The 72,089-nt window shown below is 43.9% G+C and overlaps 1 protein-coding gene across 1 annotated transcript; it reads right to left on the bottom strand.

The window, feature by feature from the left end:
* Positions 1–12,385: 12,385 nt before the first annotated feature.
* Positions 12,386–68,733, bottom strand: ANXA13 (annexin A13). Its single transcript, XM_004607636.2, has 12 exons — positions 68,719–68,733; positions 67,316–67,438; positions 44,027–44,102; positions 30,364–30,458; positions 25,768–25,938; positions 25,312–25,345; positions 25,116–25,195; positions 22,858–22,926; positions 22,443–22,544; positions 17,603–17,678; positions 15,459–15,571; positions 12,386–12,931 (listed from the first exon to the last, which is right to left on the bottom strand). The coding sequence occupies exons 1-12, from the start codon at positions 68,731–68,733 to the stop codon at positions 12,812–12,814; spliced, it is 1,074 nt and encodes a 357-aa protein (XP_004607693.2). The 3' UTR covers positions 12,386–12,811.
* Between the last annotated feature and the right edge of the window lie 3,356 nt (positions 68,734–72,089).

The raw sequence follows: 72,089 nt of genomic DNA, 5'->3' as shown, positions 1-72,089 counted from the left end.
GAATACACTGCGGGTAGCTTTCCAGGCCCTGCTTTGAAGGCGGGATACTCTCGGTAGCTTGCCGGGCTCTCCGAGAGGGATGGAGGAATCGAACCCAGGCCTGCTGCGTGCAAGACAAATGCCCTATCCGCTGTGTTATTGCTCCAGTATGTGATATCTATATCTATATCTATATCTGTATCTATATCTATATCTGTATCTATATCTATATCAAGATTGGTTGTATTCTACTTTACACTCCATCACACTCCATCAAATGTGGCATGATAACTCTTGATATATCAGTGGCCTAGAGTATGAGATGTTTGTTGCAAAGCCGTATAAGAAGAAGCATATCCTTGATCATCTAGTTTGCTCTACTATGCTTGGGTCAGATGAGATGAATGAATGGCCAGCTCTGTTCTATGAGCAACTGGGGATACTAAAGAAGCTGCAAACTGAAGTTCTTAGAAGGCCTAGGATCCCATGGGAGTCCAGTTATGCCCTGATGGAGAAGACAACAAAATCATGACGTAGGGTTTTTGGTTCCCTGCGAATTCAAATGTGAGGCTAAGGAGAGGTGAATCTTAACAATCGTAACAAACATAAGAGTGGTGCTTCGGGGTGCCTGCCTAAAGAATTAGGGTTTTGTACAAAATATAAGCGCCTCAAGAAAACCTAGATTGAAGTATAGCTTGTATCCCTGGAAGGACACCGTGGGGAGAGAAGTCTGAATAGCCATCTTTCAAACCATTTCCTTAAAAGAGCCTGGCAGGTGATGGGAGTTTCTGGGAATGTTCATGATCACAGATGGAGCCCAAGTTTCAGAGCATCTTTAACTTGCCACTAAGGCCGGCCACAACTTCACACCTGGGATTCTTATCAAATTTCCAAGTTCCATACTGTGCCCCATCCAATCAAATCTAAATCTTCAGGAGAGAGGTCTTGGTATGGTGGTTCTGCTGGGCCCAGAGAGAGGGCCTACCAGGCCAGTCACCATCCATTTGCTTTTTTTTTTTTTTTGCAGACTCCAAGGCAGATTAACCTGCATATCTCACTCTCACTAAGAAGTGAAGTAGAAACCAACAATGTTCCTTTTGATCATCCTCCAAGACGCTCTGCCCCAAGGTAAGGTGAATTCCTGTGTGCATACTTAGATTGGACATGCCATCTTGATTGGCCACACTTTCCCCTCCATGGGGGTGGATGGCTTTTAGCCAGACTGGTATGCCATCACAGTCAACCATCATTTGAGGGCACTGGGTGGCTGGCAGCCCTGAGCTGGCTTTTTTCCTACCCACCCCATTAGCCCATCCCAGCCTCCACTTACTCTGCCCTTGGCATAGCTGCCTTATTCTACTTGAATCTGTCACTTCTTCAGCAGTGCGTGGACTTAGAGTGACAGACTGGGGTTGATACTGTTTCCAGGTCACTTGAAAGGTGCCCCGCTGAAGTGTTCAGAAAATTTTATGTCCTGCCCCTCAGCTGGCTAGATGAGCTGGAAGGGGTCACAGAAGTCAGGTGACCTGAGGTGTCCTCTGAAAAGGGACTGTTGAAGCTCCTTTACACTTTGAGCATTTGCATTTGAGATCTGTTCTGCCATGTGTCATCTCCCTCCCAGTGTCCTCCGCCTGCTAGTATCTGTTCAACTTCTTGGACTGCAATTGCAATGTGGCCTATGATGAAATTGGACATCTGGATGATTTTCTGGAGACCTGTTTCTAATTGGACTAATTGGAGTAGAATGAGTAGCACTGCACAGACTGACTGGGCTCATCTGGATTCTCACTCCCCAACCAATAAAGCAGCTGGTGGAAGCTCCAGCAGTGGATGCCCTGAAGCAACTCAAGACCCATTTAATGGCCAAATCTCTCCTTGCCCTCTTCCAGTCCAAGTGTCTTGTTTTGGAAACCATGAGTAACTGCTGCTATCAGATCGGGGATCACGTTCCTCTTTGGAGGCCTGAGGTTTATAATATTCCCAGTGGCTGATCAATTACTCCTTTCTGTAACTAACTCATTGAATGCGTCATTTGTACACAGATTTTTATTGAGTAGGTATAGATATCAGCCACCATTCTAGATGCTAGGGACATCTGGGGGTGGGGTAGAAAATAGAAGAGATCACTAACAGATTGAGATGAATAGATGTGACATGATGATAAATATGACCAAGATGCTAGTGATAGAGAAGAGGGGGCAGTGGGGGAAAGACCATTTCATTGCTACTGATGAGGGAGGGTGATTTGTAGGAGGTGCAGACAATTAGTGTGTGTTTGGGGTTAGAAGGGTACGAGGTGGTCCCTAGTCTCCTAGAACTCTTGGTTCAGTTGGGCTATGAATAAAGAGAGAGATGTGCTAAGTGTATCAATGGGATTGTTTGCAGAGAGTAATTATCTATACAGAGGTAGACTCAGGCAAGGGGAAATGGTGATGCTTAAACTATAGAGTAAAAGAGACAGAAAGGAATTAAGTTGGCCAGATAAAGAAAGGTAGAAATTATCTTGGGTGTTCTCTTTTTTTTTTTTTTTTTTTTTTGCTTTTTGGGTCACACTCAGCAATGCTGAGAAGTTCGTCCTAACTCTTCACTCAGGAATTACTCCTGGTGGTGCTCGGGGGACCATCTGGGATGCTGGGAATAGAACCCGGATCGGCCGAGTGCAAGGCAAATGCCCTACCTGCTGTGCTATCACTCCAGCCCTGGGTGTTTTTTTTTTAATTTTAAAGTTTTTAATGGAATCACTGTGAGATAGACCCTTACAAAGATGTTAATGATTAGGTTTCAGTCATACAGTATTCAAACACCTGTCCCTCCACCAGTGTACATTTCCCAGCACCAGTGTCCCCGGGTTCCCTCCCATCACCCCCAACTTTCTTACCCCCCAGCTTAGTCTATGGCAGGCAGTTTTCTTCTCTCTGTGTTCTCTCTCTCAATTTGGGTATTGTGGTTTGTAATATTGACACTGAAAGTTTATCAAGAATATCCCTTTACCTATTTTTAACACTCAGTTCTTGTCCAGCGTGATCATTCCCAGCTATTATTGTCATACTGGTCTCTTCTATATCTTACTTACCCTCAGCCCCACAGACACTTGTGGTTGATACCAACCATTGGCAAGTCCTCCTAGACCCTGTTTTCCCTGTCTATGGATATTAGACAGGGATATAAGACTTCTACTATGTATATTTTTATTTATCTCAAATTAATGTAGTCATTTTGTATCTGTCCCTTTCCTTCTGATTCATTTCACTCAGCATGATACTCTCCATGTCCATCTATTTGTAGGCAAATTTCATGACTTCATTTTTCCTAACAGCTGCGTAGTATTCCATTGTGTAGATATGCCATAGTTTCTTTATCCATTTGTCTGTTCTAGGGCACTCAGGTTGTTTCTAGATTCTGGCTATTATGAATAGTGCTGCAATGATCATAGGAGTGCAGACTGTGTTGCTGTTGTGTGTTTTTGAACCCCCAGGGTATATTCCCAGAATTGGTATTACTAGGTCAAAAATGGGAGCTCAATTTCTAGTTTTTTGAGGAATGTCCATGTTGTTTTTGGATGTTCTTTTGGTTGTCTGCATTTAACTGAGTCTCTGCTGTGTGCCAGGCATTGTGTACCAAGCAATTGAGGAAGCAGGAAAACTGGTCATGAAGCCATTGCAAGACCCCAGATTGGAGGCTTGACCTGGAGGGTCTAGTTTTAAGTGGCAAACCATGGAAATATGAGATTTTTGAAGACTAGCACTGCTAGAACTTCTAAAACATGGTCCTTGAGAATTGAGGGACGCATGGAATTAAAGGTGACTGGTTTGAACAGCTGTGTGATTGGGGTGACTCCTGAGACAAGGAAAGTGGAGAAAGGAATAGAGTTAGTCAGAAATCTTTCTGTGCAGACCTTCTGTATGAGTCACCAATTGGGTATCCCAGAAGAGAGAAAGTAGTTACTTGTAAAGACTTGAGATATAAGAGTAGCAAGTCTTTACCTGAAGGCCAGGTGCCTGGGGAGAGTGTGGGAGAGAGTGTGTTTAGGGATGTCAATAACAGGTGTGGGATGGGAAATAGCCTGCCGGAGGAGCATCACTGGAGGCAGGAGACCAGCTGGTATGCCTTGTTAGTGCAGGTGGTAAAGGGCAGAAGGACACTTGTACCACCTGTCTTGCACCTACACCTTAGATTTGCTTTTACTGCAATAAACTACTTCATGCTTCTGCTTGTGAGTTGGGCACCTCAATACATGTGGAGTGACTTGGTTACAAGACTTGGTTATCTAGCTAGCACACAGGGTTCATTTCTGTGCTAAAGTATTCCAGTACCTGTTCCCATATAAACTGTACCCAAACCCTACAAGGTCTTGCTATGTTTCCTTCATGTAGACACAAGTGCCATAAAGATATCCTCTGTCAGCTATCAGAGTTACCCTGTCGATCCTGGAGGTCTTACTGTTCTAATCTAAGAAAACTCTTTTGTACTTGGCTATCAAGTAGGAGAAATTTTCTCACCCAATCATTTTTTCTTTTTGGTCACACCCGGGGGTTACCCCTTCAGGGGTTACTCCTGGATCTGGACTCAGGAGTTATTCCTGGTAGTGCTTGGGGGATCCTATGGAATGCAAGGGATCAAACCTGGCCACATGCAAGCAAATGCCCTATTCACTGTACTATCACTGTGGCCTCTCACTCAATGTTTCTGAGTGTCAGGGGAACAAGCTGGCTGTCCAAAATGTTCCAACCTGAATGGAACATCCAGGGGCCTCTCTCTGATCTTTTACTCTTCTTAGCCCCTTTTCTTCTTTTTTTCTAAAAAGGGGGGACATTCCTATACTCAAAGAGCCCTAAAATACAATGCAAAAAAAGACATCTGCACTTTTGTGTGTTCATTGTAGCACTATTCACAATAGCCAAAAATATGGATATTACCTAAGTGCCCAAGAGCAGATGACTGGATAAAGAAACTATGGTACATATGCACAATGGAATACTAAAGAAAAGATGAAGTATGCAATTTTTAATATCTCATTGTCCTCATATAGGAAAATTTCACTCAGCATGAGCATGATACTCTCTAGATCTATCCATATATCTAATTGTTCTCATCTAGAAAAGCACTTTTGCACTTGGTTATCAGTAGGAGAACTTTCTCACTCAATTTTTCTTTTTTTTCTTTTTATCACACCTAGTGATGCTCAGGGGTTAGTCCTGGTTCTGCACTCAAGAGTTATTCCTGGTGGTGCTTGGGGAAACTTATGGAACGCCACGGTTCAAATTTTGATGTAAGAATAGATCTGAAGAGTATCATGCTCAGTGAGTCAAAGGAGAGGAACAGACACAGAATCATCTCTTTTATATGCAAGATTTAAAGAAATATGGTAAAGGAATAACTAATGCCCAAAGTCAATAGAAACTAAGAGCAAGAGAACAGGTTCTTAGCAGGAAGCTTGCCACTGTGGGGTGAGGGGGGATGGGACCACCACCACAGAGATAGAGGGAAGTGGTCACTCTGGAGGACTGGGTGTTTAAAGGAGATAAAGTGATATGATATGCTTGATAACCTATCAGTAACAGTATTGTAAACCATGTCGCCTAAAAGGAAAAAAGAAAAAGAAAAAAGTATCTGTTATAGAGGAAGGCTTGGAAGCTGGAGAGAGACTGGGGAGGACATTGGTGGAGGAAAGTAGACACTGGTGAAAGAATTGGTGGTGGAATATTGTGCATCTGGAGCTCAATCATGAATAACTTTGTAACTTTCACTGTGATTCAATAAAAAACATCATAGGTAGAAGACCCCCAAAACAGCAAAAGGAGAGGGACACTCCTGACAGGGCTTAGAGAATCATGTGGTGCTGGAAATCGAACCCAGGTGCTCACCACATGCAAGGCACTTGAGCATTGAGTCACACCCCAGCCCTTCTCAACCCTGATTCCCTGCATGGAGGGTTGTTGAGTGTCAGGGGGTGTGAGAGGTCTTTGATCATAGAAATGAGTGTATTTACCATAAACAAATAGCACATTATTGCTTCAGAAGGAAGAATAGATGGTGTTACACTGGAAACCCTCCTCTCTGACCCACTGGAGAAGGGCAACGGGCCACTTATACCTAAGCCAAAAGTGCAATCATTACACCAGAGCACCCCTGCAATAAAACATACATAACCCAATTTTATGCATCGTGTGAAGCATTCAAAAGGATGTTGATTTACTGAGAACTTTTCTCTGAGAGTGAGCCAGTGATGTTCATTTGTTATTATTGCTTGTTCTTTATTCTTTTAAAAAAGTATCAGTGCCATACACCTTTATCTAGTAATTCCAGAGCATTTGATTCCACTTTTGAGTTTGTTATTGATTTTTGGTTAATTAAATTTGTTAATTAAATGATATAATAGCTACAGTAGCAGAACAATAGGTAGGATTTGGGAAAACTACAACAGATTTGGAAAAGATACAATCCACTCTTGCAAAGCACATAATCCCCTAGAGGAGTTGGGGTGGCCTACCGTGTCCCCCCACCCATGAAGCAGCCTTTGGAACATTAAAGAGATCCAGGTTAATCCTGCAGAGAGAATGGCAAGTAGGAGAAGTGAGATTCAATTAAAAGAGTTCCTATGGATAGAATTTAAAAAAAAACGTATGTTTTAAAGTGCCAGACACTTAGAGTGAATTAAATACTTGTGTGAAAATGATTTTGCTTTTTGGATTTTCCCTTTTTTCTTATCCAACATTTTCTAAGACTGGTTCTAATTTGAGCTGCTTCAGTAGGATTTTAAAAACAACTTTGATTTTGTTTTCAGTGCAATGGAGAAAAAAACCAAACCCCAAAACCACCACCTCCCACCTGAGGACTTGGTTTGGGTTCAGAGTTCAGACAATTAGAATGTGCCTTTAGACTCATGAGTCATAGTATCCTGGTCCACATTATTCAAAGCGAGGAATGACTTAAAACCAGTGCTTTTCCCTTTCTCACTAGGAATCTGAAAACGCATCAGGCTTCTTTTGTCCTAAGCCTTCTTGTTCTAAGCAAGTTTGAAGTGACATTTGTTGGGGATCAAAAATCAATGACCAGAAGAGACCATAAAATGACCTAATGTTTTTTAATTCTGATGACAAAAAAAAAATTTTCCCCCCTCTCTTGAATGATTTTGATGGTCCCTGGACACATTTTGTGCTCACTGAGAGTTTCTTGGTAAAATACAAAACACCAGTGCTTCTTGTTTAGTCATTGAGAAACCCTGGAGCATTCTTCAAAACCTAAGATAACTCCTTGGGTGCTTGATAGTGGAAGTTCATGGCTGTCCCTTTTCCCCGGTCCCTGGGCACAGGCTCTGCTTTTGAATGGAATACAACCAGTGGTGCATGCAGGTTACTACCTGATTCACTGTGACTCTTCTCTTTTCCTGGTTCCTTTCTTGGGGGGCTCCCCTCCCACCAGCTGGTCTCCTCTTGCTGTTTTTAAACATCAAGATTTGTCACTGTCATGCAGCATGTGGTTGAAGGTAGAAAACATGACTAAATATAAAATCAGCTGAATTTTTATGTATGTCTACATCTATATTTACATCTATATGTATACCTATATGATCTATGCATATAGGTGTGTTGATAGTGGTAGATAAGCATACTTATATGGGTATTTATGAGCTCTATGGCTGAGCATTGAGCACTGTTGTTACCCAGATCTTGGATTCCAGTAGCATTCTTCCACAAAAAGGAGAACCCTCCCACATTCTCCCCTTCTGTGGGAGAATGCTATTAGAATGCCTTCTTTGAGAAATAGCTACTTCTAGGACTGGTGAAGGGAATGTATAAGATGAGTGTTGAACCCCAGTATAATTCCAGAAATGTAAAAAATACCCCAAAAGCATAGGGTTGGGGTATGCCAAAGACACAGGACCAAATAGGAAGAGCTCCCGATAGAGGAAGCTGGGATGATCTGAACAACAAAAGTAAAGAATATAGTATTAGCTTTATCGCCAAAAACAAAATATCCTTAAGTCTACATAATGATGTGAATAAATAAATGGGGAAGAAGAGAAATTCTTGTTTAAAAAAAAATCCCAGAAAGGTGTATTGGGAACATTGGTGGTAGAGAATAGGCACTGGTGGAGGGATGGGTACTCGAACATTGTATGACTGAAATGTAATCATGCAAGTTTATAAGTCTGTAACTGTATCTCAAGGTGATTCATTAAAATAAAATGAAAAATCTCAGAGAGGGTATGTAGTGACACCTGGCCCTTCAGTGTGGGCAGTGCTCAGGGACTTGATCGTGTGGACTCAGCTGTCCACATGATCCCCTCAGGATTCAGAACAGAGCCATAAAAAGGGGAGGATGGCTGAAACCCACAAATATTGGGGTGGGTCTATGTGAAGGGATCACTTGGGACTCCTAGAGCTGCTAACCCAGATCAGGAGGGGGTGGGACTCTCATAGTTGGTCACACTCGTTATTCCTCAGGTGAAATGTCATTGGTTCACCCAGGAAAGTCACCTGAAATTACTCACCATGCCTGTGTGACCCGCTATGAAACCCCAAAAGTTCTAGAACGCTTCCTGCTCCTGGGCGAGGTGTATGGTGAGCTGCTGTGTGCATCCCCTGGACCCACTGCCTCCTGGTGCAGCCCCCATTCCACACATCAGGGTGCCAGGAGCTGGAACCCCCCACCGTGGTCCCAGAGGAAGGAGGCAGTGTGTTGGGTGTGTCTGTGCCATAGTGGGTGACCAGCTTTTTTTTTGCTGTTGTCTCTCTTCTTTTTACCTTTGTCCTTTCCTTTCCCCGACTCAGAGACAGGCCCTTCCCCGCTGAGACAGGGCTTGGTCAGAGGTGGTAGTGGTGAGCAAGGCAGGGGGTGGCGGTTGCCCTGGGCAGAGCAGGGGTATATAGAAGAGAAATAAAGGACCTTCTAGATCCAGCTGTGGCAGACCAAGCTGTACCTGGGACAGATCTGATCAGAGTTCTCAAGCAAGGTAGCACCCACCCCCAGTCACAGACTCAGTATGTTTGAGTCAATATTTAGCAGCCACAGAGAGAAGGACCTGAGGCCCAACTCAGCAAAGTTTCGGAGAAAGTACTTGTGGGCAAGAGTACAGGCATTAATTAGAGTCAGAGGACCAGGCTTTGTATTCTGATCCTTCCTGTGTGTGCCGGTGAGCAAATATGTTTGCTTTTTCCATCTTTCTCAGCCTGTTCCCTTGCCTTGAAATCCTCCTGCTCTCCTCGACATGAATTATGGCCTCCAGCAATCGCCAGTGCTGTTTTTTTCACAGCTCTCTTTTCAGCCTTTTGTTTTTCTCTCCTTACGGTGAGCTCAGATCCCAAGAACTAGCTGTTTTTGTTTCTATCTTCAAGGCAAAGATCAGCCAAAGACAGGCAAAGACAGCAAGTTAGTAAACACTAGTATGCTTTGTCACTGAGTTTGGCTCTATAAAACCATTTTTATGTGTTAAATTTCTTGCAGCAAGAGCTGTTAGGTAGATAAACCCTATGTTAACAGAACTTTTTGATTCATCAACCGTCATTATAGTCCTTGGGAAGATACACACTGAGCTATGTCCTAATACTGAAGGTGTAGACCCTTTGCATATGCTGACTACACCACTAAAGTGATTTACCAAGGCCTGGATCTGATTGTGTTTCTCATCTCCAGGAACCTCCATGACCCAGAAGAATAGGCGTGTGGTTGGCATTCAAAAATCATTGCAAATAGATCAAAACAACCATGAGATACCACCTCACACCACAGAGACTAGCACACATCCAAAAGAACAAAAGCAACCGCTGTTGGAGAGGATGTGGGGAGAAAGGGACCCTTCTTCACTGCTGGTGGGAATGCCGACTGGTTCAGCCCTTCTGGAAAACAATTTGGACGACTCTCAAAAAATTAGATATTGAATTCCCATTTGACCCAGCAATACCACTGCTGGGAATATATCCCAGAGAGGCAAAAAAGTACAATCGAAACAACATCTGCACATGTATGTTCATCGCAGCACTGTTTACAATAGCCAGAATCTGGAAAAAACCCGAATGCCCCAGAACGGATGACTGGTTGAGGAAACTTTGGTACATCTATACAATGGAATACTATGCAGCTGTCAGAAAAAAGGAGGTCAAGAATTTTGTAGTCAAGTGGATGGGCATGAAAAGTTTCATGCTGAGTGAAATGAGTCAGAAAGAGAGAGACAGACATAGAAAGATTGCACTCATCTATGGTATATAGAATAACAGAGTGGGAGACTAATACCCAAGAACTGTAGAAATAAGTACCAGGAGGTTGACTCCATGGCTTCGAGGCTGGCCTCACGTTCCGGGGAAAGGGCAACTCAGAGAAGCGATCACCAACTACATTGTAGTCGAAGGCCATGTGGGGGAAGGGAGTTGCGGGCTGAATGAGGGCTAGAGACTGAGCACAGCGGCCACTCAACACCTTTATTGCAAACCACAACAGCTAATTAGAGAGAGAAAACAGAAGGGAATGCCTTGCCACAGTGGCAGGGTGGGGTGGGGGGGAGATGGGATTGGGGAGGGTGGGAGGGACACTGGGTTTACGGGTGGTGGAGAATGGGCACTGGTGAAGGGATGGGTTCCCAAACTTTGTATGAGGGAAGTATAAGCACAAAAGTGTATAAATCTGTAACTGTACCCTCACGGTGATTCTCTAATTAAAAATAAATAAATTAAAAAAAAAATAAAAATAAAAATAAAAAAAAAAATAAAATCATCATCAAACACTGGGGTAATTAAATAAAAAACTAACAGGAAAAAAAATCATTGCAAATGTGCTTTAGTCTCTTCTGCAGCCTCCTGGCTGCCTCTCCAATAATCTTCCTTTTATCACATCCCTTCCCTAGGAGAATGGATTTTGTTGTTTCCAGAATGCACCCCCCACCCCCTTCAAGCCTCTTTTCCATCTTCCGATGTTGCCTGGACCAGGTTTTCTCCACCTCATCTTGGAGCTCATTGATTCTGTCCACAGCAGCTGTTACTCTGCTACTGAGGCCTTTCAGTGAGTTTTTCATTTCACCTACCAGGTTTTTCAGATCTGCCATATCTGTTTGTAGTTTCTTTTCTATGTTCCTCATTTCTGCTCTCATATCCTCTTGTGTTTTATTGGCAGTGAATTCCATTGTTTCTTCATACTCCTCATATGTCCTCAACAGTTTTATTCTAAATTCCTGATCAGAGAGGTTGTAGAGCTCATTCTTACTCAGCTGGGTCATCCGGGCTAGCATCTTCACTCACTAAGCCTGTCGAGTTTCTGCATTGCTTAACTATTGTAACTTTTGCAGTTTGGGATTGTTTCTTGTGCGTTGTGTGGTTAGGAACATACAATTAGGATGTCTTTGTATGTTTACACTTATGTTATGTGTTATGTAGAGGCAAAGAAATGTGTAGCTGCGGCACTTTCTTTGCAGGTGGGGTTCGGTCCTGACACGGGCAGCAAGGATGGTGCTCTGGAGTTCAAGCCAGAGCCCCTGCCCTTTCTTTCTCTCCGGCCTCTGTGCCTCTGCCCATGCCATTTTCTTTGTTTTTCTGGATAGGTTCTATGCAGAACCCAGTGCAACTGCATCTCTGTGACTTGCTCACTCCCTCCTCCCCCCAGGTAGAACCGTGCATTCCCACTTTACTCAGAGGGGAGTGCTTCCTATGCCCTAATGAAGGAGCTTACAACATACTGCAGATGATTGGAGGCATGTGTCTCCATGACTAGTATGGGAAGGTACTCTTCTGCCTTGGGAGGATAAACTACACTTATTGGCAATGCCAGGCACATGTAATTATCCAGTGACTGCGAACTATCATCATTGAACCAAAGCCTACATCTTCTTTGACAGACTTCTGTGGCTGCAAACATCTTGGAACATAGATTTTATTGGTGTGGGATCTATACATTTTAATGTCAGAATATTGACTTGGGTCTGAATGGCACTGTGTCTGATTTAATCATCTGAGGATCAGACAAGAGGATCCAAATAGGCATACTATCTAGGGAATTCAGAAAAACCATTTCAACCAGGTAGCAGTGAAGTTGACTTAGTTACATTTCACTTAGGCAAGGTAATGGTTTCCTTGCTATATTAGTCTTGGTTACTCTAGCTGGTGGATTTTTAAGAAATGTAAATTATTATTTTCAATATTATGTTTGAATCTTACAAGTTATACATTTTGGTTTTGTTTTGGGCTATACCCAGCATGCTTGGGGCTTATTCCTGGCTCTGCACTCAGGAATCACTCCTGGTGGGCTTGGGGGACCATATGTGGTGTTGGGGATCAAACCCATGTCGGTTACATGAAAGGCAAATGCCTACCCATTGTACGATCTCCTTGGCCCCACAAGTCATACATTTCTAAGAAAAGAATAAAAACAAATCAACCCAATCTTTCAAAAAGAAGCTGATGGAGGCATAATCCTTAACTTTAATTAGCATTGAATACACAAAAGGAAAATTAATTGGTTGGTTTTGTATTCCTCATATTAATAATTCAGTCTTTACCCAGAATATGCACACCCCTGTGCTTTTATAAAGTCTTAAAAATGTTTTACTACACATGCATAATGTGCTGATTTCATGTATGCTTAGGAAGCCCCCGGTTATTATCATCATCAAGGAAGGTTAAGAAGCAGCCCGGATACTTGCTAAACCCACATTCAGGGAGACCTGCCCAATCCTGTGGTTGCTCCCCTTCACTTAAACAGCTTGACTTCGCCATAATGCTCAAATTGCCAAGAAACTAAATCAAGACTTGAGAGATGTGTGTTGGACTTGCATTCACAAATCTGCATTGGAATGGGCTCTTGACAACGATGGCTCTTCCCTGTGTTCCTACTGGCCTGGCCTGGTTCAATGCAAGAGGGCCAAGAGCAATTTCCGGAAGTCGCCAGAGGTATCAGAACTAACCATGTCAGCGAGAGACTTCTCATACTTCATTTGGAACTTGGTTTTTATCTCCGGGAGGTCCACCTGGAGGAGAGATGACAATAGCCATGGGGACAAGAACATCTGGAACACGTTCACCATAAACAAAGGGAGGCATTGTTCTAACTTGTGAGCGATTCTCATTTGTTCATTTTGAGTCGTGAAACAACCCATTGAGAGAGAATTGTTATTATTCCTATTTGATGAATCAGAAAAGGGAGGCTGAGTTCAGCTGCCCAACATTACAGAGATGTCTGTATTTTAGTCTGAATTTATTTAGGACACAGAAAATTTACACTTCCTCTGATTTTGATGTGGACCGAATGATGCTTTTGAACTTCAAAAATAAAAGTCATTTTTAAAGTTAATTATTTTTAGGTAACAATACAAAAACCAAGGAATAGATCTGATTTGGGCTTTAGGCCATGGTTTACTAATTTCAGTATTGAATTAAGAGAATTGTTAGCACAGAGATTTAAAAATAAGTCTCTTTCCTCCTCTGTACCCCAAGCCACAAAGATATTATTGCCAATCAACAAAATTCATCACAATACCATTTTGTGGGATTTGTGACCAGTCTAATTCATTAAAACCATGATAGAGCCAGGACTTGGAGGTGAGGTAAGGACTCAGAAGAAAACATATGAAAAGATTGTTCTTCTCTAAAGACTCTTAACAACCTATTGCAAGGGAGATAGCATTGGCACCAGTGTAGAATTTCAGACAGAACAGCGAGTCTCATAAGAGGCACAGAGCTTTCTTTAATCAGGAGGCCTTTGTTCTTCTTCTGTTTTATGATTGAGACTCTAGCTTGTATTCTAGACTCACAAGCTGTGGCTCAGGTTTCTGATTCTTTTTCTTTAGCCCCCGGTTAGAGGCAGAATAGGAGAAAGATGAGAGGAGCCCGATGGGAGACGGAGGAATTGTTCCAAGTGGGTGCAGAGCAGGAGAGGAGTGTCAGGTGGAGCGTGTCCCCCTGGTGGTGTGCTTCCTGGAGGGGGAAGTGCAGGGATGGGGTAGGGAACACTGGGGGCTCTGTTTTGTTCCCCATGATGTTGGATGTTTAGAAGATTCACCAATTCTATTTAACTTGGCCTGAAGCATTTTGAGAAAATGGCTCATGTATAGAAATGACCCAAGACATGTGGCCAGTACTGAGATGGGCTTGAATATCTTGGAATAAACATCTCTGGCCCGTGGGGAAGAAACATGGAAACATGGAACCCTGAAATGCTCCGACCCATCCAATTCCCAGGGGCCCTTGGGGTTTTTGTTTTGTTTTCCCTGCTGTGTAACCACCCTGCTTCTTTGGATCTCTTAGCGATTCTTAAGACTTCAGCTGATGATTGATTTGCAAAAACAGAGCAGTAGAGAAGTTAGAGATCAGAGAGCAAAGGGCAAGAGATATTAGGAGCCAGGTAGGAGAGTGAATGAAGGGAACTGAGGTTGATGGAAAGGAGGAGGAGAAGGAGAAATGAACTTCAAGAAAGAAAGGAAAGTGTGACTTGATGGAGGAAAAGAAGGAGGAGGTGGAGGAAGAGGAAAAGGAGAAGAGAGAGGAAGAAGAGGAGGAGGAGGAGGAGGAGAAAGCGGGGCAAAGAAATTCCAGCAATAGAAATCAAAACAAATGAACGATATTGTTGCTAAATTCTATTAAAAACAATGTCATGTGTTAAGTATTATTTGTCAAAAAGCTGTGACCAGAATTTGGGTGGGGAGCTTTCCCCTGCCTTTTATTCAATAATTTTTTTTAGTGACAAGGTCTGTGGGTTTCAGGTATTTGGTTCTACTTTGTTCCTCATGGTTTCTCTTACTATAGACCTGATACCCTTCCCCCTTTATTTGTAGTTCTTTCTCTCAGTGACCTCTATTCCAGATCCTTCACTGTTCATTGTGAAAGTGGCCCCCAAGCCCTTGGGGAGACAATATGGCTCCTCTTGAGACAAACATTGGTTCCCAGAGAGTGAACAAAGTAAAAAAGTAAAATATTTTTTTTTCCATCATAGAGCACAAACAGATATGCAATAGATATGTGACGTGAGCATTTCTTGGGAGAAAACTGTGACTAAGGAAGCACTGAATGTAAGAAGGCTCCTCTGTAGCATGCTGGGTTATAACAAAGAGAAGGAATGAGACACACTGTCTTCTACTGATGTTTCTTGTTCAAAACTGTACTGTTGAGATATTCGAGTTAATGAAGGGCCTGGCTCAGGGGCGAGGCATTCATCAGCTTGCTAGTTCTGCCTCGAGGTGCCTGTCTGTGTCTGCCCTCCTGGGGCCTCTGTTTGGTCACCCTCAATATGGATTCAGTGGGGGTTGCTGGAGCCCCGAGCATTGCCTCTATCTGTCCTGGTTGCCTCCTAATGCTCTGAAGTCACCGACGACAGAAATGGAAGCAACTATCACTGTTGTCTTTTTCTTCAAGAGACTGAAGCACAGCCCCCACCCCCACCCCTCTGCAAAACGCCTGGGAAGGTCAGACTGTCTCTAGTATATTCTTTGGCTGTCCAAAGGGTAGTTTGCTTATGACGTCTGGGTATCAGAGAGAAGGTAGCGCTGTTGGGGGTCTTACCTCAGCTCGGGTCACAATGATGTGAATGAGCGTCTTCTCATCAGTCCCTGCCCCCTTCATGGCCTCATACAAGCAGTCTGCAAAATAGCCCGCGCGGTCCTGGGCACTCTTTACTGTGGGGGTAAGGGGTGAGGGAAAAGAGAATGCGAGGGATTCAGGTTTTGTGGATTCACATAAAGATCCCTACCTTCCACCCATCGAGAGAACTGGACTGGCCTCACGTGGCAGCTGGCTGCCCTTGGATCTGACTGAATCAGAAGGCAGATGTCTGAAAGAAGCTCACTTTATACTGTTCTGTTAAGGATTCTGGAAGATTCCCCCCTAGGCCACGGTACCTGGGTGTTAAACCAAAACCAAGTCAAACCTCTTTCAGACAAATAAGAAGTACAAGATTGGAGGAGGAAGAGGAGGAGGACGAGGAGGAGGAGGAGGAGGAGGAGAAAAAGAAGGAAAGAAGGAGGAGGAGGAGAAAAGGAAAGAAGAAGAAGGAAGAGGAGGAGGAGGAGGGCAGAAAAAGAGGAAGGGGAGGAAGAGGAAGGGAAATGGGGAAGATGGGGAAGAAGAGAAGGGGACGGAAGAGAAGGAAATGGCGAAGGTCATCCACAGGTTCTCCCTGCAGAGTTTCCTGAGCAGTATTCAAGGGACCCCAGAGCATTCTAGATAATACTTAACCAACCAGGCCAGATGATTAGTTCCCGGGCCCTGTGGTACAGTGCTGTAAGCATTAGGGGCCACCAGGGCAATCCTGATGGGGCTTGGGGGTTACATGTGGTTTTGGGATCAAAACTAACACATGCAAACCATGTCCTCCAACCCTTTGAGCTATCTCCCTGCCCCTGAGTTTAAACATATTCAGAGCAGGAACTGAACTTTATTTACTTATCTTCTCTCCTAATGTACTTATTACCTCGGTGCAAGCAGATGCTACGTTAAGGTCAAAGAAGTTAATGGTTTTATTACCGTTGATAATTAATATCGTTTAACTGAACTCTGATATTTCCCTGGTTCTCTGCACTGCAAGCATGAAAGAGGGTTGTAGGCCTTTGAGCCTGACCAGGGAGTCTTCCTGAAGGCCCTAAGGACACCACACATGGACCCAGTGTGGGTCAGAGTGACACTCTGGATGCTTAGGTTGCTGTACATCACACTCAGAATCTTCTATTTTGAGTGCAAAATGAGGATGGATGGAAAAAATATCAATTGCTGACATTGTTCCCCCCAAGGGGGGGAAAAAACAAACCTCAAAAAGCAAAACAAAACAAAAAGTCTGGCAGTGTGAGCACATTTTTTAACTACCAGGGCTGCCTTTCAGTTCTTCCTGCTCTTCTGTGGATTTGGTCTCTCCATTTCGTGTGCCATTTGGGATGGTGCCCTGGACTCCTCACCATGGGCGGGAGTATGGACAATGGACAATGCCTTCATTCCAGGGCTTGCAGAAAGGAGAAAGAAGTCTGCCAGACACAGCCCCGTGCCTATTGCTCTGCTATTTCCTGCCTCTGGGCAACACCTGGAGAGAAGGTGCTGGGGTTTGCTTGGCAGAGTCAAGAGCTGGTCTTCCTCCTTCTCTTTCTAAAACAGACCTCATTCATCCCAAATGTTGAAAGGTACCAGGTGGGTAAAGATACCCTCAAGCCATCAGGCGTATGCAAACACTTATTCATGGACGGGACCTGAGAGGTGGTGCTTTTGGATTGTGTAGCACAGGTATCACATTCTTCCCTGGAGCCGAGACTGTGGCCCCAGGCAGTTGATGGATGCTTGTGGGGGACGCACTTTCTTTGGGGGTGCCACAGTGGAGTATGCCCCAGGTTCCCTATTTGGGAATCGAGCAGGTCCGCTCACTGCTCACTGCTGAGGCCATCCCCAGGAATGGCCTCCATGAGGGATCTTTCTTGCCCATATGCCGGCCTGGGTTGCAGCGACCTGGCGCCTTTCTTGCGCTGTAGTCATCTGGCTCCCCAACCCTGCTAGACCTGTATCAAGTGCACTCTCTCCCTTGCCCAATACTGTGATGTGTGAGATGTTCCCCCCAATAATTTCCCTATGCTGTCTCCTGTATGCACACAACCGTCTCTGCCTCTGCTTCTGGGAGGCCTGACCTGAGGCAGGGAGACCCTAAGACAGGGGTGCTCTTAGCCTCTTACCCAGAGTTAAGTAGGCCTTCTGAAGATTTCCTGAGGTTTCTTCTTTGATGGATTCCTCGATGTCTTTGCCGATGAGCTAAAAGAGAAAACCCAGCCATTACTCTAGGTTTTGCTTTTGACCTTGGTGCATTTGGGGGTCCTTCTTCTTCTGAAAACACTAAGCTCTGTTGCAGCATTGTTTACAAGAGTTAAATAGGAAAGCAGCCCAAGTGTCACTGAGAGAGCATTGGTTAGAGGAGATGGGGGTACACTTATACCAGTGTTTTCCAAAGTGGGTGACACTGCACCCCTGAGGGGAACAGAATCCCCCAAGTGGGTATTCCCAGTAACCAAATGAAAAACCAAAATGATTTTTTTTCTGAAAAGAAGCAGTAGGCCTATAATGGAATATTATTCAGCTATGAAAAAGATGATTTATCATTTTCAGCAAAATGGAAGAAGCTGGAAAAGAGACAAGGAGAGACAAATATTGGATGGCAGTACCCATGTGTGAATATTAAAAAATCAAATTGATGAACAAAACAGAGACAAATATGTTGGCATTGACAACAGAACAAAGGTCACCTTAGGAGAAGGAGGCATGAAGAGAAAAACAATTTGAGGGGGAGGAAAAAATAAGGTTGTTTTGTAAAAGAAAATAATCAAAGCCTGAAATTTTTCCAGATCAGGTCATGTGACTTTAAGGGTCTCCCGCCCAGCTCTGTGCCCTGCAGAGCTGTGAGTGATTGTCTCCAGGTATTTGAGTGGGGACTCTCCTGGCTGTTAGTTTAGATCTGATCCCCACCAGGACCACCCACTTGGCCTCAGTTTCCTCCTCTGTAAAATCAAAACAATTAGTACTATCACAATCATTCTTTGTTTTTTTATTTGCATTTTTTTTTTTTTAGAAATTTCTTTCCATTACCAGTTTTCTAGAAGGCTGTGTTTCTAACCATCTTCCTGACACGTTTGTGGTCTCCTGTAGCCTGAGAAGCAGTGCTCGGGTACCTACAGTTTAGGATAGATAGTTGGGGGCTGTGTTGTTCCTGGTGAAGACTTGGCCTGACGTTTCAGAGAGAGCCGGGTTGCACCAGCTGAAGTGGGGGGCTAGACCGTGTCCAAACACCCCCCTTCCTCACACTGGGCTGATTCCAAATGATCCTATATTCACATCACACGGGGCTCTGCACAGCACTGCACGTTAGGACTCTTTCCAAATATTTATAGAAGCTGAAGTTCAGAGTAAATTGTGACTCTGCTTAACACAAGTACCATCCGGGCCGAGCCCAGGGCAGGCAACGAGCAAGAAAGGAGAGCTCTGAGTTGGGCTGGGGGAAGGCAGGCGGAGATGAAAAATACTGAGACTTTTTCTTAGAAGCGATCTTTGGAAGAAGCTACGGCATGATTGGGAGTCTCCACATAGTTGAGGCCTTTTGCACACACCAGAGGAGTTTGTTTTAAAAGTATGTAAACAAAATACTCTTGGGGGTTCAAAGCACAAAAGATGTGGGGGAGGAGGTGCAGATGGAGCAAAGCAAAGCGAAGCAGGGCTCCTTCACATCCTTGTCATGATTTGCAAGTCTTGAGACTTGATGTTAGCATGTGTGTGTGTGTGTGTGTGTGTGTGAGAGAGAGAGAGGGGGGGGGCGCGTAGATTAGGAGGGGTTGGCCTGGGTTCTTTCAGTCCTTGAGCTGCCCTCCGTCTCGCGTTTGACGTGGGAGCTGCTCTTTCGGAAAGAAATGCTCTCACTTTCCTCCAAACGGGGCTCCTGCTCCCTAGACTGAGAGTGTGTTTCCTGAGGATATTGCTTTCACGCAGATTTGCATTTGCTTAAAAGAAAAGTCGTCCCAGGCATCCACTTTCTGTTTCTATGGTTCAGGATGGCCCAGAACTGGGTTCTTCACATTTCTGTAGAATTTTAGCATCCAAGCAGGAAGAGCAGTTGTTTGGGGGAGATGGGAGGTGGGTTTCTTCCCCCCAGCACAGCTCAGGCTTCTGCTCACTCAGGGGCTCTTCATTGCATATCTTAGGGGTCACTATTTGCCCATTGTGAGACAATTGCTCCCCTTCTCTATTTCTGCCACCACCCCCTCTTCCCCCCTCCCCCACTGTGGCTACAAAGGTGCCTCTAGGGGCTCTGCGCAATGCTCCATGGGAATGACTGCCCCTAGCTATTGTCACTCTTCTTCACAAAGTTACAGACTTTTCTCTGCAGTTACTAGGAATCTTAAACGCTTAGGGGGCTCTTTGGAGCCCAGGCTTTCTGATCTTGCTACAAAAACACTTTTTAGCAAGGTGGATTCCAAATGAGCTTCTAAGTTTTTTGTTTTTCTAATTGGGTACCATTACCTGCAGGGAAACTGAAGAATAGGGAAGAGATGTTTTTCTCTTAAAATCAGGCTTTTCAAGCTGACGTATGCCTAGCCTCTGCCATCTGGCTTTGACTACAGCTGTGAAATGACTAAAGTCTCAAACATGGGCTTAAAGATGCTTAAAGAGGGGCTGGAGCGATAGCACAGCGGATAGGGCGTTTGCCTTGCACGCGGCCGACCCGGGTTCTAATCCCAGCGTCCCATATGGTCCCCTGAGCACCGCCAGAGGTAATTCCTGAGTGAAGAGCCAGGAGTAACCCCTGTGCATCGCCGGGTGTGACCCAAAAACAAAACAAAAACAACAACAACAACAACAAAATAAAGAGGCGAGGGGACGTGTTAGAGGGTGTGATGGGGGAGTAGTCAGCTGGACTGTGGGTCTGTGTACCTGTGATTCTACTGATGATACTTATTTTGATCTTGTAACTATGTCTCTCCTTTCTGGTGAACTTTGAGGCAGAAGAAGGCAAAGGGAGGAAACCAAAGATTCTTAATGTGAATCTTTTCTCATGCAACATCAAGGACGCTATGTGGGCATCAATTTTGAGAATTACTGGCCTAGAAACTATCCCCTGGTATTGGGTAGCTTCTGTATGTTCAACACACACCCAAGCACACATATGCACGTTATGTGTGTTTCTGTAGTCTGCATCTGTGACCGGCAGTTCTTAGAAACTCCACCCGTGGCTGAATTTATGTGGGAAGAGGGTCTAAGTCAGGGAGAAATCCTCAGACTCAGAGTCCACAGCGGTCCAGGCACTGGAGACCCTGGGACGGGGGCCAGCTGCCTTTGATCAGCACTGGGCACGATCTGAGAGCAGATGGCCCTTCAGGCTCATAGACGGTGATGATAAAATTCCGGAGCTTTATTGTCTTCCCATCTACTGGCAGTCAGAGGAAACACTATTTCGAGTGAGCTGCGGCCAGCTCCAGCCGGGGCCGGAGCGCGGACTGGAGAATCTTGGAGTTCTTGTCCACTTTGAGCTACTGGCTTGCTGTGTGGTCCTGATAAGTTACAGATGGTTCCCTTCTCGGGCAGGCTTTGCTCGTCTGGCATCTAACAATGGCTGTTTAGCCTACCTCACAGTTACAATATTGCTGGGAGGTTGGAATGAGGTACAGGCACAAAAGTGACTGAACTCGGTAAAAAACAGTCTACAAATGTGAAATAGGAGACTAAAAACCAAATATACACATATATATACATATATATATTCTGATCATTCTGAGCAAGAAAAAATATTCTGATAAAAGAAACAAAATATTTCTTGCTGTTAAAGACTGATTTCAGGAAAGGATTCACCATTTAGTGCCTTGAAAAATCTCACTCACCTTGTTGGCTTAAAATTGTCTTTAGGTAAAATTAAACTGTCTGAAAACAATTTCAAGGTCCAGCTTTTCAGGAGTGTATCTGAGGTGTATTCCATTTGGCTTTGGAGGAATGGGCAGTACTAGCCCACTTGTAGACTGGAATTATAGTAAGCGTGAGTATCTGTATGCTTTACACATGCTAGATACCATTCGGAGTTTTGATTTTCTTTCTTTCCTTTTTGGGGGGGTCTGTTTCTTGTGGTTCTCAGGGCTTACTCCTGGCTCTGTGCTCAGGGATCACTCCAAGCAGTGCTGGGGCACAGTAGGTGGTGCCAGGCATCAAATGAGATTGTGTCATGTGCAAGGCAAACACCTCAACCCCTGTATTATCTCTCTGGCCCCCATTCTGAGTTTATTTATTGGTTTGGGAGATACATCCAGTGGTGCTCCAGGCTTACTCTTGGCTCCCTGTTCAGGGATCACTCCTGCCAGTACTATATGTGCAAGGCAAGTGCCTTAACCCCTGTACTGCCTCTCTAGTTTATTTAACTCTTAGTGTGCTGAGGAGGCTACCAGGTAGGGTTTTAAAGGTCTGGACCATTTCTATAGATACTTGTTCTGGACGTGTGGCCCCCCCCCCAGGGTGCCTGGACACCATGCAGTGCCAAGGACGGAACTCAGGCCTATTGTGTGTCTGACATGTGCCCCAGCCCTTTGAACCATCTCCCCGGCTACTATCTTATTCAGTTCTTAGAATAACTCCACTGAGTGTGGTGAACGTGGTCCCGGATTCACAGATGAGGAAGGAGATGTTAGTTCATTTGCCAGAACCAGAATTTGACCCCCAACTTTTGAGTCTAGGGCTTTTGCTACACTGATGCTGCCTTTGGGGCCTGGTGATTCTTTGTTTGTGAAGCTTCACTGGCATATTGTAGGGTGCTGAGTAGCTTTCGTGGCCGCCCTCACCCACTAGATGCCACAAGCACTGCCTGCTCCGACCCCATTCAATATGACAACTCTACGTGTTTTAAGGGTGGAGACAAAAGTCACTCCTCCGCTGAGCACTGCTGTTGTCAAAGATCCTTCCAGCACCACTTGCCCATTGTTGGCTTCTTTTAGAAGGAACTCTAGATTGTGCTTTAGACGAAGTTGGATGCTCTAGAACTTGATCACTTACAGTTTGATAGGCTTGGAAGGTGGCTCGTAGCTGCTTGTAGCTCCTCTTGGCCAGGACTTCATTGAAAGCAAGCTCGTCTGTGCCCCAACGGCCTTCCCCTGCCTGGGGGAGCAAGTGCAGACATTTCAAAAGTTTTTTTGTGAAAACAAAAACAAAAACAAAAACCCTACATCTACAGGCCTGTGAGCAGGCCTAATATATAGGAAACTAGAAAACAAGCCCTGAAGAGAGGTCAAATTGAGTAACCAAGCACATTACTTTATATTTGAGTGGAAATATGAATATTTATGGGCCAGAGATCGTATCTTTTTTCTGCGTAATCCCCAGTCATGTGAAATAAAGAGACATTGAAAACAATACTAAGGAGTTAAAACAGAAGAATTTGCCGAAACCGGGCACATCTGGGCACACTTACATCATACAGATCCTTGGCATCCTGGCCAGCTAATTCTTTGTCCACATCATCTTCTTCATCGCGATTAGCCTAGAAAGTTCGACATATTGTTATGTCCCTGCTTGGCCACAGAAAAAGGGAAAGTCCTGGGCTCGCTCTGGCCGCCGGCGAAGTCGCGTCTGTCAGTGCTGCTCTTTGCTGCCATCTTTTGGGCACAGCTGATTAGCTTCCCAGGCAACACTTTTCCTTTTCTTACAGAAACCAGGGACTCCTAAAAACTCCTCTGAGCTCTGCACAACAGGCAGGAAGTCACCTCATAGAGTGAATCCAGTGGAAACGAGTTGGCTTCCTTCCAAAATATTTAATGCCCCCTCTCTGGGTCCCCGGTATCATGAAACCTGAGAGTTGGTCAAGGAAGGTCCTGGAACTGAACCTTTATGGCAGTCAGAAATCAAAGCTAACCATAAGGACCGACACTCTTCTATAATCCGGCTCCCATGAGTGTGAGCGAGGCTGTGACTCTGATGAGCTATCACTCCCATAATGATCTTGTGTTAACACAGCCAAGGGGATATTTACAGAGGTAATTAAGATCCCTAATCAGATGAGTTTATATAAAGGGATGTGCTGACTTGTATGTTCATTGCTGCACTGTTTACAATAGCCAAAATGTGGAAAAAAGACTGAGTTCCCAAGACAGATGACTGGTAAAAGAAACTCTGGTACATCTATACAGTGGAATACTATGAAGCTGTTAGAAAAGATGAAGTCATGAAATTTGCATATAAGTGTATCAACATGGAAACTATGTTAAGTGAAATGAGTCAGAAAGAGATGGACAGACATAGGAAGACTGCATTCATATGTGGAATATAAAGTAACAAAATAGGAGACTAACACCCAAGAATAGTAGACATAAGGACCAGGATGTTTGCCCTACGGCTTGGAAGCCGGCCTCACATGCTGGAGGAAAAGGCAACTCAGACAGAGAAGGGAACACCAAGTAAGGGGTGGACCCTCTCGGGTTGGGAGCTGCTGAAAATAGACTATAGACCAAACACTATGGCCACTCAATACCTCTATTTCAAACCACAATACCCAACAGGAGAGAGAGAACAACAGGGAATTCCCTGCCACAAGGCGGGGTGGAGAGGGAAGGTATTGGCGGGTGGCAGGGATACCAGGATCATTAGTAGTGGAGAATGGGCACTGGTGGAGGGATGGATAACCAATCATTGTATGACTGAAACGCAAACATGAACGTTTGTAAGTATGTAACAATACCTCACAGTGATTCACTAATAAAAAAAATTTTTTTAAAGGGATGTGCTGAATTGGTCTGATCCAATTAGCTGAGCAGAGATGCCAGAAGTCAAAGAAATGACTTTTACTGGCCTGACTCCTTGCTATGAAGTGTCTGGAGGACACCTGGAAGGGAACTGAGATGATAACTGATGTCAGTTATCATCTAGCCACATGGAGCTGAATGCTGTGCACAACCAGATTTGTACTTGAATGAGAGCCTCAGGTCTCAGATGAGAACACAGACTTGACAAACTTCTTGATTCCAACTGGGTAAGACCCCAAGCTAAGAATTTGGCTAGTGAGTATTTGAATCCCTAACCCACTGTAAGTTCATAGATCAGAATAAGCTTGAGGCAACTTATTACTATAGCAAGGAAAAACTTCTATCTCCTGCCTGCTACTCTGCTGTTAGTCTCTGTTCATGGGGGAAAAAATGAAAAGTGCAAAATTCATAAAGATGGATAGAGTAAAGGGAGGATAGACTCTGTCTGGAATACTGGGGCTGGATCCTAACAGGGCCAGTTCTGAAAGTACCACTTTCTCAACCGACTCTTTGCAGCTCTTATAGGTCTAACTAGACCTGGGTGAATGTCAGAAGGGAACGTAGAGTTGTGTTATGCAAAAGACCCTTTGAAGATCATAGTCCTTTTGTTCTTGTGCCTATGTTATTGGTCCTTCCTGGATGTGTAAGCATGGGCAGGTTACCCATCCTCTCTGAGAGCAAGGTGAGGTGGTGATGCTTAAAAAGGCAATTAGTTGACAAAAGGATTACAAATTGCAAAGGATTAGCATATTATTATGTTGGAGAAAGTGCTGATTGGATGATTTTCCAGTGGCTTGGTTGATGATCTCAATAAAATTTTTTATAAAAGAAGAAAATGCTGATTAGTAGTGCCCTTCCCCCTACATTAGTACCTTGTGGCTGAGGACCATTTCCCAAGATCATTAAGCCCGTGAAAATTCTTTGCTCCTACCTGGAGCAGGGACATCAGGATTTTTTCTAGGCTTCCACTTGTATCGCCTTTGACATCTGATTCAAGGCTGTTGTTAAAGACTTTGGAGGAAGAAAAAGGGAGGAGAGAAAGCACATGATTTACTTTCATTTATTTTCACAGAGATATTTTGAAAAGGAACATTCCTTATCTGAAGTCAGAACAAAAGGTTACTTACGCCTTTGGTAGGCCTCTTTAATGGCGGTGATTTCCTAGGAGAGTTAATAAAAAAAAAAAGAAAAATTAATACTCCAGGGTGGGGTTAATTAATGGGATGTAGAAAGGCCAGGAAGGAAGAGGTTGGAACCCTCTTCCTTCCTGGCCTCACCCAGAAGCCCTGCAAAGGGGAATGTGGACTCTTGCCTCCTGTCTATAAATCTGTGCATCTCACTAGAAAAAAAAAAGCAGAAGCCAGTTGACCATCACTCTGGAAGGGTCTGTTCAGTCAACACAAGGGCCACACTACCACAATCAACTCTGCAATACTGAAAGAGCAGGAACGACTGTGCTCACACACTGAGCTCACTCCTAGGGCACAATGTAGAGAGTGGTTTTTCTTTTGACTGTTGTCATCGTCTATGATGGGGGTATGGGCACACTCCAGTCTAGGTCTGAGGATTTGGCAGGGACTAACCTTGTTGGTTCTTGTGCACAGGATCTCAATGAGCACCGACTCATCCGTGCCTAGACCCTTCATGGCCTTGTGCAGCTGCCGGGCATCGTATTCTCTGGGCTGGTCCAGAAGTGCCAAGGCTGTTTTCTCGAAGTTGCCACTCAGCTCACTCTTGAGCACATCCTCCAGGTCCTTCAGAGAGACAGCAAGAGAGCCCTCATTGGCAAAGGCCTGTGGGGAGTCTGCTACCCACACCACAGGGCTCAGGGACATGCAAAAACGTTCTGGAGACACGGAGAGGCTCTATAGACACAGGCAGCCAACTCTGGCAAGGAGTGGTCACCCAGGTTCCCCTTCATCTTCCCCCAAGGCTGGTAGAGGGGCAGGGAGAATCTCAGGGCCGCAGAGTCCCAAGAAGAACCAACCAGAGTGTGAGCAACCAGAGTTTGTCAGAACATTTTAGGGCTCAGAGAACTTTTTCACTGATCCTCAAAATGACCGAGCCAGGAGAAGTACTGGTATTATTTTAACTACTGAATCTCACAAAGGTGAACCTCTGCACTTGTATGTTCATTGCAGCACTGTTTACAATAGCCAGAATCTGGGAAAAAAACGAGTGCCCGAGAACAGATGACCAGTTAAAGAGATTTTGGTATATATACACAATGGAATACTATGCAGCTGTCAGAAAAAATGAAGTCATGAAATTTGCATATAAGTGGATCAACATGGAGAGTATCATGCTGAGTGAAATAAGTCATAAAGAGAGGGACAGACATAGAAGAACTGCACTCATTTGTGGAATATATAGTAACAGAATGGGAGACTAACAACCAAGGATAGTAGAGATAAAGACCGGGTTGATTGCTCCACCGCTTGGAATCCGGCCTCACATGCTGGGAGGAAAAGACAGCTCAGATAGAGAAGGGACCATCAAGTAAAAGATGCTTGGAGGGACCACTCGGGATCGGAGTTGTGTGCTGAAAGTAGACTATAGACCGAACATGGTGGCCACTTAATACCTGTATTGCAAACAACACCCAAAAGGAGAGAGGGAGCAAAAGGAAATGCCCTGCCACAGAGTCACTGGGAGGGGGGGATGGGGTGGGGATGGTGGGAGGGATACTGGGATCACTGGTGGTGGAGAATGGACATTGGTGGAAGGATGGATACTTGATCATTATATGACTGAAACAGCAGGAAAGTTTGTAAGTCTGTAACTGTACCTCACAGTGATACATTTAAATAAATAAGTAAAGGTGAACCTCACCCCCCACCAAATCCAACTAGAAAGGACTGAAATAGAGGTTTGTGAGCTGTAGGGAGATGACATCAATGGTCTCCCCAGTGGGATGTTTGGAGAGTGAGGAACACTCGCTAGTTGCAGGGCAGCAGCAGGGATAAACGAGGGCTATTCTGGGCAACCCTGGAACATTGGGAATCCTGTTGGATCCTGAGAGGGACATGTGGGGGTGGGGGAACATCAGGGTAAAGAAGCTCACAAAGTTTGCATGGCCCCCTGTGGTGCACATGACTGTTCATGGACCACAGGTGCCCGGCCTCGCACACCTGTCTCCCGCCTGCCCAGGTGGGTTAGTGAGGGAAAGGGACAGTCCAACTGAACTGGTCAGAGTTCCAGCTTAAAAGAAGGTGCTCAAGGCTGGCTCTTCACACAGAGAGAAGGCGCAGTGTGGGCAGTGTCGCAGGCCCAGAAACTAGTTAGCACTTCGGAAACTCAAGTCATGGCACAGAGGGGGCTGCCTGTTGGGCAACGTGATGCAAAGGCTCTGTGGCCTTGGAAATAAAGTTAGTGCTTCGACCTTCATTCTCCTTTTCTGAAAAATGGGGAGAATTATAAGATGATGATGATAATGACAACAATTCCATGCTAAAAGGAACTTTCAGAAAGAAGGAAAAATCCCCCTTTTTTGTGTGGTGCTGGGGACTGAACCTTGGGTTTGAATAAGGTAGTGCTCTTTCACTGAGCTGAATCCCTGGCTCCCTAAATGACCTACTTCTTGATCTGCAAATGCTCTCTGCCTGTGCTCAAATCAGTCTTCTTTCTTCTCTCTTCCTTCCTTCTTTCCTTCCTTCCTTCCTTCCTCCCTCCCTCCCTCCCTCCCTCCCTCCCTTCCTTCCTTCCTTCCTTCCTTCCTTCCTTCCTTCCTTCCTTCCTTCCTTCCTTCCTTCCTTCCTTCCTCCCTCCCTCCCTCCCTCCCTCCCTCCCTCCCTCCCTCCCTCCCTCCCTTCCTTCCTTCCTTCCTTCCTTCCTTCCTTCCTTCCTTCCTTCCTTCCTTCCTTCCTTCCTTCCTTCCTTCTTTCTTTTTCTTTTTTTTTTGTGGGGTACATACATAACTATACTTGGAGCTTGTTCCTAGCTCTTTATTTAGGGAGGACTCCTGACAGTGCTCAGGGGACCATATATAGTGCTGATTTTCAAACAAAGGTGAGCTGCATGCAATACATGCACCTTAACTACTATTTCCTCACCCCCACACCGCCAAAATCAACTTTTTTTTTGCTTTTTGGGTCACACCCAGCGATGCACAGGGGCTACTCCTGGCTCTGCACTCAAGAATTACTCCTGGCGGTGCTCAGGGGACCATATAGGATGCCAGGGATCGAACCCGGGTCGGCCGCGTGCAAGGCAAACGCCCTAGCCGCTGTGCTATCGCTCCGGCCCCAAAATCAACTATTTTTAAGTAAACCTGTAGGCTCTCGACCTGAGAGAAAAATCCAGAAGTTTTGGCACAGGTCCCAGCATCTGCAATCTTAAAGGAGTCTTTGGTGTTACCCCCTCCATCCCATACTTCTGCTCCATTTCAGCCTTCATCTCATGAAATCCTTGTGTCAAGCCCCCGGGATATGGATCCAGCCAAAGAATGGAAGTCTTTCTCTCAAGCCAAATGGGTAGGATATTGGACGGAGGAGAAGAGAAACTCCAGCTGACTCCTCTTACAAGCCACAAGTATGGAAACAAACCTTTGTGTGTTTACATTGGGTTTTGGACACAGTGGCCGCTTAGAATACTGCAGAATATGCTCAGAATCTAGCCCTGTTTGCTCGCTAACAAGCTGCATCCCCTGGAATGGCCATTCTCTTTGAAGGCCAGTGGGTAAGGGAACATTAGCCTGATCATTTCTTATATCTTGCTTTGTGATGGCCCTTCTAGATCACCCTTTTGCCCTTTTGGTGACCTCTACTTTCTGAAACACAACTGAGAATAGGAAAGTAAGTCAATGGTTGGCAAAGTTCTTTGCTGAGATGATCATATCCTCTCTTCTTTTTGCAAAGACCCAGGGTCCTCACTTCAAAGCCCAGGCTGTTATTTCACAGTAACATTTATAGAAGTCTGGCGTTCACTCCCTCTTGGGAGGAAGTAGTCATAGGATTTGTGGAGCTGCTACCATTAGGCACTTTGATAGGGATCAACAACTAGTTAGATACAACTGAACTAGAGACTGGCTTATTTTCATCAGTGCCATCAGTGAGTATCATTGACAAGTTAGGTTTTGAGGATAGAAACAAAAGCGCTGCAAGCTTGGCTGGCTGGTTGGGCCTTCAGTGTACCAGCAAACAGGTTGAAGCCTGGAGTTGTACTCTCCGGGAGCCAACATTGGCCCTGGAGCCAGAAAACGGGGAATGGAACCCTGGATCTCCCACTTCCTGAGTGTGTGATTGTACCTAAGTCATCAGCATTGAAGCACGGGCTTCACCTTTCCTTCCTGAAAAGTGGAAGCCGTCACACCCAACATGGCTTTTATTTACTGGGTTGGTACACCATGAAGATGCTTGGTTTTCCCACCCCCAGCCCACCCCCCAAGCAGTGAAGCTCTCATCAGTATCGTTCTCTTTGTAAGGGGACCCAGATGTAAAGAGGCGGTTGCCTGCCCTACATCAAATACAGAAATTTATCTCTGTATCTGTTTATACTCATACACAGAGTAATCGTAACTATAAAGGTTTTAGAAATATGCATTAGAATAAGCTATAATAATTGATATACATATTGCATAATGATGTTTCAATGGCACTTTTAAGAGAAAGTTAAATTGTGTTCATTGTGTATTATTAAAGATAACGGAACCCTGGTGAAAACTCAAAGATTTCTGTTTATAGAACAGCAACAGAAAGAAGGGAAGAAAAGAGATGTGAAGAAAGAAAAGAAAGATGCTGTCACTTAATGAAATGGGGGAGGGTATGTTTTGGTTTTCTGAAACAATCACTTTTGAAGACTAGGCAATTCTTGAAGGTGGTTGAATAAGTAAAGCATTTCTACATAAAGACTGTCCTCTTAAAATTGATCTTTAAATCATTAACTGTAAGATAATAATTGGAATTAGTTCAGATGAGTGGAAAAATAACTTGTAGAAAGATGAAGTAAACTTTTTGAAACAATGAGTTAAAGAATATTGATTTTCTAGGTTATTAAGTTAACAAAGCAATTTTAGTTTTTCTGAATTCAATTTAAGTTTTAAGTAGTCTCATTTTTTTCCTCTTGAATTAACTAAGTCAAGTTCTGAAGACATTCCCTGCTGCTCTCAGAATATAGAGGATGCTGAAATAGTCACGATCAAGGGCACTGTCAATGCTCCTTCTGATGACCTCCCGAATCACCTTGCCATATGCTGCCTTGTACTGTTGCTTTATTTGCTGCCTCTGGTCTGATGTCCTGCTTGATAAAATCTTGATGATGGCTGCTTCATCAGTTCCTAAAGGCAGGAAAAGCAAACAAAGCCACAGTGAGAAGAGACAAGATGGAGGTTGCTTTCCAGCAAAGCTGGGGACTCCAAGGTGGTGATCAGAAGCTGGGATGGAACACTTATGGGTGATTAGCTTTAATGTCCTCTGCTGACAACTTTGCTCTTTACCCTGCCTCCACAAATGCTCACCAAGGCCTCACATGGAAAGAAGACAGAACCAGGCATTGTGATGGGAAGAGGGAGGAGCTTAACCAGCTTCTTTTTTTTATTATTAAATGTATTTATTTTTTAATTAGTGAATCACCATGAGGGTACAGTTACAGATATACACATTTTCATGCTTGTGTTTCCTTCATACAATGTTCGAGCACTCATCCCTCCACCAGTGTCCATTCTCTACCACCAATGAACCCAGTATCCCTCCCACCCCACCAATGCCATCCCCCGTCCCCGCCCACTCCGCCTCTGTGGCAGGGCATTCCTTTTTATTCTCTCTCTCCTTTTGGGTGTTGTGGTTCACAATAGGGGTACTGAGTGGCCATCCGTGTTCAATCTATAGTCTACTTTCAGCACGCATCTCCCTTCCAGAGCAGATCCTCTAACTACATTTTATTTGGTGTTCCCTTCTCTATCTGAGCTGCCTTTTCCCCCCAGCATGTGAGGCCAGCTTCCAAGCCATGGAACCAACCTGCTGGTACTTATTTCTACTATTCTTGGGTGTTAGTCTCCTATTCTGTTATTTTATATTCCACAGATGAGCGCAATCTTTCTATGTCTATCTCTCTCTCTCTGACTCATTTCACTTAGCATGATACTTTCCACTCAACCAGCTTCTTTTTTCTTTTTTGCTTTTTTTGGGTCACACCTGGCGATGCACAGGGGTTACTCCTGACTTTTCGCTCAGGAATTACTCTTGGCAGTGCTTAGGGGACCATATAGGTTCCTGGGACTCGAACCCAGCTCGGCCGAGTGCAAGGCAAACGCCCTACCCGCTGTGCTATCACTCCAGCCCTTCAACCAGCTTCTTAATGTCTCTCCTAGATATATATTCAAGAGAAATGAAAATATATGTTCTCATATTGCTTGTAGATGTTGCTAGCATCATTTGGAAGAGCCCAATGAGGAAAACAGCCTGACTGTTTTCAGGCACAGTGGATCCACAATATGTGCAATATGGAATATGATTTGACCAGAGAGACTATTAAAACAACCAAGATAGAAAAGAATCCTTTGTTCCTTAGTTTCCAAATACTTAAAGCTGAATGAACACAATGAAGATATCAGCCCAGTTAGCTACAATATCAAGCAGCCATGAATGGGTTCACCTCAGAAGGCAAGCCCTCATTAAGTGCCTGCATGGTGACTTCTGTTTGTACTCCTGTAGCACTTTTAATTAATCCGCTTTCGAGCATGTGTTCTCCCATGATGTTCAAAATAACACATGTTGCTGGAGGTCATTTGATCAGTACCCTAAATCATCGAGAAAAGCATGGGGAGAGTGTCCCTTTTTGGAAGACAGAGACAGGATAGAAAAAAGATGAGCAGGTATTGCTGGTGAGGGCATGAGAACATCAACTGAACCAGCAAACCCTAGATTTGATTTCTTCAGATGAGATCCAAATCATGATTCCATCCTTAGTAGTGCCTTGTCAGGATTTCGTCTCCTCACCTAGAATTTGAACGAAACTATAAGAGACTCTTGTGGGAAGTAAATGAGAGAATCCTTGCAGGAGACCATGGTGACCTGAGCATGCCATTCTCCTGAAGTTGCTTGTCCCAGTGACTGAGAACTTGAGGAACTTAAGACAAAATTATGAAGTCGAAATGACATCTGCACTTATATGTTCATTGAGGCACTATTTACAATAGCCAGAATCTGGAAAAAACTGAGTGCCTGAGAACAGATGACTGGTTAAAGAAACTTTGGTACATCTATACAATGGAATACTATGCAGCTGTTAGAAAAGATGAAGTCATGAACTTTGCATATAAGTGGAGCAACATGGAAAGTATCATGCTAAGTGAAATGAGCCAGAAAGAGAGGGACAGACATAGAAAGATTGCACTCATCTGTGGACTATAAAATAACAGAGTAGGAGACTAATACCCAAGAATAGTAATATATAATACCAGGAGGTTGTCTCCATGGCTTGGAAGCTCGCCTCACAGCTGGGGGAAAGTCATCCCAGATAGAGAAGGGAACAACAAGTAAAATGTGATTGGAGATCCTGCATGGGAAGGGAGATGCATGCTGAAAGTAGATAGAGACTGAACACGATGGCCACTCAATACCCCTATTGCAAACCACAACACCCAAAAGGAGAGAGAGAGAGAACAAATTGGAATACCCTGCCACAGAGGCGGGTGGGGTGGGGCGATGGGACTGGGGGGTGGGAGGGACACTGGGTTCATTGGTGGTGGAGAATGGACACTGGTGGAGGGATGGGCTCTCGAACATTGCATGAGGGAAAAACAAGGATGAAAATGTGTGAATCTGTAACTGTACCCTCACTGTGACTCACTAATTAAAAAAATTAATTAATTAAATTAAAAAAATAAAACAAAATTATGATAGCTTGGAGGAGCATAAGAGGCCAGCTGGTTTAAACTCACTCATCGACAAGGAAACTGAGGCATGACATGTCTCCTTAGTTTCTGTGTACACCTGACAGTGTGGCAGTATTTGAATTTGTTGGCTCTTCTCTGCTTGACTGCTCTGCGTCTTTCTGGCCCCTCTCCTCCAGCTCCCTCCCTGCATCCTCCATCAGCCCCACCCACCTCTCACTTCTGTAACACAGCTTATAGTTTGCCTGGATGATCTCAGTCCTGCTTCCTGCCCACAGTTCATTCCTTCTCTCTGAGTTCAGTTCTTATTTCAAGATGCCTGTGGCCATTTCCCCAAGCCATTATATGCAGCTAAGGCGGAGTTCATTTTGTCTGTCCTCACACCCAGTCTTACCTTGTTACCTTATCTCTGTGTATGAGATGACCTGAGTTAGAAATTCCAAAGCCCCATACTCTCTCTCTACTTTTGAGGCAGGGGGAGGGTGGGAAAGGGGGGGTATACCGGGATATTGGTGGTGGGGAATGTGCACTGGTGGAGGGATGGGTGTTTGATCATTGTGAGATTATAACCCAAACATGAAAGCCTGTAACTATCTCACAGTGGTTCAATAAATTTTTTTTTAAAAAGAAAGAAACAACAATTATTTTTAAAAACTAAAATACTATATATAAAAAAAAGAAATTCCAAAGACGCTTTGGGAGACCCACCTCCCATCTCCTTGGCTTTCCAATATGTCAAGTCTCATCTCTCACACCAACAGGACTCTGCCCCTTCCTGCTGCCCCGGCCTCTGTGCCCTACAGCACCAGGTCCCACTCTGCAGCCTGTCCTCCGTACTGGCTCCGAGTCAGCTTCCAGAAGCACAGGCGTGCACATTTCACCCCCTAATTACAGTACCTTTACTTATTCCTCGTGATTCCAAAATTAGAATTTCCTCCATGACGTTAAGATTTCCTGTAATTTGATCTCAAACTTCTTTTCTGTCCCCATCTCTGTGCAGAGCTACTCCACATTCTTTTGTCAGGAGGCCAGAGCCTTCTGTGAACCCTGAAGCACTGAGTTTTTGCTTCCTCAGTTTGTCCGTGGAACATTGACTCTCTATCGCTAGGACTGTGGCAGTAATGATATGGGACTGTATGTTCATGACATTCTGAACCTAGTGTCTGGGCCACAGGGCATTGATGCTATGGGGTAGTATGCACTTGTCAGCAGTGGTTTGCTTCTGTGATGTCCCACCCAGGGTTACCCAGAAATGAGTCCACGTTTATTGAGAGATGAGGGAAGATGCTAAGAGGCTGTATTTTGGTAGAGCGCATTATTTTTTTTCTGGCACATACACTAATTCAGAAATATATATATGTATGCGTGGCCGACCTGGGTTCGAATCCTTCGTCCCTCTCGGAGAGCCCGGCAAGCTACCGAGAGTATCCTGCCTACACGTCAGAGCCTGGCAAGCTACCTGTGGCATATTTGATATGCCAAAAACAGTAACAACAAGTCTCACAATGGAGACATTACTGGTGCCCACTCAAGCAAATAGATGAACAATGGGAAGACAGTGCAATACAATATCATCACTGTATCACTGTCATCCCATTGATCATCGATTTGCTCGAGTGGGCACCAATAACATCTCCATTCATCTTAGCCCTGAGATTTTAGCAGCATCTCTTTACTCGTAAAGAGTAAATACAATATCATATATATATAAATATGTGCATACACATGAGCACATGTGCGCATACACACATATATATGTATGTATTGCACTGTCACTGTAGCACTGTCATCCTGTTGTTCATCGATTTGCTCGAGCAGGAATCAGTAACATCTCCATTGTGAGACTTGTTGTTACTGTTTTGGCATATCGAATATGCCACGGGGAGCTTGCCAGGCTCTGCCATGTGGTATCGTTTATATATATAAATACGTGCATACAACATGTGCACATGCATGCGCGCTCGCGCGCGCACACACACACACACACACACACACACACACACACACACACACACCCACATCAGTGCAAGGCAGTTCCCTTTCCTTGATCTAAAATATTGGTTAGATCTCTTCCTCTTGAAATTAAAGTTCATTGAAAACAATCAGCTGGTTGCAGAATGAGATCTCAGGAATTGTTGCACCTCCTAATTTCTAATTATCTTCTTTTATGGTACCTGCTATAAGACCTGGGATCCCTACCATTGGAATTGCTTAAATAAAACTATTCTTTCTAAAATGCACTACTCTGAATTAACATCATACAGAATAACACATGAAGTAGGGAAAAGTTCATGGAGATCACCGCTTCCCTAGCAGCCTCCAGGTACTAGAAGCAGATGGTGTGGAGGGTGACATGTAACCCTTGGAAGCAGACAGAGCTGGGGTGATAGGGGCACACTTGAAAGCTGTGTTTGTCCCATGAGACTGACACCTAAGGACAGTAGGTACAAGGACCAGGAAGATTGCTCCATAGTTGGAAGCCTGCCTCATGACTGGGGGGAGAAGGCAGCTGGAATGGAGAAGGAATCACTAAGTAAATGATAGTTGGAAGGATTGGTTGGGGAGAGAGATGTGTGCTAAAAATAAGGGACCAAAAGTGATGGCCTCTTGGTATCTGTGTTGCAAACCATAATGCCCCAAAATAGAGAGAGAGTATGGGGAAAATTGTCTGCCATAGAGGCAGGGGGAGGGTGGGAAAGGGAGGGTATACAGGGGAGATTGGTGGTGGGGAATATACACTGGTGGAGGGATGGGTGTTTGATCATTGTATGATTGTAACTCAAACATGAAAGCTTGTAACTGCATCTCACGGTGTTTAATAAAATTAAATTGAAAAAAAAGAAAAAAGAAAGCTGTGTCTGTCCAAAGCTGCGGCAGCTATGACTTGCAAGCATTTAAGCGGTACTGGGTTAAAGTGAAATGTACTTCCCAGTGTGATATGTATATTGGATCTCAAAGACTTGTCTCAAAGAAAAGTGTCAAACATTTCAATAATTTATATACTGATAATTTGTTGAAATGTTTATTCTTAGGTTAAATAAAAGATATTGTTAAAATGTATTTGATCAATTTATTTATTTTGGTTTGGGGGCCACACCTGGATGTCCTTGGTGCTTACTTCCATCTCTCTGCCTAGGGATCACTCCTGGCAGTGCTCAGGGGGCCTGTTCGATGCCGGGGAGCAAACCAGAGTCAGCTGTGAGCAAGGTATGGACCTTATCTGCTGTACTGCCTCTCAGGCCCCTATCAGTTTGATTTTACTTTTTTTGAAAAATAGGGTTTTAGGCCCTGAGAGACAGTGCCTTGCTCTGGCTGATCCAGGTTCAATCCTTAGCACCACATGCAGTTCCCTGGACACTGTCAGGAGTGATCCCTAAATACAGAGCCAAGAGAAGCCCTGAGCAGGGCTGGTGTGATAGCACAGTGGGTAGGGCATTTGCCTTGCACGCAGCTGACCTGAGTTCAATTCCCAGCATCCCATATGGTCCCCTGAGCACCGCCAGGAGTAATTCCTGAGTGCAAAGCCAGGAGTAACCCCTGTGCATCACCGGGTGTGACCCAAAAAGAAAAAAAAAAGAAGATAAGCCCTGAGCACAGTCAGATGTGGCTCAGACCCCCTGTCCCTAGATAGGGCTTTTAGGAAAGCATAAATTGCATTTGTGGTCTGCCTTTTATTTCTGTTGGGCAGTGCTGCCTTGACTCTCACTTTTGTTCTTTGTAGATGGAGGTAATGATTGAGGTTATGACCATGTGATCTCCTAGAGTTATGAGAGTATGAAAGGGGAGACTGAAAGTGAAGATTGATGCTCAAGTAAGAGCACTTTGCTCATCCTTGCCCACAGCAGTGTGACATTTCTACAAGAAGTGCATCCACAGAAACTCCCATCTGACTCTTTTTCCTGTCCTCTGACTCTTGGGGTGGCCTACTGCTATGGGTGAATTGTCTCCCCGTAAAATGACATGTTAACATTCTAACTCTAGTATCTGAAGTATCTGTGACTTACTTGGAAAGAGGGTCTTTGTAGAATTCATCAAGTTAAAATGTAATCATGAAGTGGACATACTTAGTGGACCTACTCCACTAAGACTAGTGTCCTTATGGAAAAAAAAGGAAATTTGGACAAAGAGACATCCTTGGTCACAACAGAGATACGTTGTTGTGAAGAGACAGAAGGAGAATGTCAAGGAGGGTAAGTGATTGGAGAAATGCACATGGATGTCAAAGCATGTCTACGGAAGCTGGCTTTGAGGCGATAGGAATCCAAGTTAAAAGAGATCGAATCTCCCTTCACACCTTTAGGGGGACCTTCGCTGGCCCACTCCTTGAGTTTAGACTTCTGGCCTCTGGTACGTGACATAGACATTTCTGTGGTTTGCCTCCAGTTTGTGGCACTTTGTTGCAGCTGCTTGAGGAAATGAAACACCCACTATCCTCAGCAAAAACTCCAAAATTTAAGAAAATAACCACAAAAATTTCCTCTTTGCAGCCCAAATCTGGCCATTCCTGCCTGGTCTGTTCCTGTTCTGCTCCCTGTGTCTGTTACTTACTTTACTGTGCAAAGCACGTGTACAATAATTTTTAAATGTAATTAGTTGGATGTACACAATCATGCCTACTCACCTGAAAGATTAGGCTCCTGAATGAACAAGGAAAGGTGCAGATGTATGTTGGGGCATTTTGATAGGAAGGCTGGTAACAGGAAATATCTGGGTCATGGGTATGCAAGGGATGGAGTAAGCCCTGACTGGAGATGCAGAAGGAATGTGAAATACAAGGAGTTCTGGCAAATACTTGAGGTTTTCTTCCTTGCTGCGACTCTGGCATCGTCATATAAGACAGCCCCATCCTGGAGGTGAGAGAGCTGTGTTCCTGTCCCAGCTCAACTGTCAGCTTTATGTCCTTGGACTGCTCACTTAGCTATTTTAGCCCTTATAATTCTGGGGCCAATCTGGCTGTTTGATTGCAATGGGAAGAACAGGAAGACGAGGATGAGCTCACTTGCAAAAATAGGAATTAATTGCCAGCCTCGTTCTGTTCCATCCCCACAGTGTTATTTATGTTGCTCTGCTTCCTTTTCTCCTGCAGTTTCACCTATGTCATGTGGCTTCAGTTACTTCCTCTGTGACATGAATCTCTGAAAGAACAAACTTCCGAGCGACAGAAACTTCATGTCAAGAGAGATTTCTCTTCCTTGTAAATACCCAAGTCCTTCTCCCTCGCTTTGCATGTGGGCTCTCCTGTCCAGGTCTAGAATCCACGCCCCCATCTATGCCTCAGTCCTCAGGGTTGTCATGGGAAGAAGGCTCTGGTCTCCCAGGTGACCCATAGTTGGGCTGTGCCCTTCTTTGCTCTCACCCCACATCTAATTGGGGGCCCATGAAAACCTCTCTTTTCCCCCTGCTTTGTGTCTCTTCCAGCCACTTCCCCCACCCTCCCCTCCGCCACTCTGCTCAGCAGAACTCCGGAGAGCCCACACAGGGCTCCCACCTTCCTAGCACAACCCTTCATGTGCAGCATAGTCTGGTCATGCATCGAAACTTTCAGTAAAGGGTCCTTCAGATCTAGACTAAAGCCTTAATGCTTCTGTGGAGCAGTGAGGCCTTTTGCAGTTGGCATATTCGATATGCTAAAAACAGTGACAATGATGGGTCATTCCCCTGGCCCTGAAAGAGCCTCCAGTGTGGCACCGTTGGGAAGGATGAGTAAAGAGAGGCTGCTAAAATCTCAGGGCTAGGATGAATGGAGATTCTACTGGTGTCCGCTCGAACAAATCGGTGAACAACAGGATGACAGTGATACAGTGATACCTACTTACCTGGCCAAGTCTTGCCCCTCCCTGCTCTGGCCTCCCCTGAGGCATCCCTCCTATCCACTCCAAAAATGCCTCACAGCTCTGAGAACAAGCAAAAGTTTCTTTCTTGTCTCTGGGTCTTTGCACCATCATTATCGTCTGCTTGGAGCACCTTGATCCTTGATCCTCAACTCTCCAGACATTTCTGTTCTGACACACTGCAAGTTTCAGAGAGCGTGGAGTTTGACTCGCTGGTGTATGTATGGGGAAAACTCTCAGTGGTCATCAGACTCACTCAATGGCAGCATGTCTCCACCCATGCATGCACACGTGAATCAATGAATGCTTGGTGAAGTTGGCACAGTATATGTCAGAGTCTGTCTTAGCTTTTGTATAAGCTACATGCATTACTCAGTGGATTTGTGATGGGGAGGGATAGAAAGAAAATCCACTGCGCTGCCACCAAAGTTGTCACCTCATAGCTAGGTTGTTCAGGAAGATCAAGTTAAAAGAAACTTAAAATAATGTGTTTTAAACTTTCCTTCCTGTGTAATGCTTTTATAAGATATAATATTGGGCTTGAGAAATAGCAGAACCAGGAGTGATTCCTGAGCACAGAACCAAGTATAAGCCCTGGTCACAGACATTGTAGCCCCCCCCCCAAACCAAAACTAAATAAAAAAGAACTGAGTTTAGAAAGAAGTTGCGGGGAAGGGGCTGGGAGAGGAGGAGAAGGCAGACTAGAAGAGACATAAGGGCAGTGGTGGGTGCAGTCACTGTGTACATCAGAGTCATCAGTTAACATTATTATAGCCAGCTCCAAGAAAGAACAAAATCATGCAATTTGCCACAACATGAATGGAACTAGAGGTTATCATGCTGAGTGTAGTCAGAGTGAAAGGGACAGATACAGAGTGATCTCTCTCAGTCTCTCTCAGATGTGGGGCTTAAGATACACAGCAAGGTAGGAACAAAAGGCCAACACCAACACATCAGGTGAACAGATCCACAAAATTCTGTGTGTGTTTGTGTGTGTGTGTGTGTGTGTGTATGTATGTGTGTGTGAGGTGAGGGGACTGGAAGGGGGGAGGGATATTGGGAAGTGGCTGTACTGGTGAGGGATGTAGTGTTGTTAATTATGTTCACGGGAAACCATCATTAACACTTATTGTCCATCACAGAACTTCAAAATTTTTATGTTCAGTTTTTTAAATTATTTATATGTGTATATCAATAAAATTATATTTATATGCATGCCCATGCATATATATCTAGAAAGAGAGCAGAGCAGTTCCAGGATGACTTAGCGGTCATCTGGAAGTGAGGAAGAGACCAGGTTGCCTGAAAACCCTTTATGTCCGGGTCTCAGGTCTTTCTCGGGAGCTCGTCCACTGCCCAACCGGGAAGCGACTGCTGAGCACTGACCTCATTTCACATTTCACAGTATGTATGTCATCTAAGCGGGCTGTGCTGCTGAGAGGTTTCCCATAAACATTTACAAGACAGCCGTGGAGGCCAGTCCCCAGTGGTTCTGGGGAAGACTATAAACTGAGAAAAGGGAGAACCTCGCAGGGTCAGTGGCGAGCTGCAGGGAGGAGATGTGGGTGAGAGTCAGCCTCAGAGTGACTGTGTGGGGGGAGGTGAGGACGAGTGAGCGCATCCCAGCTCTTGCATTACCAGCAACTTCCTAGGAGACCAGGTTACAACAGGATGGGTGTGTTGGGTCTCAAGTACCCGCTGCTTCCCATGGGGGGGGTCTACAGGCCAGACAAAAGCAGACAGAAATCAAGTTTTGTCCTCCACGTCCCCTGTGGTTTCCAAATGCTAGAAACGGCCTCTGTCTCAATGCCCACAGCCAGTCTCTGCTAACCCCACAAAGCTCCCCAGCACCTCACTTTGTCTTAGAGATAGGGGGACTGAAGGGACTGTATACAGTAGAGGGGTTCAGGTGCTTGCTTCGCACATAGCTGACTCTGCAGCACCTCCAGGAGTGATCCTTGAGACCCCCAGAGCAAGGAGTTGGCCCTGAGTACTACCTGGTGTGACCCACTCTGCAGACCCCAAACTGAAAGGAAGATAGATGAAGTAACAAATGGGTTGAATCCTGCCTGTTTGATGTGTGTGGGGTCATACCCTTTCCCTTGGCCATAGGACCAGTTTCCCGATGCTGCTCAATGACCACACACAGGTGATTTCAAGCAGCAGTGTTTATTCCTCCCAATTCTGGCCCTAAGAAGTCTAGCCTCCTGAAGTCCACACTCCCAGAGTGGGTGGGGGCTGGGGGAGGGTGGTCTACGTCTTGCCTTTCCCACCTTCTGGCAGCTCTTACTATTTTTGGGCTACTGGTAGCAGCATCCCAGTGTCTGTCTCTTCACATGGCTTCTGTCTGGGCATCTTCTTTTCTGCCTTTCTTTTTTTATTTTTTTTAATTTGGGGAGAATGGGCCATACCTGGTGATACTGGAAGCTATTCCCAACTCTGTGCTCAGAGGGTTGCTCCCAGCAGTGCTCGGGAGACAGCAGTTGGTTCCAGGGATTGAACTGGTGTGGGCCACACCCGCTATAATATCTCTCTGGCCCTATGGTATGGAATTATGCTTGATTGTAATGAGGATGCTTTGCAGAGGTGGGAGGAGAATAGACATACCCCGCTGGATGTGAGGGGCCTCTCGCTCCTCTAGCCCTCATCACACATGGGTGGCTTCTAAGAATTTGAAGTGTGGCTGCCCCGAGTATAAGTGTACTTTAAGTGTAGCATTCTCATCAGACTGTGTTTGTTGTTGCTTTGGTTTGGGGTTCACGCCCAGTGATGCTCAGGGATTACTCCTGGCTCTGCACTTAGGAATCATTCTTGGTGGTGCTCATGGGACCCATATGGAATACCGGGGATTAAACCTGGATCTGCCTCATGCAAGCAAGCACCCTACTGTACTAGCTCTCTAGTTCCTGATTTTGAAAACTTAGTGTTTAAGAAAAAAGAATATAAAATAGCTCAATATTTTTTTTTCTGGAAGTTGCCAATTACAAGGATAGCTTTGCTACTAGTACTGGTAAGTAAAGTATATGATTAGTTAAATACACCCTGCCTTTATTGCTCTATATAAATGTTAGCTTCTCAAAAGTGTTTATTTCCCTGTTGGGCTCACCCTAGTGATAATTGGATGAGACCTTAGATACTTAACTCCAGCCCTGACATTGACTCCAGGGTGAATAGGTCAATGGAATGGCTGCAGGATTTTGCAAACAAGTGTGGCCGATGATACTATTTTACTTTGGCTCCTACTTTCTAATAGAGGTTGGAATTCTAAACTCCCAGCCAATTCATAGCTCTTCAATAGGGCTTAGTTTCCAACGACTCCACCCTCCCTTCATAACTTTGACTGCTCTCTCCTATTTTTTTCCCACAAGACATACTATGTTGAAATACCTTCGACCCTTTTTCTACCAGATCTTCTCCAACCCCACAGTCTTTAGGACTCCCCCCAATATTTCTAGGACCAGGAAAACTATCCTACAGTTAGGTGTATCTATTATATTAAGCAAATTCCATCTTAGAACTTCTACCATGGGTCTCAGCTCTTTCCTCTGGAGTCACGGAGAATTTATAGGCATTTGGGTACAACCATACTGCTCATTCCTAGGAAAGTAGAACTGTAGCACTGCACTGTCATCCTGTTGTTCATCGATTTGCTTGACCAGGCACCAGTAACATCTCCATTGCGAGACTTGTTGTTACTGTTTTGGGCATATCGAATACACCACGGGTAGCTTGCCAGGCTCTGCCATGCGGGTGAGATACTCTCAGTAGCTTGCTGGGCTCTCCAAGAGGGATGGAGGAATCGAACCCAGGTCGGCCTAGGAAAGTACATCCCCCTCAGATTTACTCCTAATGAAAAGGTCTAGTGTTTGTTGTTGTAAGTGTCATTTTGCTAATCCATGCCAAACGAAAAAACTTCAGACACCAAATGGTACGTGTCGCGTGGTTTATATTTTTATATTGATATGTAATGCCCAGAATATACAAATCCTTGGAGACAGACTGTAGATTAATGATTGCCTGGAACTAATGAGTGGTAATGTGAGTAAAGTTGGGAAGTGACATCTTTTGGATGATGAGAATATTCTGAAATCACGGGTGATGGTTGCACAATGCTGTGAAGATCCTAAAACCCAGTATTGCGCTTTGCAAAAGAATGTTTTATGATATGTGAATGATAAAAATCACAATAAAAAAGAACTCGGTGAAACACCTGTGGGCGCAAATGGCTCCAACTGCTATTAATAGCACAGAGCCAGAACTTCTCAACCCTACCCCTGTCACAGACAGCAGCTGGAGGGCTGAGGTGAGTTGGCTGCAAGGGCTTTAAACTGGTGGCATGTGGAGTGAGTGGGAGTGAGAGGGAGGAACGTGGAGAGGTTGGGAACAGGAATAGATACATTCATGGGTGTTGTGGTAGGAGAAAGCTCACACCTGGAAATCCAGCAGTGCTCACAGAATGGGAGAGAAGGTGATCTGTCTGTCTATTTTAGAGATTATGCCCTCTTCCTGGCTTCAGGGACCAGAATCTTGCTTCATCAAAGACTTCTTAGATCCAGAGATCTTAGATCCCAGAGCCCCTCTGCTGGATGTTAGTCTTAGACTCTCTCTCTCTCTCTCTCTCTCTCTATATATATATATATATATATATATATATACATATATATATATATCCTTTTTACTGGGTGTACTGGACTGTTGACCTTAGTCTCTCATTCTCTCATTCTTAGCAGGCTCTTCTTACCTGTAGACCTAGATGTGTTTCTTCTGTTTGGACTTGTGATCTATGAACTGGGCCATGGTTTAACTTCACTTCATTTACATCTGGATGTCACTTCCAGGTCCCTGAGCCAGGCCTTCTCGCATTTGCTTCCCCACCACCTCCCATGAAAGGCACATGAGGGTTTTCTATGACATTATGATTGTGTGGACTACAGATCTCATGGAGTTCACCTCAAGGTCAAATTCACTGTGATGCTATCCTGTTTCTATTGATTATATTGAATTGTGAAGAGTAAGAAAATCTGATTATAATGATAAAATGTTTTATAAAGAGAGCCTAGGAAGTAAGTGACTTTGCTTAAAATACACCAAATCATCTTTCTAAGAGCATGGGAAAGTTGGACATAAGCTCAAGTTTCATCAACTTCAAAAGTAAATAACCAAACAGAATATCTTTCATACCCATTCCTTTGCAGGCTTTGTGCAGGGTTTTGGCATCCCGTTTCACATCAAAACGCTGATGACTTGTATCTTTGGCCTGGAGAAAATAAATGAAAAGGTGAGTGGACAATATAGGCATTATTAAATGATCTCTGAATGAATGGAAGCAGTCAGCTAAATGAAGGGCCAGCTGCCACTATACACGTGACACATGTGGAAATCAGCTGGAAAAGTTCTGTCCCAAAGAGATGGCTGGTACTTCTCGGGGCAGCTGGCCTTGGGTGACCACGGAGAATGGACTTCTCTGTTCTCAAGGACAATCAGCCTGGTCAGCTCCAGGATCAACCCTACCTTTGTGCGTCTGTCTCTGAAACAGTGGGCCAATGTTCTGGAGCACTGGTTCTCCCCTTTAGCCAGGAGACATGAATGTGTTTAGGGAATAGTATTGCCAGCCAGAAGCTCAGGGGCCTGGAGTCTAAGTTCAGATTGAAGGGACAGACTGAGCTAAAACTTGCCACCCATTCCAGCATTTCTCAACTATACTCTCTGTGGGCTTCTAGGATACCCCAAGGCGGTTAAAGGTGAAAATCATGGGGCACCGTGGCATGAAACTAGGGGACCAACTGATAGGACATGGGCCCACAGGAAGGAAACAAGGCCATTGTCAGTAAAAGGTTGAGGAATGGGTCTACCAGTGAGAGACACGATTCATCAGAGTTTTTTATATAGAATCACAAGACTACAATGAGTGGGTTTTACTGCTAGGGAAGAGTGGTGGTTTATATGCTGAGCCTACATTTCCCATGATTATGATTAGTGATTGGCACAATCACACATATTTATTTGTTCGCAGCAACTGTTTACTTCTATTTTTTATTTGCCACAGACCTACTTTGCTTTTTATTTATTGGGTGTGTGGGTGGGCCATAACTGGCAGTGCATGGGGGCTACTCCAAACTCTATGCTCAGGGGTGGCTCCCAGAGGCGTTTAGAGGACTATGTGATTCTGGGGATCAAGTCAGAGTCAGCCCATGCAAAACAAGTACCTTAACCTCTGTACTGTCTCTCCAGACTCTCTATTTTCACTTAAAGTTATTTTGAAAGGAAGCTTTCTATTAGGGCTAACATGGAATATTTTCTATTTTTTTTAATTAAAAAAATTTTTTAATGAATCACTGTGGGGTACAGTTGCAGACTTATAAATTTTTGTGCTTACATTTCAGTCATACAATGGTCGAGTACCCATCCCTCCACCAGTGCCCATTTTCCACCACCAATGGTCCCAGCATCCCTCCCACCACCCCCACCCCATTCCTCCCACCCCACCCCGCCTCTGTGGCAGGGCATTCCCTTTTGCTCTCTCTCTCTCTCTCTCTCTCTCTCTCTCTCTCTCTCTCTCTCTCTCTTCTTTCTCTCTCCTTGGGTGTTGTGGATTGCAATAGAGGCATTGCGTGGCCATCATGTCCAGTCTATAGTCTATTTTCAGCCCGCATCTCCCATTCTGAGCGGGCCCTCCTAGCACCCTTTACTTGGTGTTCCCTTCTCTATCTGAGCTGCCATTTCCCCCAGCATGTGAGGCCGACTTCTAAGCTGTGCAGTAATCCTCCTGGTATTTATCTCTACTATCCTTGAGTGTTAGTCTCCCATTCTGTTACTTTATATTCCACAAATGAGTTCAGTCTTTCTATGTCTGTCCCTCTCTTTCTGACCCATTTCACTTAGTGTGATACTTTCCAGAATATGGAATATTTTCTCTATGCTGTGAAATGGTGGAAAACTTCCTTCTAGAGTTGACCAGGCCAATTATCCTTTAGAACAGAGGGGTCCATTTAATGTGGCCATCCAAGACCACTGGTCCCAAGGACAATCACTAGCTCAACCAAAAAGTAAAAAAATATATAAATAAATAACTCCCCCATGACACACAACTTAGAGATGTTCCCTCCTGGTCTGTTCTGTAGTTCTCCCTAGAATATTCCTGCTGCTTCTCAGGTCTTTGCCTTTTCTTTTCTTAGAAAAATTCTCTTTGGTGACGTATTCGCATATTTCCCACCCTTCAATGAAGGTTGCTTAAGAACTACTATCCTCACACCCTGGCTTCCTTCTCCTCTCCTTTCCGTTGGCACTGATGGTGAACAGTCAGTCACACAGGCATACTTGGCTTGCTGTCTCCACCTGACTGGACGTCCTATTTCCTCGGGGAGCTTCGCATCTCTGGTTTCATGTGGTCTCACTGGATCTCAGCCACGAGGCTTGAGCTCTGTCATTCTTCCCCCATCACATTGGTAACTGTGACTGAGTTGGGAGCGAATGACTCTTTCTCTTAATGACTAAGGAGATATAGAGGTGGGTTTGGGCTTCTAGGCAGAGACTCTGAGTGGAGGGCTATTAGAGACTGTCTCACCCACTACCCAAAGAGAATGTGAGTTCAGAATGGAACAGAGATCAAAGAACGAGAGAGTATGTGTGTGTGTGAGAGAGAGAGGTATAGAGATTGAGCTATGCCTGTATCTTCACACTTTCTGATTTTATTGACCAACAAGCTGCCACTTTCCCCCAAAGTTTTTATATGTGTGGGATTTGTGATGGGGTGACCCAAAGCGTCCTAATGTGGGAGGCCTGGAGAGGAGGGTGTCTGCTGAGCCACAGCTAAAGGATATTCATGTCATCACATAGTTCAAGGCTCTCAAGACCACTTCCCAGTCCTTGTGCTTGATGTGGAAGCATCTATTTCTGAAACAAATAGAGGGGGCATCCACCAACAGAGAATCTGCACATGTACATAGCGCCTTCCTTTACAGTTTGTTCTTTTTCTTCATTTTTTAAAATTCTATTTATTTTTTATTTTAATGACTCACTGTGGGATACAGCTACAGACTTACAAACTTCCATGATTGTGTTTTAGTCAATGTTTAAGTACCCATCCCTCCACCAGTGCCCATTCTCCACCATCAATGTTCCCAATGTCCCTCCCCCGACCCTCACCCCTTCATACCCCCTGCCTATGTGACAGGCACATTCCCACTTACTCTCTCTATCCTCTGGGTGTTATCTTCTTCATTTTTAAAAACTGAATCACCCTGAGATAGAGTTACAAAGTTGTTCATAATTGGTTTTAGTCTTACAATGTTCCAACACCCATCCCTTCACCAGTGTACATTTCCCACCACCAATGTCCCGCCCCCCAGTTTTCCTCCTGCCATCCTCCCCCAGTCTGCCTCTATGGCAAGCTATTTTCTTTTTTTTTTATTTTTTTATTTTTATTTTTTATTTTTTTTAATTTATTTATTTTTAATTAGAGAGTCACCGTGAGGGCACAGTTACAGATTTATACACTTTTGTGCTTATACTTCCCTCATACAAAGTTCGGGAACCCATCCCTTCACCAGTGCCCATTCTCCACCACCCGTAAACCCAGTGTCCCTCCCACCCTCCCCAATCCCATCTCCCCCCCCACCCCACCCTGCCACTGTGGCAAGGCATTCCCTTCTGTTTTCTCTCTCTAATTAGCTGTTGTGGTTTGCAATAAAGGTGTTGAGTGGCCGCTGTGCTCAGTCTCTAGCCCTCATTCAGCCCGCAACTCCCTTCCCCCACATGGCCTTCGACTACAATGTAGTTGGTGATCGCTTCTCTGAGTTGACCTTTCCCCAGAACGTGAGGCCAGCCTCGAAGCCATGGAGTCAACCTCCTGGTACTTATTTCTACAGTTCTTGAGTGTTAGTCTCCCACTCTGTTATTCTATATACCATAGATGAGTGCAATCTTTCTATGTCTGTCTCTCTCTTTCTATGGCAGGCTATTTTCTTCTCTCTCTCACTCTCTCTCTCTATTTGGGCATTATGGTTTTCAATACAGTTCATTCTTTATGATTAAAGTGAAGAGTAGGTCTTCACAGACTGCTCGGTGGGGAAGGAAACTGTGTGGACAGATCAAGGGAATTGTCTGAGGGCTCCCAGATGGGGAGTGCGTCCAGCCCTGCTCTCATCGGGAATGGGGTCTTTGGGTTCTGCAGGGACATGGCAGAGCTGGTTTTCCTTTACAAATCTTGGCGGGGTGGGGGTGGAAGAGACTGGGAAAACTATCTATTACTTCCAAAGATTTGCTGACTGGACTGGTGACAGAATTTGAAGGCTTTGGCATAAAACATATAAATGTTGGACAAGGGTTAAGGCAATTGCCTTGCACATTCTGATCCCAATTTGATCCTCAGCACCATGTATGGTTTCCCTCAGTGGGATCCCTGAGCACATTGCCACCTGTCAAGAGTGATCTATGAACATAGAGACAAGGTAAGCTCTGAGCACCACAAGGTGTGTCCTAAAACTCTAAACCAAACCCCCAAACAATAAAGAATTTAAGATGGTGACTTTAGAGTGCGAGAGCAAAACAGGGTCTTTCTGATTATGGCACCTATGCTGGTGCTTATCCACTCCAACCTGATTTTTTCCCCTTAAATTGTCATCCTTCCTTCCTGAAGCTCCCATATTTTGTTTTTTCTGCTGTGACAAGAGGTCACACATATTTGGCTATGGCAGTTCAAGGTAGTGTTGGCACAGACTTGGTGCACTGCCCTGGGGGTGGCTTATGTTGTGGCACCAGGAACCCCAAACAGCTCTACTGCCAAGATCGTTTTAGAGCAAGTGTGTTGGGTGCTTGCCAGGGATTGAACTCTCATGGAGGAATGACCCATGCAGGGAACCAGAGGTGTGGGGGGGGCCTCCTGGTGATTCTCAGCCAACCACACTGGCGCCTCTATGTGGTGCCTGACAATGTGGCACTGTTTGGTCCTGTGCCCGTGCCAGCCAGGCAGGGTTCAGGGACCTCTAGGGCCACACCCAGTAGTGTTTGGGGCTTTCCAAGGCTGGACCGGGTGATGCCTGAGGGGCCACCTGGTGCCAGGCAGGGACTGAGCTAGAGCTGGCCCCATGGAAAGCACACACCTTACCACTGTACTCTAACCTGACCCCTGCCCTGCTTTTTGATTGGATTCTGAACTGGGTGTGGGAGTGTGGAAAGAACAATCTCAAAGGAGCAAACGATGCCTTTGCTTTTCATCAGAAGTATTATGGCGGGGGCTGGGAGATAGTTCGGGGGTCAGGCACTCACCTCGCACATGAGTGACCCTGCTTTGATCCTTGGCACCACATAAGGTCTCTGCAGCACTGCCAGTGGGATCCCTGAGCACATTGCCAGGAATGTCCCCTGAACACAGTTGTCTGTGGGTTCCTCCAGCCCCCCACAAATACTATGGTAGGCTCAGGAAGTGCGACTGAATTGACTAGCAGAAATCTCGGTTAACAAGCTAATTCTCGGCTGCTGTCATTGTCCCTTCATCAATGCTGTAAATTGGTATTGGGGTGGGGACACTTGCTGTCTCTCCTGCTAACACAACACGGTGATACAGAGACACAGGGCTCTGTGGAGGCTGCAGACTCTGCTGCCTTTGGGCCCCGCTGGAGGATGGGGGAGGGGGCTGCCATCCAGTGGAGGTGACTCTAGCCCGCCCGTGCCAGGCAGTGTGGCTTCCTTTGCAGATGAGCCCCTTTCTCCTCAGTTGTGCTGAGATGCTGCCAGGGTTGCCAGAACCCCCGTAGCATCTTGTTCAACCACCTGACCAGACAACTGCTGAGTGGCGCCAGGGCTGGACCTGGGACTGACTGTGGGCTCTAAAACGCCAGCCCTGCCTCCAGCAAGTAAAGGGCTCCACGATGCAGGTCCAGGGAGTCCAGGGAGCAGAGGCAGGGGAAAGAACTCTAGGGCCACATCCCCAAAGCTGAAAAGTGAGCAAGCAAGTGCCTCATAGTACAAAATAATAGTGATATTTGTAATAGGCTCGGACTGGGCTGTAGTGGGCACCCACTACATGTGTAGTTGAACCACATGTGAAGAATAAAGGAGGGAATTGGAAAGGTAAGAACAGGGGTTATGGAATTGTCTCTCAGGAGCCCAAGTACTCCAGTTCCATTATTGGTACTGCAATTGGTCTCCCGAGCCCCACCAGGAGTGATCCCTGAGCACCGAGAACCCCCAAATCAAACCAAAGCAAAAGACGATGATCAGGAGGCTGACGGTTTTCTTCCTCGCTTCCTGGATAATGCAGGTTAAGGGTCTGTATCAGGTGCATGGCCACAGGAGGGCAGGCTGACATCTTGAGCCGTGCTCCTTATCTTTCCCACTTTTCTCCAGATTTTAATCTTGTTCCTTCTAATGGCAGGGCATTGGATGCTGGAAAAATTGTGTGATTCTATTATTATTATTCTCTTTAGAGAACAAGAAAATATTCTATTTGGAATTTTCTCCTTGCAGGGGTAACCCTGGCTTATTCTGTCTGGGCAGTGGAGGAGTGGAGAGCAAACTTCTCCAGAAAGTTGGAGGGGCCTTTCTCTGTTCTTTGTTCATTGTTCTATTAGTGTCTCCCCTCTTGCCCCGCCCCTCCCCCCTAACACCCCTGCCCCCCGCCCGCCCAAATCCCCAGCCAGGTGACTTGGGACCCTCAGCTCCAGGTCTTTTTGCCAACCAGGAAATTTATCTTTTGCAAACGGAGACTCCTGAGCATAACCTTACATAAAGTGGGTCTGCAGCAATGTGGATCAGACAATAAATGCAGGGTGCCGGGGACCCCAGCTTGGATGACATGTTTTGTGAGGTTGTAAGTGAATACATAGGTTTTCATATTTGCTTTTGGCCCTAAAGCATATTGACTTTTGTGTTTTTAAAAAGCATTTGCACAGACATTTAGACATTTGAAAAAGACAAGATGGGCTGGGGAGATAGTTCAAAGGACTGTAGCACATGCTTGCCTCTGGGAAGCCCAGGGCACTGAGTGGCTCCCCCAAACACCACCAGGAGTAACCCCCAAGTACAGAGCTGGTCAGGTCTGCCCACTAAACAAAACAAAGGACATTATGTGCTAATAAAAATAACTAGGCAGGTGTGCCTTAAGGCCATATGGATTCAAGTTTGATATAGTTCTGTCCCTTTTCAGCCATGTGAACTTGTCGATGAACCTCTAAACCATCACTTGCCATCTGTAAAACGAGACAATGTCTGTTTGGCAGGGGGTGAGGCTCTGTGAGATATAATTCCAAGTGCCCGATATGGACAGTGAAATTGGCAGGTAGATGGGCTGAAGGGAGGGTCTGGCGATGAATTCTTGGGAAGTCATAAAGCCAAGATGGGATTTGAAGAAGCTACTCTGTCACTAGTCTTAAAGTAGCAAAAAGCATTATGGATGAACCCACTTTGTGGACAGAGGTACTGAGGGATGATAAGACTCAAACTGGTGCCAAGCACGGGTCCAGACCAAGGCTGGGCCCCCACCTGCCTCCAAAGCTCTAGGACTTCATCTCTAGAAGCTCCAGCAGGGTTGTGATTAGGACACAAAGTCGTACCACCAAATGTCCTAAGCTCTTTGTTTTGACAATGCCACAACCACGGACTCTTATCTAAGTGGGAAGCCCCACCAAGGGTAGTTTGGTAGAAAAATCTATGAAACCAGCTCTGCAAAGGCCAGAGGGAGGCGTCCCCATTCTGGGGAGTGGCTGGCATCTCTCCTCTAGAGAGTCAGACTCTCATCTCTCCCCTCGGGAGCAGCCTGTGACCTCTCTTGGAGTTTATTCTCTCCTTTTCCTGCCTTATAATCCTTAAATTAAACTGTTTTACTTCACTCTTCATTCCCTCCTGAAATCCTTTTCTATGGGGGAAGTAAATATTCATGAAAAACCTGGGGAAAATTTAGGACTGACTTTTCTTCCCTGCAAAGTTCTCACTCCAGTCTGGAGCCACGGCTGCCCAAGAAATAGGGTGGCAGGGATCATTTCCCAGGCTGGGTAAAGCAAATGAAGCCCAGGTGTGGTTTTGACAGCTGCCTCGTTGGGTGGATGAGACATGAGGTCTGTAAACTTTCCCCTGGTGACCAAGGTGGGTAAAGAGAAGAAAGCATAGGCCCCCTTCTCAAGGCTGCTGTTTCCTCTCCCCACACCATCTAAGTCACCTGCAACAGAGAGGAACCACAGAATTCTTATCCTCTCCATGTGAGTATAGAGCATTTCTTGGCTATTTGTCTTGTAAATATTGAGATTTTTAAAAAATTGTTTATATTTGGATTTGTCAAGTCTGGAAGATATCTCTGCCTTCTACTCTTGACAAATATATATTTGATTTGGAATTCAAGTTATCCACATAATTATATAAATTTATATTTGTATCACATAATATAAAATTTCATGGTATAATATATTAGTTTACTTATATGTATTTATATAAATTTTATATTATGTATAAAGTGACATATGACATATTGCTTATGTATTACTAAGCAAAACTGATATGTATATGCAATATTTCAAATGGCACCATGCTTGTCGTGGGTGTGAAGTGAAGCTATATTGTCAGGTTTGAGACTTTGGCTGTCTTGTCTCAGTAGTTCTAATTACCAGCTTAGCTGTATGGCCTTGGGCAAGCTCTGCAACCTCTCTGCTGGAGTGTCCTCTCCGTACAGCGGGAATAACCATAGTTCTTAACTGTACGTCTCTTGTGAGAATTTTAATGAAATAATGTATACAAAGCATCTAAAAGGAAATCTAATATTTGTCGAGGACAGATTAATAATTCATTCACAGATTTCAATGCTTTCCTGCTTGAGGGGATCTCACTTTGAGGGTTTTTGTTGATCACTTATGACTCTGATCTGGAGGTTTAGGTGTGCATTTCAAATAGGGCAGAAAAGTTGCTTTAAAAATCAGGTTGAGAGAGAGAGAGAGAGAGAGAAGAAAAGTGTCGGCTATAGAGACAGGCTGCATGGGCGGGCGAAGGGAGGGAAACGGGATATTGGTGGTAGAAAGTGTGCACTGGTGAGGGGATAGGTTTTGGAACATTTTATAACTGAGACTCAATCATGAACAACTTTACAGCCGTGTATCTCATGGTTGATTCAATTTTAAAAAATCAGGTTGAAAAGGTTGGTAACTTGGGGTGCCACCCCACATCACATCACATTTTGTCAACTCTAAGTGTGATAATTTGACAAGTGTGATTTTACACCTTGAAGCCGTGAGGTTCTCACTGCCATTACCAGCCCTAAGGAAGGACTTGTAATAGTGCTAATAGGTCAGGCTCAGAATGGAAACAAATACTATTCACTCTCCAGGAGGCAAGACTGCCTGATGCATGAATAATCTGGCAATGTAACATTCCTAGTTCTTAATCCTTTCTAATTCCTCTACATGTCACTATGCCTTTATATTCCTACATCTAAAATAAAGAAAGAGGAATAACACATTTTGCCGAAGAGGCACAGAAAAGGAGGCAGTGTCTCCTGGCAGAAAGCATCAAGATAATTACTTGGTAAAAGGACTCAGGAATAAGACAAGCAAGGAGGAAGATTCTTCATCTAGTACCGATTCCCTTATATCCACAATACACACACAAACACACACCCACACACACACACACACACACACACACACACACACACACACACACACACAGGACCACCTGTCCCAAAGGCTTCTGTTTCAGTAAGGAGAGCTTGACTTTTATGGTGAAAAGGGCTCTGCAGGAGAAATGTGAGCTGAGGGATAAAGTTTGCAAATTGGTTGTTTCGTATGTTATATAGTAACCAGGGCTTTCCAGGACCCAACCTTAAGTACACTCATATTGAGCACATACCTACTTGTTAGTCTTGGTAACCTGATCTTCTGTTCAGAGTAGGGGAAAATACACTGTCCCAGGGCCGTCATGCAGGTTAATTAAAAAGCAACAGGCAGCAAGCAAGAGAGAGTCACTTCTGAATGTTTTCTTTCTCCCCCTCCTCCTTTCTTTTTCCCTTTCTTCATTCATCTATCTTCTCTTTCCCTTCCTACCCTCTCTCCCTTCCTTCAACAGACAGGCATTACAAATCTTGTATGGAAAGTTCTACCCCAGGGAAGGGGACTCAATGATCATTGAAATACAGTACTTGTCATGGAAGAACGTAGCATGAAAACCCATCGGTGCAATTGTATTATTATATGGTAGCATTATTTTTTGTCAATTACACACATGATGTTCTTTGAGGCTTTATATATACATACATATAGGTTCAAATTATTTATATATTCCATAGTATGTTCCAATGTTGTCTAATGTAAATATGGAGAAATGAAAAATCTAAATGTCACAAGACAAAAGCTGTAATTTCACCATGATATGGTAGCATTATGCTGTTTTGTCTATAACAAATATGACCTTATATTGTGTGCTGAAAGTAGATAAAGGACCAAACGTGATGGTCTCTCATTATCTGTATTGCAAACCATAATACCCATTAGTAGAGAGAGAGAGAGTAAGAGGGAAATTGTCTGCAATAGAAGCAAGGAAGGAGTGTAGCCTGGGGGGCCGGGGGAAGGGGTACTGGGGACATTGATGGTGGAAAATGTACATGGGTGGAGGATGGGTGATGGGTGTTAGATCATTGTCTGAAAATCAAACATGAAAGCTTTGTAACCATAGCTCACGGTGATTCAATTAAACAAAGCAAATATGATCTTAATGGGACATTGTGATATAAGGATTCCAGATCAAATTCACATTATGTAGATACATGGAAAATATATAGCTTTGGGGGCTAGAGCGATAGCACAGCGGGTAGGGCATTTGTCTTTACGCAGCCCATCTGGGTTCGATTTCCAGCGTCCCATATGGTTCCCTGAGCACCGCCAGGACTAATTCCTGAGTGCAGAGTCATGAGTAACCCCTGTGCATTGCTGGGTGTGGCCCAAAAAGCCTATATATATGTATATATATACATGTATGTGTATATATATATAGCATCATGTAGAAAATGTAACTATTACACACATAAAATTCATAATTGCTTTATGATACTGTGTTATAAGCACATTCAGTACAAATCATTAAAATGAAAGTAAGGAATTTTTATATAGATGAGTTGAAACGTGTGCTGGTTATTGAAAGATGAATTGGGCAGCTGGAGAGATAATGTAGGAGTTAAGGCGGGGAGATAGTACAGGGGTTAAGGAGTTGTTGCCTTGCATGTAGGTAACCCTGATTTGATTCCTGGCGTCACATATAGTCCCCTGAGCATCACTGCCAAATAGCCAGGAGTAGATCTTCCAGGTGTAGTCACAGCACCCACCCCTCCAAAATAGGAAGGGAAATTAGGCAAGCAAAATTATGAAAGGAATCAGAAGGGTGGAGGGGGGAAGGGCAGTGTGGGGAGAGGGGAGCAGAGTGTTCTCAGAGTCTGTTCACATGGGCTTCCTTCGACCCCATCATGGTGCTATTGTAAAACAAACTTGATTGATCTTAGCATAACATAGAAACAAGAATGTCGACTGGGTTTCGGCCACACAGTGCTCAGCTACCCCAGGTCTCATGCTGGTCACAGGACCCCCAGAGCAGATCTCTTCTTAGAGATGGAGCAGCCTCTGTGCTGGAGGGTATTGAGGGTGTTCTGGACACAGGAGCACAGGGCAGCTGCTGGTACGCCCTGGGGCAGATGCACAGAGGAGGTAGGATATTCAGTGTCCTGGGAATAAAAGGGGCATTTGTGAACTCTGAAGCATCAAAGTATAAAGGGAGTGACATTGTGATTGTTTGCTCTTCGCTGTGTAGCTCCTTGGAAGCCCTGATATGCTGCAGTCAGCTCAGTAAATATTTGAAAAAGTGACTAATATTGAGGTTCAGAGTTAGGCGGCCCCCCGGGGAAGTACTGAGGACAGAGGGCAGAGGGCTTGCCTGCTGATGTAAAGAGAGCTGCTGTTTGCGCTGGCATGAAATCAGAAGACCGAGGAGATTACAAAGGAGGGTCAGGAATAGAACCAGGCATTTGAGGTTGGGCTCTCTGTGTAAAAGCCCCACACGAACAGGGAGGAGGTGGTGCAAGAGAGAACCTCAGACAGGGCTGCATCCGCCTTGCTAGAAGCTACGCCACCAGTGCTGCTAGTTAGTTGATGGTGTTTCCAGCCAGGCTTGGGTTCAAAGGATCTTGTATAGATGTTGTAATCATTATAGTAGGGGAAACCAAATCCAATTAGGTTAGGAGACTTTTGGTTGATCAGAAAGTCCCTCCTCACCTTTCGATATCTACCCCAGAACCTGGTATGATGTACTTTGTCTCATCTTTCTAAGTCTCTTTGTCCCTATCGGATGATCTGATTAGAACAGTCCCACACCTTGTGGGATTCTGTAAGAATATGTATCAAATGGGCGGGGCAGGATGCTTGGCATGTGGCAAGCGCTCCATGGCTCAGGGTTATTGCTACTTTATTCCAACTGAGCTTGATCAGTCAAATACAAAATGAACCCCTGACATGGTACCTTGTAAATAATGGATTGCACAATTTGTTAGAAATCGAATGTCATTTTGTATGTCTACGTTGGTAGTGGCAGAGGCTAAGTGTTTAAGAGGAGTTTATGGGAGAAACATTAAAAATTGTGAATAGAAAATGATAAAGCCCGTAGCATATACCAGATATTTGTCAAAACTATTTACATATAATAACTCATTCAATCCTCATATAGACTATGACATAGGTATTATTAACTTCTATTTAGCAGATGAGCAAACCAAGACAAGAAAGGCTATGCTTTGAGAACCTAAGAGTCTTCAACTGGTAAGTAATGAAATCCAAACTGATACAATTTGGATCCAGAAATTCTGTTATTGAAGTCTTGTGAAGTGATTCTTTTTGTACCTGTAAGAATGACTTTTTTCATTGACTTCCAATTTGTAAAAATTTTAATAGCAGGCATCAGAGAGATAATACAGTGCTTAAGGCCTTGCATATGCTGACTTGATTTTATCCCTAGGACCACATATAGCCCCCCAACTGCCTCCAGGAGTGATTCTTTTTTTTTAAATTTTTTAATTTTTATAATGAATCACCGTGAGGTACAGTTACAGACTTACAAACATTCGTGCTGATGTTTCAGTCATACAACGATCGAGTACCCATCCCTCCATCAGTGCCCATTCTCCACCACCAGTGTTCCCAATATCCCCACCCCCACCCCCACCCCATCCCCCCATCCCTCCCGCCTCCCCGCCTCTGTGGCAGGCGCATTCCCTTTTACTGTCTCTCTCTTTTAGGGTGTTGTGGTCTGCAATGCAAGTATTGAATGGCCATCATGTTCGGTCTATAGTCTACTTTCGGCATGCATCTCTCCAGGAGTGATTCTTAAGCACAGAGGTAGGAGTAGGCTCTGACTACTGCTGAGTATGACCCCCAAATCAAACACAAACCAACTGAATAAAAAACAAAACAACCGTCGGGGCTGGAGAGATAGCACAGCGGGTAGGGCGTTTGCCTTGCACGCGGCCGACCCGGGTTCAAATCCCAGCATCCCATATGGTCCCCTGAGCACGGCCAGGGGTAATTCCTGAGTGCAGAGCCAGGAGTAACCCCTGTGCATCGCCAGGTGTGACCCAAAAAGCCAAAAAAATTAATTAAATAAATAAAATAAAATAAAATAAAAAATTAAAAAAAAATAAAAATAAAATTAAAAAAAAAAAAACCGAAAACAAACAAAAAAATATTGACAGGAAAACTTACTACAACTTTTAGAATGTTGGTCTTTCACAGAAACAGCTGAAATCTGTAACTTATTCATGACTGAGGGACTCAGGGACCCTTTATAGAGTTATCAGATCATAAATGTTCATGGTGATGAGACAATAGAAAGTAGAATGAAAATCAAGACCAGTCGCCAAGGATATGGCAGCCACCTCCCCGAGGGCAAAATGCATAGCAGGAATTTTATTGCCAAACTCTGCTTCCAATACAGTCAAATGGAATCACGATTTTCTGCTTCTCTTTTGTCAGCTGGGACGAGTGCCAACTGGACATACGTACGATGAAATAAGACAATGTGCTTCATTGCAATGCTGCTGGCAGTTACCAAGATATATTGGTTGGCCAACTATCTAAGTGTCACAGATAAGAGAACTAAGAACAATGCAATGGATTCTTATGCAGCATTGAGAGAAAAGGGAAATCCTGTTATTTCCAACAACATTGATGAACCTTGAAGGCTTTTAGGCTTAGGAAAACAAATCAGAGAAAGATATTATAGGATCTTACTCACATGTGGTATCTAAATAAGCAGAATGCAGGGGACCAAGATGGTCAGTGGCAAAAATACCTGTCTTGTAAACCTTGAGTTCTGCACCCTGGAGCTGCCCACTTGGGCTGAGCTCTGCTGTCTGGAATCCCTGGCACCAAAGCAGAGGGTCTGATCTCAATACTTACAGCCATATATACGTGGGGGCACAAACTAAAGTGTGTGTCTCCCAGGGATTAAAAAAAATCTGAGTGTGACCACTGGTGAGTAGGCACAAGTGTGTGTGTGTGGGGGGGGTTGTCATTGTAGTGACAGCAATAATAACAAAGAGTCAACTGACAAGAAATTTAAAGAATAAGCTGAACTCGTCAAAGCAGAGGCTAGAATGGTGCTTATTAGGGATTGGGGGGGTTCAGGGGGGTGGGAAAAAGTGAGAGATGCTGGTCAAAGTGCATAAACTTTCAGTCATGAAAAAAATAAGTTCTGGGCATCTAATGTACAGCATAGCAATTATTAATAATACAGGGGGCTGGAGTGATAGTACAATGAGTAGGGCATTTGCTTTGCTTGTGGCCATCCCAGGTTTGATCCCCGGCATTCCATATGGTCCCCTGAGTACTGCCAGGAGAAATCACTGGTGCAGAGCCAGGAGTAAGCTCTGAGCACTCCCGTATAGGGCCCCCAAACAAATACAGAGTTATACGCAGAGCAGTTCCCAAGAAAGCAAATCTTAAATATCGTCATCATAAAAAAATAAAAAAATAAACAGAAGAAATAGTAATTGCATGCTAATCCTGCAGTGAAAATTATTTTGTAAGATGTGTGTTTTGAATCAACACTTGAACATCTTAAACTTATACAATGTTCCATTCAAGGTCATCTTCCCCACACCTATCACAATGCCTGACATCGATATTTTAGGCTCTTGGAAAAAGTTTACATGCGGAAGCTTATTTGAAATGGTGGAGTAGCTCTTCCCCGCAGAACTGTGGCCTTTCTATTCCAGGGAAGAGGGTCTTCTCTTTTTGTCTATCCCAGAATACATAGTACCCACCCTTTCCTCTTTGCATCCAGCCCTTACTCTGGTTTATATTAATGTCAGGGGTCATTGGCAATAGTGGGGGCAGAGGAGGAGGAAAAACACATATTCAGTTCAGGATATGAAGCTGAGAGTGGTACCAAACCTTCTAGAGTGTTGAAGCAGAGAGAGTAGAGGGACAGAATACTTAACCAGGGGTGTCTGGGTGACATCATCCAGGCCTCCCTGGGAGGGACAACAGGAAATGCTAGTGACAAGGGAGACCTGAGTCTTGAAGAGGAGTGGTGAGGGGGCAAGTAGGGACTTAATAGAGTTTGGTTCCTTGGAATTGTGGCTTAGGGTAGAAATAATGGGCTCTGGAGAAAATGGCCTGCAGGAATCAGAGATCCAGAGCTTCTCAATCCTGCGTGCATATCAGAATCATCCAAATGACTGAGTCTCATTAAGTCAGAATCAATGATACAGAGACATTTCCTCGATCTAATTATTTAATTTATTTGGTGGGAGAGGGGGTGGGCTCACAGCAGGTGATGTTCAAGGGCTACTCTCAGATCTTTATTTAGAATTGCTACTAGAAGTGGTCAGGGAACTATGTGGTTCTGGGGATCAAGCCAGGGTCAGGTGCATGCAAGGCAAGAACCTTACCCCTGTGCTATCCCTCCAGCCTGATATGTAGATTTAAAACTCTCAAGGTAATTGTAACATGCATCCAGAGCTACAGACCATTGTTTGAATGATACACTTCTCCATTGATATCCCAACAAATCAGAAAGACAACTCAAAAATGTACTGAGGATATCTGTGAGTTAGAGAAGAGCTAAACAGATTGATTCAGAATAGTTTCAGGCAATATCCTTCCTTGCAGCTACTGCAGCTTATCAAGTGGAGAAACCAGTCGCTCAATATTCTTGTTGCTGGGTTCCAGGGGAGCCCTTTCCATCTACAGATTGTTTAGGAAGCTAGAGACCTCTCAAGATTGCTAAACTTCTGATATCCACTTAACTGCTGTGTTGGAGCAATGAAAGTGAACTTGGAGGATTGAGTGGGTACTAGGCCATGGCCACTATTTCTTAACTGTGAAAAGAACCATGCCTCAAAGAATTGTGAAAGATAAAGCACTTTTCTCATTAGAAAAGAATGATCCATTTCCTTCATCTATTGCCAAAGGCTGTTTTTGTACTTTTCTCCCACATTCAATGAGACTGTGACTTGGGATTCATTGAATGCAGGCCAGTAAACCAACAAAAGGTGAGTGTGCTCGGAGACCCTCAACAGTTGGCGATGAGTAGGCAGATGGAATTGGGAAGGCAACACTGGAGATGGACCAGGCTATTAGAACTTGGCAGGGGACTGAGCTGGAGGGAAGAACCAACAGTATGTGAACAAGTTCTGATATGCTGGAAAGGAAACAATGAATATGAAATAGATTTGCTCGGAGCAAATTTATGTCTCAATCAGAAGCAAAACAATGAATGGCATTCTTTTTGGTGGGATAAGAATTTAAATATGCATTGAATACAAGTCTCTTTATTCTTTTCTTAAAATCATGTGTGCATTTAAAACTTCCTCTTAAATGCCATCACAACCACCCAGCCCCCCATAACTGGAGGGGTAAATAATTTTTACTGAGTTTCATTCTGATCTTCAAGGGTTTGTTCTCTTTTATGCCTAGTCCATGTAAGTTGTAGTAATAGTAATAGTAATAGTGGATTAGGAATAGTAATAGTAATGAAAATAGCAGCTATAGAAAAGTAAGAATGATAAAGCAATATTACTCAAGTAAGGCCAACATTGGCCCTATGACAACAGTGTGAGAGGGGTAGTATCATTCAAGCTACTCAAAATTTGTTCCAGAAAGTATACATATAGATGTTTAGAAAGAGACTCTTTTCTTCAAGTTGTGAGTTTGGTGCTGGCGAGACTATGGAACTTGATGACCCCTGAGTTGTTATCTGCAGCCGTACCTCCTCCTCACAGATGCGTTTTCTTCCTGTACTATTTGAGAAGAAATGCTCATTAAAATAAAAGGAATGGAATGGGGCTGAGTGGAGGGAGACACTATTCTAGGGATTAATGATGATCTCCCCCTTTGCTTTGCTGGTGGCTGATCCATAGATGGCCTTTTAACTAATTCCTCCAATGTGACTGGAAGGAAAACCTGCTTGACGTTTTCCAGAAAGATTTCCCATGCTGATAGGGGAGATTCTCACTTTTCTCTCCCTCCCTTTCCTTCTTGCATGTGACCCTACTGTGTGAGATGTGTAACTTTTGCGCAAGAAGTTATCTTGCACCTAGGAGAGGGGACACTGCCAGAATATTGAAGGTGGATAAGTGGAAAGATCGACACAGCCAGGGTCCTTAATGACATGACTGAATTGCTAAGCTGGCAATGAGATCCCTTCCTTTCTAGCTTCCTATCAGAGTTAATAATGAAATGTCTGACAGGAGAGAGAGTGCAGTAGGTAAGGTGCTTGTCTATCACTCAGCTAAGCCAGGTTCAATCCCTGGCACCAGATCCTCTGAGCACCTCCAGGAGTGAAGCCTGAAGTCAGAGCCAGAAGTACACCCTGAGCGCTGCTGGGTGTGGCCCCAACTACCGCCCCCGCCCCCCTCCCGAAAATGTGTCTTATTTAAATCACTGTTCTTAGAACATCTGCTACTTGCAAGTAAATACATACAAACTTATAACCAAAGCAAACAATAACAATTGAAAATTAATTTCCCCAAGTTATTTGAAGCCCAAGTTGTCTAAAATTGTTGAGTTTCAGATCCTGTTCCCTGCTCAGCGTGGACCCAAGTGTATCAGAGATCTCCAAAACTCAGAACTAAATTCATTCTTTCACCTTGCACACCTTCATCTGTGTTTGCCCCAAGATGTATTACTATCCACATGAACACAAAAATGGGTGCCCAGAAATCAGTTGGTCCATGTCCTTGTTCTCCTATATCCTCATGCAAGGAGTCATGGCCGCTGGACCCTCCACTCTCTTCTCTGTCTAGTTCCATTGTCACTGTTTGGAGGCACAAGCTCATCATCTCTCTCTAGGGATATTATAAGCAAGAGCTTTACTTGCCTTTATCATTTTCTCAAAACCTTTCTCCACTAGTTGCCAGCATGGTCCATCCAAAGCTCAACCTTGACTCTATCAATCCCTTCTCTGAGATCCTTTAAGTCTTTCCAACTGCGCTAAGGAAATGGTGTTCAAAGTGGGGTCCGTGGACCAGCAGCATCAATAAGCCTGGGAAACTGGTCAAAACTGCAGCTTCTTGGTTCTCTGTGTGTCTGCTGAATGAAACACTGGGTGGGGCCCAGCTTTGTTCAAACCCTTTGGAGTGTCCCAACCCTTTGGATTACATGAAATCTGATGTGCAATGTCTTAAATCCACTGCAAGCCTAAGGGTCATCAAACACAATTTCCTTGGCATAGTGGGTTGAAAGTTATTTCCCACAATTCACATCTACTCAGATCCCCAGAATCTGAACTTATTTGGAAATAGGGTCTTCCAGGTGTCAAGTGGCACATGATGTGGCATGCTTGATAGAGCGGAGGTTCAAATCTCATGGGCCCTCATTTTCTCAAGATAATGTACAGTATAATATATACTTACTTACTAAATGTCAGTCATTTGTGTCATTGCCAAAGGCCTTAACAAGTTGACACCAGCTTATGCCACTGGCGGCTCAGCCTTGAATGTGGTCTTATTAACACAAATTGCATGAGTGGCATCAATGTGTTAGTCTAGCTATGCCATCATGGCCAGAAGAAACAGGGCAAGACAAGTCAGCAAGAGCCAGGTCACCCTTGCTGGGCCACTCCCTCACGGCACTGGCACCCGTCCACTGAGTCATCTGGCTTCTTTGTCTTCAGAGTGCTTGTGGCATTTACACACTGCTCTTCTTCTGACAGTGTACTTGTCCACGATCGCTATTTTCCACCTCTTTGAAAAGCTCAGCTCTCTATCTACTTGAGATAAGATACCCCTGAATTTCTAATTGGGTGACAGTGTTGAAACTGTCACCTTGCATGGGAGCTTTAAATAAGTAGGCTCGTCTTGGCCGGGGCCAGGTCTGAACAGGAGATGCCTCTTTGTCTCCTCTTCTGCTCCCAGCCCGGTTCTAAAGGACCCTCTTTCTGGGACGAAAGCTTTGCTGATAACAGAGGAAGGGCTGCATGTTCTACCCGAGCATCTTAAACAGTCCATCATAATTTTACCCCCCACGTCTGTTCTAAAATAAAGTGCTATGATTTATCGTCAGCAAATGTTTGATTCATGTATCTAATTTAATTTAACTCATATAACCATATTATTGGGATTACACATTTTCTTGGGTGAACTGTACAACCCGAACAGATTTATAAATGAAATTAATACAATCACGGTATCACTGTCATACTGTTATTCATTGATATACTTGAGCAGGCGCCAGTAACGTCTCCATTCGTACCAGCCCTGAGATTTTAGCAGTCTCTCCTTACTCATCTTTCCCAATGACTAGAGGCTCTTTCGGGGTCAGGGGAATGAGACCTGTTATTGTTACTGTTTTTGGCATATCGAATACACCACGAGGAGCTTGCCAGGCTCTGCTGTGTGGGCGGGATACTCTTGGTAGCTTGCCGGGCTCTTAGAGAGGTGTATATATATATATATATATGTATATATATATATATTTCCCTCTATGATTTTATGGAAAATGGGTAGGGAGATTGGCATAGCACTCTTAATTCTCTTAATCAAAATGTTTTCTATACCTCAATTTTACCAAGAGTTTTACCATATGGTTATTTTATTTCTTCATTTAATTTTTGGTTTTTGGGTCACACCTGGCAGTGTGACCCAATAACAGACTTTAACCAAAGAATGGCTAGGCGCTTGTCAGAATTCAGATTCTGGGGCTAGAGAGATATTATAAATTACTATCTGCATGCACATGCCTTGCATGCAGTCAACCTGGGGTCAATTCCTGCCATCACATGGTCCCCTGAGGACCTGGAAGTCCCTCCGCAAGGCTGGGATGGCTTGGGTCGTCTCCAGCACTTGAGTAGAACCCAAGCAGCACCACATCATTGGGCCCTTGCATTGAGCTCCATCTGGCAGAGAATCCTTAGGACCACCCCCATCGACTCTCACCCCTTCATGTACAATAAATAAATGAAATGCAGATTCTAATTCAGTAGGTTTGGGTGGACCTAACTGACATTTTGCATATGTCTGCAGGCAACAGAAATGCAGCTTCTTGTCCAGGGACACCACTTTAGGCTGTAATGCCGCTGTACTTAAAACAAGTGCTCTTCAATTTTATGTATATGGCCTGAAGCCTGTTCACATACCTGTCCACAGGACAGCTCTTACAGCCACTATGCAGACCACAGCTCTTACAGCCACTATGCAACCTTTCTGCGCCTGTGAACCAGCACCATTGGGCCAAGTGTTGGAAACATCTTTATCAAACAACCTCCTAGTTCAACAGCCTTAAAAATAAATTTCCAGAAAGCAAGAACTTCTTGAACTGGTGATTATTAGACTTCTCAAGTTGGTGATTATTTCCACATTGAGCCGTGGCTCTCCTCCATTGTGCCACAATGCTGGGCTCAGAACCATAGAGCCACACTCAGACAAAGCAAAACCATCTCAGTGTCGATCGCTACTCTCCAGTGATTCTCTGGGTGAAACAATCCTCGTGGTGAAAGAGACCGAAAGATTCACTAAGTTAAACCTAAGCAGAATTTTATGTTTATGCATAGAGCTCATTGTGGGCCAGCCTCTTCAGGCTAAGCAAACTTTTTGAAACATGTTCGATTGAGCAAATGATCATAACCCAACAGCTCAGATAGTACTGCTCCAAATAGTTACTCACAGACACTAGATCTTCAGGTTAAAAAAGTCATCAATGAGAGCAAAAGAATTGGGGAGTGGGCTGGAGTGATAGCACAGCGGGTAGGGTGTTTGCCTTGCATGTGGCCGACCCGGATTTGATTCCCAGCATCCCATATGGTCCTCTGAGCACCTCCAAAAGTAATTCCTGAGTGCAGAGCCAGGAGTAACCCCTGTGAATCACTGGGTGTGACCCAAAACTTCAAAAAAATTAAAGTAAAAAGAATTGGGGAAAGTATATGCTCTCTCTCTCTGTCTCTCTCTGTCTCTCTCTCTCTGTCTCCCTCTCTCTCTCTCTCTCTCTCTCTCTCTCTCTCACACACACACACACACACACACACACACACACACCATGTGATTTCTAGTTTTCAGAGAATTGCCAGGATTCTAACTTAGTACCTTGAAGAATATAACTTCCTGATCAATATTTTATTAACTAAAGTAAGGTTGGAAAATATTGATCTGTGGATCCTGGTCTGTGGACATATTCTTGGGAAATCAAAAATTTCCTAGAAGACTTTTAAAATAGCATATAATTAACACTGATAACTTAAAATTGGTACAAGACATAGTGGATCATCAGAACGATCAAGTGCTATCATATGCCTATATTTGTCTTCCTATTTACAACTGCATAGATGTTACACCACCATACTTTATTTGTTGCTGGCTGTAAAAGAGTAAAGATTAACACAAAAATTATGCCTGCAGCTGGAAATATAGTACAAAGGGCTAGAATGAATGTTTTGTGTGAGGGTCCCCTGGGATTGATCCCCAGCACTGTATAGTCTGTCAAGCACTTCCAGGAGTGACCTGCTATTACTGAGCTGGCTAAAGCCCCTGAGCACTGGTGGGTATGCACTTTCCCCATAGCCAAGAAAATTATGGCTTTGAGCCAGTAGAATGTCCAACCATATCACAATGGGCCTTACAAGCAGAGGTGTCTCAGCAGGTTGAATAGAAACAGATTAGGAGAAGTCACAGTCCACATCCTAACTTGAGTGTGATGCAACTCAAATGAAACCACATTATAGCAATCAGAACCATTTCTACGTTGAATATAGCCATTTAATCAAGACAGCATTGTTTAGGGCAATGGTTTTCAAACACCAGTGCTGGTCTGCAAATATAAGAAAGACCAAAAACCAATGGTCTGCAACACTAAATCAAAAACATTCACTGGTACATCACTGACTTGTCTGTTAGTATGTTTATTTCATTTATAAATATGTTTGGTTTGTACAGTTCATGGCAGCTCTTAGAGTACAATAGACAAACTATGGAAGCAACCCAACAGTTCAACACAAATGAAAAATTAAGTCATGCTGTTTCAAGCAATTTAGATGGAAGTGGAGGGTATCATGCTGAGAAAAATAGGGCAAACACAGGATGATATCATTCATCTGTAGGGTATAGGAAAGCAAATAAAAGTATGGAAAATATCAATTGATAACCAACCTCGGATACTAGACCTGAGCGCACTAGGTTGGGAAGAGGTAGGAAAATGAATAGGCTGCCAGGTAGTAACACATGAGTGTAAGTGGATGTTCTGGAGCACTAAGGGAAGGTCCCCGTTAGTGAGGCTGTATGTACCCAAACCACAACTCTGATTAACAAATAATGTAATGAGAGTGGGAGGGATGGAATACTGGACTGCAAGTGACAGGGATGTGAGACATGTGGTGGGGATGGGCAGTAGCTTTGGGCTTCAGTACCAGAAACCAGAACCTTATTGTAACCCTGTCATAATAAAACTATAATACTATACACATATATTTTAAAACAACAACTACCAGAACTGCAGTTTTTTCTTTTGTTTTGTATTTTTGTTTATGAGCACTGTAGTTTTCTTTTTCCTTCCTTCCTTCCTTCCTTCCTTCCTTCCTTCCTTCCTTCCTTCCTTCCTTCCTTCCTTCCTTCCTTCCTTCCTTCCTTCCTTTCCTTTCTTTTTTCCTTCCTTCCTATTTTCCTTCCTATTTTCCTTCCTTCCTTCCTTCCTTCCTTCCTTCCTTCCTTCCTTCCTTCCTTCCTTCCTTCCTTCCTTCCTTCCTTTCCTTTCTTTTTTCCTTCCTTCCTATTTTCCTTCCTATTTTCCTTCCTTCCTTCCTTCCTTCCTTCCTTCCTTCCTTCCTTCCTTCCTTCCTTCCTTCCTTCCTTCCTTCTTTCCTTTTTTTTTTGTGTGTAGATTTTCCTGCTTGGTAATAATGCCTGAAAACGACGTTTTCAGGCTGCAAGTTGCCATGGGTCTGAAATGACAAGTCATTGGTAAATTGCAGGGACCAGTGAGAGCTCCTGGTGATACCTGGAAGTTGGAGGAGAAAAACAATGCTTACAGGCTGCTGGGTCTTTGGCTCTCCTCTACCTGCCAGGTGGCCGTGTGGCTGCACGACTGTTGAGGATTGGGTGTCCCCTTTGGGCAGCTTCTGACTGCCTTCAGAGAAGGTGTAAGACTGGCTCTGAGGATTCGAAAAAGAAATACAAAAACATGCTAGACCACTCACAAAAGCCTGTGCTCCATTGGAATTGATTTAAAATATCTTCTTAAGTTGCTAATGTATGTATCAGTGATGATTCTTGGGATCCTCTCTGCATCTATCTGAAATATTTTTAAAGTGGGTTTCTGGGCTGGGAGAGATAGCACAGGAATTAAAGTGCTTCCCTGGCATGCGGCTGATCTCAGATCAACCCTGGCACCTCATATGGTCCCCTGAAGGGCCACTGGAGTGATTCCTGAGCAGAGCCAAGAATAAGCCCTGAGCACAGCCAGGTATGGTTAACCCCTTTCCCTGCCCCTACCCAAAGTGGGGTTCTGTTTCTCAAAAAGATGTTAAGTGAAAGATTAGAGTTTTGGCTATTACAGATGGTGTTTTCCACGAAGGCCTTTTTAAGACACTTGTAAATCTGCAACCATCTGAGTGTGAATTTAATTACTAGCAAAAGAAAAACTCTGATAAACAAAATCATCATTTACAGAAAAAATTAGAGTTGTGTTCTCTCTGTTCCTAGTGTGAACATACAATAAATCATCCTCACCATGGGAAACAACCGTAGGGGTAGTAAAACCTGATTGAAAATAATTATCGCAACAGCTTTCAACATATGTTTTTCAATGGAAAAATAATTAAGATAGAACTTTGACCTGCCTTTTACTTCCTTACTTCCAAACAGTGGGGTCTCTATCAGATTTTAGTCATCAATCATTTATAGACATGCAATTCAGGATAGTCTACACATTTTAGAGGAAAGTCAAATAGTAAGTCCATCCTATGGTTATATTCAAATATCTGATTATTTGGTACAGTTTAGAAATAACATGAATATTTTCCTCCTTAAATCTAAGGGCTATGGGCTGAAGAAATACTTTTGCCATGCTCTACCAATTGCAGTATGCACCTGCCTTCTTCGCAAAACTCTGGTCTTTGCACACATTCAGGTTTTATGCCACTTACAACAAATTAAAAACTACGGTCATACATTCCATAAGTGCATATGAACCACTTGCTCTCTGCTAAACCCACTTAAAGACTTTGTTTCAAACACACCTCCTATGACAGTTGTTTTTAAGAAAGAAGTAAAAAACATATTTCAGATACATTTTTAAAAAGATTGACATATTGTGAAAGACAACAAAATAGAGCAATCCAAATAATTAATTATAAAAGTGTCGGTCATAACTTTGCTATATGCTAAAAAATATTAAGACTTTTCTTGATTCTCCAAGGCAATAAATACTCACATGATGATTGCCCATTTTCGTTTTTCTGAGATAGTTCCTCTGTATTTTATTAAGAGAAGAGTTCAACAGAACAACTTCACAATGTTTTTCCCAGGGTATTATATCTCTTGAGCTTAATAAGTAACTTGGACACTAAATTTGAATATATTGATGGGATAACTAGGGAGTGGCAATAGTTACAAATTAGCTTAAACTAACCAATCTGTCTTATAGTCCATCTTTTAAAAATAATGTATTTATTAAAAATCAAATATAGGCTTTCTAAGTTTAATTACTAATTCACAACTAAGAAGTTAACTTGTATTATTTCTGAATTATTGAGTTTTTCTTTAACTTGGGTATTTATTTAAAACATCTTACCTTGGGTGGAGCGATAGTACAGAAGGTAGATTGCTTACCTTGTATACAGTTGACCTAGTTATTTTTTTGGGGGGGGGCTCACACCTGGCAATGCACAGGGGTTACTCCTGGCTCTGCACTCAGGAATTACTCCTGTCGGTGCTCAGGGGACCATATGGGATGCTGGGAATTCGAACCTGGGTCGTCCGCATGCAAGGGAAATGCCCTACCCATTGTGCTATCTCTGCAGCCCAAGTTGACCTAGTTTTGATCCCTGGTATCCCATATGGTCCTCTGGGCCCTGCCAGATGTGATGCCTGGGCTCAGAGCAGGAGTAAACCCTGAGCACTGCTGGGTGTGGCCCTATAAGACAAAAGTAATAGTGAAATATTATACTTTATAATAATAAACACATTACATAAACAGCAGTGAAAGAAAAATACTGTTTTATGAATATCACTAATATAAGGAATCTTGTTGTGGTGATGATGGTACTCCAGGCCGACGCATGGCCATGATCTACCTCTGGGCCTCACACATGCAAGGCATGTACTCAGACAGTTGAACCACATCCCCATAAACCAGAGAATCCTTCTGAATGCTCCCTTGAGTTAACATAATTTTTATAACTTAACTAGTTTTTAAAATTCAAAAAAGTAGTATATGCAGATGGTACATTTTCCCTAATAGCATGAAAAAATACCATGAAAAGTCAATCCATTGACCTCTTAGTTTCTTACCCAATATGTTTGTTAGTTCTTACTGAAATGGAAGGTGCAGGGGTACCCATACATAATATGTCTCCCCGCCTCTCTCTCTCTCTCTGAGCAATGGCTTATTTTTCTCTCAACAAGTTAGTATATTTTGCATTCTGTCCCATGCCTGTGTGCTCCAAATGCTAAAGATATACATAATATGGGTAGATTTCTTCTTCAATGGCTTCATAGTAGACAGTTCTGGGTAAAACCCAAACCTTATTCCATCAGTCTGCTATCCAAAGTCATTTAGGTTAAAAATTAATAATTTTTAAAAATAATAATAATTTTTTACATGAGTGCATCTTCATTTTTTTCACCTTTATGTATGTATGCATGTTTTTCTGTAGAATAAAATCTTATAATCTGACCAAAAATCTTTCTGGTCAAACAGTATGTGTTTTTTAAATTCCAAAGGATATTCCTAAGTTGTTCTGCAGACATAAAATGACCAAACCACTCTGAAAGACCACCAGGCCTGTGACATTAACTATCAAAAGATAAAATATACAACCTGCTACAATAACACTCAGTGCTTGCTTCCCCATTTATTAGCCTAAACAAAACATTCTTAGACTTTGCCACTTCTGCTAGTTTTAAAGATTGAAAAAAGGGCTATCTTCTTGTTTAATTTCATTTCTTTCTTTGGATATTCTTAGAATTAAATATTCCATTCCTTTCAAGACATTTGTGTGATTTATCCTGTGGTCTGCTTGTTTTATCCTTTTAGAGAAATTTTAATACTATTAATTTGTAACAAAGCAAACTTTCTCATCTAATCTTGGAATTTTTCAGTAATAATTAATTACCTTTGAATTTTGTTTCTGTTTTGTCTATATTTATGTTCTAAATATGTATGTGAAGAAAGTAGTTTTATGTACTGAAATAAACCACTGTTTGCATTGCTTAGGAAAATATCTCTGTATTAAGATGACTGGCATTTCCTGTACATTTTCATTAAGTTCTTTTAACAGCTTAATTTTTAAAAATGCTTTTCTCTGATACATTTGAATGAACTTTGGTATGGAAGAAGGAAATAATTCAGCTTTATTTATGACTATTTAATTGATCTTGGATTGTTATTAAATAATTCAGCTTTTCTCTTTTGGTCTATATGGCATTTTTGTTAAGTCTAAGATGGTATTTTTATTTGGCCTAAGATAGATAAATTCCTATATAGAACTGTCTTAAAATTCTGATGACATATGGTTATTCTTTTGTTTTTTAAACCTTTATTGTGTGATTTTAATCTTTATCTTGGCTATGCTATATGTTTGGACAACCAAAGTTAAGAAGACGGATATAAAATTACTGTTCTTAGACATTATCGTGAAATAGAGGAACTATATGAGAAAGACAAATTCAAACAATTGTATAAGATTTGAAGAAAATAAGCAAGATTCTGAAATGAAAAGCAACATATGTGCATATGTGTGTGATTGTGACTTGTTTTAAGTAGAAATGGGATTCCTCAAAGAGTAACTTTAAGTTATAAACCAAAGGATGAAAAGGAGCCCATTGTTTCAAAAGAGAAAGGGCCGCAGATCAGAAGTTTTTAGTTTGTGCTAAGGCTCAGAAATATGAGAAATGTACAAATTGGAGGAAACAGAAGGTGTTAAAGACTGGCGTCTAATGCACCCCAGACAAATGCTGAGTGTTGGTGGTACTGTGCTGTTGAGATCAAATTCTCTGGGAATTGACAGTGGAACAGTGGGGAGAAGACAAAAAGATGGAAGTTAACTGAGGAAAACTGAGCATGTGCTACTGTGTCTTGCAGGCCTTTCCTCCCACCCCACCCCCACCCCACCCCGTTTCTGGCATCTTCTCGGGGTTGACTCACCCCTGTCCCACCTCTGCATTAGTGTTAGAAACCCCTCTGCATCACTACCCTCTCTTACACCCACCTAATAAGTTTTATCTCCCTCAATGCTGCCCCCGCTTCCTGCCCCCCCCACCCAAGTTATTGAAACCTCAAAGTTCAGAGGGAACTGGGGGTAATTGGGTGTGCAACACTTGCTGCGCAGATAAGCTTTCTTGAGGGTGCCTTTGAGTTTCGGAGCACAGGAAATGAATAGCTCGAGGAGAGATATCATTTATGGCTTCAGGGAGGCCAACCAGTGGAAACTTAGAGGTCAACTAAGAGGTAGACACGCCTTTAAACATATTTTTCTGGATTGTCACCATGATACTCACTTCTTAGGACTTATTTTTTTTCAGTCAGTTACCATTGATTCATGATATTGTAGTATAACTTGATAACGCTCTATGTATCTATGG

The sequence above is a fragment of the Sorex araneus genome, chromosome 2 (assembly GCF_027595985.1).
Source record: "Sorex araneus isolate mSorAra2 chromosome 2, mSorAra2.pri, whole genome shotgun sequence".
In the NCBI taxonomy this organism is placed as follows: domain Eukaryota; kingdom Metazoa; phylum Chordata; class Mammalia; order Eulipotyphla; family Soricidae; genus Sorex; species Sorex araneus.
This window is presented reverse-complemented; position numbering and strand designations above follow the sequence as displayed.

Coding starts and splice junctions, on each gene's coding strand:
- ANXA13 (XM_004607636.2), bottom strand. Junction 30,459..44,026: donor CAAAGCCTGCAAAGGAATGG/GTATGAAAGATA, acceptor TCCTGCCTTTAG/GAACTGATGAAGCAGCCATC. Junction 25,346..25,767: donor TGTGCACAAGAACCAACAAG/GTTAGTCCCTGC, acceptor TAACTCTCCTAG/GAAATCACCGCCATTAAAGA.